Here is a 60,948-nt window from a genome sequence, read left to right as displayed (position 1 = left end):
TCTACCTGGAAGTACAGGACATGCAGCGTTAAAGAAAGGAAATACCGCAGTTTCGTCCGAAAGGCGAAGCATTGATTGATAGCGATCGATAGCAAAGTAGTAGAGTTACGTACACAAAGCAAGGTTCTTGGTTTTATCGGCTGTAGAAATTGCAGTAACGTTCACCGACTGATTAAGTTAACAAGCATGTGGTGTCCCGTACGTATACATACGTGCAAGCGTATGAACAGACCTCGCTTGATGACCGCGAACACTCGCCGTCAAAACGTTGACGTGATGAAGAGCGGCCAAGGAGTTCCCCTTCGTGTTGCATCTCGCTTCAATGCCAAATAAGCCCGCATGAAAATGAGTGTGTGTTGGCGCGAGCACGAGTACGGGCGTGAGTGCCAACGAAATGAGTTTCACGAAATTTTTAAATATCGCCGATGGCAAATAAGTAAGTCTTGTCGTCGAGCTGGATTATTCGAAGAGGCGGACATCATTGGCATGAGAAATAAAAACACATATGTAACTAATTAACAGAAATTCAATAATTAAACTCTTCGATCATTACATTACGGCCATATTGCAGTTTACGAATTGTAGCCAGTGAGTTTGCAAGACGCTTGAAATTAATTTCCAGGAAGATACTGGTTTTGAGGTATTTCCCAAGTGTGGAACGAAATACATGGGTGTTCCAGTTACTATTGCGCTTCAATGCATAAAAGAATGTGTTGTTAAAACCGTAGGTGGAAAAGCAGTGCATTTTTACGGAGTTTGATTAGTCACATGGCCAGTTTTGATTCTTGCTGAAGTCGATCTGTGTTGAACTTTTCAAGCGCGATCAAAGCCCGAAGTGTATGCAAGCATATCAGCGTCGTGCAAAATGTGCTTGAAAGTGGCATGTTGCAGCAGCCTTTATCTCCAAACTCACCAGCTACAATTCATAAATTGCAATATGTGCCGTAAGGTGCTAATTAGGATGTTATTTATTGAATGTTTGTTAATTAGTTGAAAATGTTTAAATTTCTCTTGCAAGTAATGTCTGCCTCTTTGAATAGTCCAGCTCAAATACTAGAATTATGTTATCTGCAATAGGCAAATTTTAAAGATTCTGCAAAAGTTAATTATGATGTCTCCGTATATACCCTGCAAAAATATTGGCGAGTACGAATGAGTATCCGCTTATTCTGCGAAACTATGCAATAGAAGCTCTACACGTGCACTCTTCATACCACAACTTAGATAAGATTGTCGCGCACAGTGAGGTTCTGCATCGAACCTAAGCCAACAATAAATAGAAGTCAGGACAATGTAAACTTTATTCCCAACATGCAAAGAGCAACATCTTGCTACAACAAAACATTCCTGTACACACTCACTGGCAGCCACACGCAACCTCGCAAGCGTGCCTGTCCGTGGCAGTAATTTGAGGTTGCTCCCATCTTTGGAGCACCGATGGACAGCATTCCAGCAGCAGTCTTGTGTTCAGGCAAAAACACTTGCAAGGTTGCGCTCTCGATCCACAGGGTACTAGGCATTCGTACTTGTGTGGAATGCCAAAGCATGAGTATCGCATCAAGGCACCTCAGACATTCTATGCCGTGATTACGGATGGGAAATCTGGTGTTGTAGTTACTCCAGGTTCGTAGCAGCATATTGTGCGAAAAATTCAGGAATTCGCAAGGACTTCATAGGACCTGGCACAGCATTTTGGAGGACTTAAGCAACATCATGCTTGAAGGGTTGAACACAAAACACCATTATAAACAATGTGCAAACCTTTCCTCATTGCGTGCAAAGCAGGTTCGTCAAAAAGGCTTAGCAACTGAACCACCTCTTCGACCGAACAAAGCTGCTAAGTGGATTGCAGATGACACCAGTCGTGTGGCCAGATGCTGAAACAAAATTTACTTAGCATAAAGCTCTAGCCTGTATCATGAAATTTATTAAGTGTACAAAAAGGCTACTATCTCTATCTGCCTCGAACAGTGACCTCTTCTGAGCTCATCCGGCAGCAGTAACGGTGTGCGACTGATCAGAAACCTACTACATTTTCAGGAACGCACGACTTTCATGTTTCTGACACACACACCGAAAAATAGGGCACTGTTCTGCGCTACTGCATTTTCCACGCAGTTCTAAGTTTTTCTTACTTAATCATTCCCTGCACACCTTCATTTCATTTCTAATTGCTTTCACAAATTACTTTCGAATATGCATTCATTCTAAGAGTGAGACAAATGTGCCAGCCCACTGGAAGACTGAATAGCCACATGCGCCCACAAGCTTTTCGGCTTCATTGTCTTTGGTTTAGATATAAACATTCCCAACAGGGGTGTCATTTAGGAAAAAGAAAAGTTGTAACATGCACATAGAAGCCTTGAAGCATGGACGTTGCAGACACGGCAACACACAAAGGTCTCTGAAAGTACAGGCACACTATTCTTCACATCTTGCCACCGAGAACGACGTGCCTGTCACATGGCCAGTTTTGATTCTTGCTGAAGTCGATCTGAACTTTTCAAGCGCGATCAAAGCCCGAAGTGTGTGCGAGCATATCAGCGTCGAGCAAAATGTGCTTGAAAGTGGCATGTTGCAGCAATCGGTCAGCATTGTGTTTTGATTTGCAAGGACTTGGGTATGCTTGAGTGTTTCCATGCAAGAAGAGTACAGTCCAACCTGAATATAATTAGGTAAATTTAAACTGTTTCTTGCTAATATCCACCTGTGATTATTACATCTTTATAACAAATATTGGATATAACAAAGGTGTTTTTGTGTCAGATGTAGTCTTGTTGTAACAAGGGCTTGACTACAATCATGCCCTGCTCTTTGTTTTGGTTTTTGGACAACCCCGCCCTGCTGCTAGCCTATCTTCTAGATCCAGGAATACCAAGGCAAAACACTAGATTAGTTTAGACTGCTAAAACACTCAGAAAATTGTACATTTAAACTTTAGTGTAACAGAATCCTCAACATAATGTATCATTTTGTGCATAGAAGGCCATGTATTTTTAGCTCAAACGACAAAGTGTATTTATACCTGGAATTTAAATGTAACAAATTTTCAACTATGTTGCAGAGGAAGACAGGCATTTAAATCGCCAATGGTCATATGGTTGAATTATGGAAATTTCCTTCTGCAGGATGCACCACACTCGTTGCTCCTACACAAGGATCTATGGCACTTCATTATATCAAGGTGTAACTTTTGTTCGACTGTAAGGGGTTCATTATTAGTGGAAGTAAGGACACTTCTGTTCTTGAACTGTGCCCCAAAATCAAGTCCCATGGCCTCGCTATGACACGACAAATTTCACAGTATGTATTTTCGCCTTCTCAGGTTGCTTTTATGCAATAAATGTTCCCTCAAACTAGGAGGTCGAGTCTGCCCTATTTCCAAACACAATGCTACCTTCATTGTTCAGTAAAGTTCAGTACGCCCAAGCAAATGCTATCGAAAGCTGCAATGTGATGAAGGGGGCGGTGGCTGGTGTAAGAATTAGCAGATGGCGTCTTCACATGTTTTCTACTTCATGTCGTTTCTGGCTTACCAAGCTTCAGCTCAAGATATGGCCGATCTATTTGATATTCCAGAAGCAACCTACCGATAATCTAGCTTCACATTTGTCTACTGAGACAGCCCCTGTAACTTTTCTCTCTCAGAACACTTCCGCTCAGGACGAATAATTTGCAGCTGACAACGCGAATCAACATGACGTGATCAAGATAAGATCACGCAGAGCTCTAGTCAACTGAGGGTCAACTCAAACCTTTAGGGACCACATATTTTCATTTCATTTATGGGAACATTGAATCGCCTCAAGCTGAGTGAGATATGGCTCAGAAGAGAATTATTACTCCCTTCAGGAACAGATATACTCACAAGCACACACACAATATAAAGATAGAAACAATTTTATGCAAAAGTAAAGGAGTTGAGTGACTGGCGTCTGCTGTGTTCCATGACAGAATTTATGCAAAGCATCAAGGCATACCATTCCCCGTGTTTCAGCACTGAAATCAAGCAGCAGAGCTTGGCTAGATGGCTGACTTGGATTCACATGATGAACAGACTTGTTTATTCAGTTCGCACAAGAGTTGCTAGCAGTGCAACTTGTTGCAGTTCAGCCACTTCACACTCGTCTGCGATCTGAATCAACAGTTTCATCTGCCATGTGAATCCACACTTTAGAGGCATTGCAACTCACGATTTAATGGTGGCAGAAACAGACGAGACGCAGCAGAAGATGCACACGGGATGGGCGTTTGCTCCGTCTGCAACTTCTCTGCATTACGTCTGCTTTTAGCACCGCTAAACAATGAATTGCGATGAACAACTGGAACTACACTCTTCTTCTCCCACAGCTATCTCTTTGCCTTCTGAACAAATTCTCTCGTCTTCCATCTTCACACTCTGAAACAACGGCACACTCCCGTCCCGCCGCCACGGCAACCAACCTAAAGTCGACAGTCACACAACGTGAAAAGTTCTCTACACAAGGGGCCTGTTTCAGTGCTGACAGGCAACGACTCCGAATGGCTCTTCTTGGCTACGAGACAGCAACCTGGAGCAGGGGCCCTTCGAGGTACTCGACGAGGGCGCGCGCCTTGGCCCTGAGCAGCCCTTGTCCCACGCTGGTCTTGGCATGTAGGCACAGAAGCAGGTTGGCAACCTGGGTGATGGCCACCTGGCCGTCCTGCTTAGAGTGGATTAAAAAAAAAAAGGCTTCCGGTTACTTTTTGATCTCCGATTACTCTGAACAGTGGTTTTGAAAGTTGTGATATGTATGCAGACTATACGAGCACAGTCACCTGGCCGCCTGTACATAGGACTAGGAAGCTAGCCAAGTTTTTTAAGGCATAGGGATGAAACCACACATTATTTAATAACAAGAGCATTTTACATCCACGAGCTAGGGCCAATGCGCATAATAAGTAAGCCTTACAGAGTGCTTCATGAAGATGACATACAGGCATTGTGGCCGCTCCTATAACCACCTTGTTTTCACATGTCATGGTAACTCGAGGTTATCTAGGCATGTGTACAGTTCTGTTTTTATATATTACTGCGTTCTGTCTGTTATTTGCCTTGCCCTGTTTGTGTAGCACTGTCTTCCACAACTGAAGTTAGAACATGGCCTTTAGTGTTCACAATGAATGCAATGCTGCAAGTGACGTGCTCTTGATGCGAAAGCGTCAAATAGCCCATTGAGCGAATAAGCCAGCGGCGTCTGTAGCAGGGAAATGGCACCTAATTTCCCATTGGCTGCGATGCCACGTCACGAGCGTGCCTTGTGCACTCGTGACACTGGCTCGTGCTTGCTGGCTCAGGCAGCAGGTACCGCTAAGACGTCTGAAGCATCTACATCATCGGTGGCTGCAACCTCGGCACTAGCGAAATGTCAGTGGCATGCGGCATTGGCACCGCAGGCTGCTGCTGCTTGCTGGCTCAGGCAGCACATATGGAGTCTGAAGCATCTGCATCGTCGGTGGCTGCAACCTTGGCAGTAGCAAAACGTGACCGTCCATGCCAGTACACCGCGGACGAAGTAAGGGTGCGGAAGAATGCAGAAAAACGAGCGCAGCAGCAGGCAGCGAAAATCCTCGTCAACTCTTGCAATACATGGCGGGCGGAACGAGCGTTAACGCAAGCACTACTCGCAGTACGAAACTCGAAGGACCGCTCACCGGCGTTCAATTGGGCATTAATGCTTTCGAATTTACAACTCGTAAGAAGTGCTTAGGTGTCCTCGGATTTTTCTGGGTTACGAGAGGAGGGAAAATCATTACCTCGCACTCGACGATGACGAGCCGGAGCTGCCCCTCACTGATGGCAGCATGTGCATTCTTTTCGTTGGCGAGCCAAATACTGCTGGCGATGGCTGCCGTCATCTTGGCATCCTTGTCTGCATAACCTGAGTAGGCCAGGAGGGTGCCCTCGCGGTTCAGCAGCCTGCAGAGAAGACGTATTCAATTAAATTTGAAATCAAATGTTGAACGCTTTGAGGGCTCAAGAAAACAAGTCTTTCCAGGATGCCAGTGTGGATTATTTGCAATCATTACGCGACATGAATTTCACAGCGGCCAACAAAATGCGTCCTCCAAGCTAAGATAAGAAATGTTAGTATTTCTTTCATGGTGTTTGATATGCCAAAGCAACATTGGGTATATGAAGGTCACCGCTGTGGAGGATGGATCTGGATTATTTCCGACAACTATATGTCGTTTATTTACACCCAAAGATAGGGAAACAAGTGTATTTTGCATTCCCCCTAATCAGAATGTATCCGTGGCAGTAAGGAATCGAATATACGACCTCCTGCCTAACGGCAGAAAGCCATAACCACTGAGGTTCCGTGACGGGCTATGCAAATTCAGGTACAGCAAATGCCCGAGACTTCTAGAGTGTGAAGCCTGCTCTCCCTCTAAAGGAGTGGCATGTACTACTACTACCTCGTAGCACTCCACGGTGCAAACGCTCTACATTTGTCAGCGACTCTTGCTTGCATGTTTTCCTACGTTCTCAATAATAGGTAAATTTCAGACTTTACGCCCCAAGGCCTCTTATAATTTCCCCTAAATCAACTAACCTGAAACAGTCTGTATGGCTTTGACACAGAACCTCGTGGGGGCAGACAATGTAGTCTGTATAGAAAGTTTTGCAAGGATTGTGTTTGAGGTCCCTGCTACACAACGTCTTTAGAAAGTTGCAAAACGTAGTTTATATTTACAAGTGACTGTTCTTCAAATGCAATATGTATTAGCTCCGGCAAAACTACTAGGGTCCCTTTTTTTCCCTTAAAAAATGAATTAGGCAGGCTAAGCTCTCACCATCAGTGCAGCAATCATAAACTTCACAATGTCCCTATCAACGACTGCGAATGCGTATCAAGTGAACAGTCAAGACTGCGCCAACCCATTGCTTCAGTTGTCGCCAAGTGGCAAGCGTATCATCGAGCACCAGACTAGTTGATGGTTGTGCGCGACAATACCTATTATTAGCGACCGGTAGCTAAACACAGCTGGACGTTCACACGCTACGTGTTCAAAAATACTACATCTGCGTATCCGGTTGAACAAAATGACATGAGCTTACTTCGGGGCAGCGAAAACGGGTACGGTGACCAAGTCACCTCGCGCGCGCCCCAAAAGTTACATTTGAACTAGGCCGAAGACACGATGTGCTGTCAAGAGAGCCGCATCAGAAGATTTCGGCGCATCTATTACAACAGACGCCCGTAAGAACTTAAGTACACCACTGGAAAGGCAAGTCACAACACAACCACCCACAAACTCACAAGGTGCACAGCACGCCGTTTGTGTTGGCCTGCGACAAGACTTGAGTGAGCGCCCGTGGCTTGAGCATTTTTCTTCGCACTGCTTCACGACACTTCGAACGTCGCTGATGCTACGAACCGCCGAGAGCCGTAAAAATGTCAAAGGCCGTCAGAGCAAGGAGGCAACGGCGTCAACACAAAATCATATGACGAGAAGCGAACTACGAATAGCGACTGATTCAGCCTCTTATCATTCGCAACTATCAATGGCAGTTGCAAGAAAAGATAACAAACAGGGTTGGTAAAATTGTTTGGTGACAGAAAAAAAAACTTTGCTTCTACATATAACGCACAGAAAGTGTATAGAAAGGGACAATTATTTTATTTTTTGTTCTTTAACAAACGGTTTTGCATTAGTAACGGTTTCGCATTCAAACATGGCGGCGGCCAGGCGAGTTGTGGATGACACGGTCCGCTATTATTTGTTTCCGAAGCTCGAAAACCCCGCAAAGGCGAGACTTGAGCTCGAAAAGAGGGCCGAGCTGTACACAGCCAAGCTCCTTCCGCTCATAACCAGCTACATTTGGCAGGACGAGCAGTTCAACTTGTGCGTAGTTGACGCACAAAGAGGTGAGGAGAGCGTTCGCGCGGGGTGCGTCAAGTTTCGATCGAAGGTATCGAAGGGGCGTTTCTCTGTTTTCTTTTCTTGCCATGCTTGTGCAGACGGTGTTCCACCCCATTTGGAAGGCAGCACGTACTTCGGAGACAACGTCGAGGACGAGTGGTTTATCGTGTATCTGCTCTACGAGCTCACCAAGGATGACAAGGACTTGGTCGTCAAGTAAGCCCGAGGACCCCATTTAACGCGCAGTCGAGAGCTTCTTTGATGTCGCGTCGCCAAACTGTGCACCAGCACGAATGTGGTCATTTGTAGTCTACGTAGCGACCCGACATTTTGTGATGCACTTGTCATCGATTAGGCGTGGCTTGACTCACCTGGCAGAATGACGTCGTTGCCATAGCAACAGATGAGGAGCAACCGAACAAACGCGTTTTCCGGCGCAGCTCTTCGTCATCTGACTAGACGAGAGCTGACGGCAACTCTAATGTAAATAATCTCGGAGTAAATAACGTTGCCGCCCGTTGATGTTATTTGATAGCAAATATGTAATCGATCCAGTGCTTGCTTCAGTACGTTTAATTGATCCCGCGCCGTTCCGCTCCCGCGAGTCTGCGCATGCGCTTTTGCCACCTAGAGGGAGCGGATTGTGAAACGTGCAATGCTAAAATTGGTGCAATGCTAAAATTATTGGGTTCAGGAATTCAACTTTTTTGAAAGTTGCTCACTAATAGATCTAGACTGACATTCTTGGCATCGATGCTGCAAGTCGTTATATGATCGGATTTGCACTTCAGCGTTCGAACTCCGGCACTATTTTACTATATTTAAGTGAACTCAGGTTGCACTTTTGTTAGTCTCAAGAACACAATGTTTGAAAAGTAATGGGGAATGATGATGCCACTTGCACCTACTTGCAAACACAGACCATTTTGAACAATGAACACGTTTCAAGTGCAGTTTTCAACAGAAATTTACTAGGCACTCAACGCACAACTTAATGGTAAAAATTCGAACTGGGCCAATAGTTTGTGAAAAGGAACAAGAAAGTTGCACCAGTTCGCACGGACAAGAGACGCCCACCAAGGCGGGAGGTAAACAAGGGTGAAGTTGCATGTGGCAACACTTTAGATTAATGCAGTGTCATTGTTGTTGAAGTAGTGGTGATAAGCAGCATATGGTGATCTAGGAGTGGGAGGAGTGGCCAGTTGACCTCTGGGCCGAGATGTTACAGCAGGCTTGCATCTGACATAGCCACCTTCCCTAGTTCGTTACTGCATCCAGAAGCTGACGTGCATTGCTGTATCATTCAGCCAAAATGGGACGGCACTTAAAGCTCCTTGTGTGAGGTTTTGGTCAGTGTCTGCGCTGCCGATACAAGCTCTTCAGGAGTAGCATGAAGACAGGCATAGTTTTTCTTCCCGAACTTTTCTAACAATGGCTGCTGCTGCTGTCTTGCTGAATAGCTCATGCACAGGACAGCACTCGTATAACGATTCAGCTTATATGTAGCTCCATCTGTACTACCCCTACACATGTGCTAGTGGCCGGCTTTATTCTCTACAGAATTACGCAATGAAACAACAAACAGCGCTTAAATGTCTCCTGTACTACAAATATACACCTTAATGTGAGTAATTCGTTTATTAAGGCAGAGCTTTTCATGCCCTTTTTGTTAGGTATCGATGTGTCTGCTCGGTCAACTTTTTGCTATGTGGGACCCTAAAGAGGGGGCAATAGTAAACTGGGCCGATTCCAGAGGTAGTGTAATCCAGGCTTACGTGGGTTGTGTGGTTGGGGTTTTCGTGTCTTGCAAATTTGCCGGTAAGGCGCATAACCGCTGTGCTGCGAAATGCATTGCAGGAGTTGAGCAATTTTGTAGCATTTAATTAACTGCCTCACAAAAGCTTTGCATTACAGTGATTCCAAAATGTGCGTTGGATCTGTGTAATTTTAATACATAATTGTAAACTGTGTGGACATATCTCACATTTGTTCTTTGTATGAGGGAAATCATTTCTAGATGCGGTCACTTTGGTCCGGTACAAGCTTGAGGCGACAGTAGATAACCACATGTACACTCGGAAACTATTTATTATGATTGCAACTAACGCTTCGAGTAGGCCAGCTAGCTATAGTTTACATCACTGAGGGCTCCCTTCGGCAGACAATACGCTAGGTATAAGAGGGGCTTACGACTTACCGGCTGGGAATACGGGCAGCCGAGGCGATTGCGACGGCAAAAACGTGGTTGACTAACTACCTGCAGGAAAAAGGGAGCGGCGGCTGAAACTTCTGCACTCGCTGCTTGCCGGTGACCAAAGAGACTTGGGCAATGTCGGAGGGATCTCGCTTGACACGCCCGGGGGCGCTCATGACGCTTGCAAATCCCATGCGCAACCTGTGTGAAGAAGGTTTTCTTTTCTCCCCAAACCTGCTTGGCGTGCCTGCCCGACGTTTGCTGCGTGGTAGACCATCTTGGGACCGGGATTCCCACAGGGTTCACATTACTAGGGATGATAACAAGAAACACTCGCACAGTTCTTGAGTCTAGGATATTCTTCAGAAACTTTTGCTTGCACCTCTTTGGCAGAGAAAGGTGTATTATCATAGTGGGAAAAATGAAAGCCATGCTTCCCCTCTTTTGAACTTCATGCTGAAGCAACGGGTGCCATTTGGGACAAGTTTCGCAATATTTTAGTGTCTTTGAAACTCTTTTCATTGTTAGTTTTTCGGGTTAGTTTTTTGGTGTTCATCTGAAATGCAACATAATGCATATAAGAACAAAAGCTAACATAAAAGAAATGTAGTTTATCTAACTTCTGAGTAGATGGCACAACCACTCTATGGATATTTCCCATTCATGAATTATCGTGGGTACGGCTAGAGGGGTACGCGACATTGGCCGACGTGTCATGCCGTCGTTCTTACATTTATTTCGGAAGTCAAAGTGGAGTGGCGGTTGCGGCAGCCAGCTTGGTCGAGAGCAACAGTAGATTCCTCTAGCTCATTCGCGACAGGAGCCACAAGCAGACTTGTGGCACTGATGATGATGCCGCACGATGAAGACGCGTGGTGGTGAAGGTGACGTTACAGGTATGCTTGGGCACGGCGCTTAAAGGGCTAAGGAACATCGCAGTGAAGATGCATTGAGTGTAAGCCTTGCCTTTTTCACTGTCTGCCCAGGGTCGAGGACACGGACGGAGAGTTCCTGCTCATAGAGGCTGCCGAGCACCTTCCCAAGTGGTTGAATCCGGAGACTAGTGAAAATCGAGTGAGTGCGCGGAGTTTGCGGCCCGTGCCTGTTGGTTAGCACACCTTAAGATATAGGGAACACATTGTGAAACGAACATGAGCAGCTGGTGTTGAGTCATGATCAAATCGAATGATTATGTGTAGTGGACAGCTGTTGATGCAGCATTGCAGTGTTCATTTGTCCCTTTGTGTACTCAGCGCAGATTTTAAGTAGTGGTTGAGCTTGAATGCTCTTTAAACTGCTTCTTAAAAGGGTTATGTTGTGTTGCTCTCCTTGATAGTGTTATCATGTTGCTGTCGTAGTCGCCAGTCACACCGGTCTTATTTACCTGTAGAGGGTCGGTTTCCCATCCCATATTCACATGGGGAACAAGGGTGGATAGGGGCTCAAGTTGGAACCGCATCCACATGATGCAGTATGATTCAGTTAAAGGGGGCATGCGAGAAATTGAGCCACACCGAAAGGAAAGGACGCCCCGTGACTTTGATGCAATGTGTTTAGCAAGGAGACACTTATCTGTCGGTGGCATAGCAGTGTTGTACAAGTGATTGGGGCATGCCTGTGTGGCTCAGGCATCCAGTGGGGAGGAAAGCAACTGGTGTATGAAAAGACGCGATGTCACAATATTCAGCTCCCGTGCTGGCCGATGACCAGGTACAATCTTCTGTGTTGCATACCCAACAGAAGACTGGCTGCTTTTGCCACCGAAACGTGGAACACGGGCTTACAGTTGCACTGCTCGCTAGCCAGCTCGTGCTCTTCTTTACTGCAAATGAGATATCTGCATCATAACAGAAAGTACCAGAATATTCACACTAGTGGCGTCAGACCGTAAACAAGTACAAAGCAAACTGAAGCAGTGCTGTATTACTGTTACAGCTGTTAAACGCTAGGAACTGGGTATTGCTGTGTTATTTTATATGCTGTTTCTTTAAAGCGAAACTCTCATTGCCTACCTCGCTGTAATTTGGTGTGTCATTGCCAACTGCCACGCTGAGTAGAAGCTGTCACTGCTGGCGATACAAACACTTTTGCGACGTTTAGTGCGGCTTGGCACTGGACGTGTTGATATATATGGCTGGCAACAATTCTGGCGACTGTGCAAAGCTCTCTATCTTTGTACAGTGCCAGGAATGCTTTCAGCCGTGTGCTTCATTGCATCCGGTGCGGAGTCACACGAAATGTTACGAAGGTGATAGTATCACCGAAAAGTATTGCTCGTTACTATCACCCCCTAGTTCGCATTTGGCTTTGCTCTGCAAGGTGCGTGAGTGTGGCTGATGACCATTATGGGATGTATTTGTTGGCAAGATTCGTTGCACATTTTTATCGTGATGCATCGTGTCGTCTTGCTGGCTTACAATTGCTTTGTTTGCTTACAGTTTTGCTTACAATTCCTACAGTGCGCGATGTCTGCACAATCTTATAAATGTTTTCTGTTAGCGTGCTCACGTTACATTATCCCCCCCCCCTTTTTTTTTTGCAGGTGTATATTTATCGTAATAGCCTGCACGTGGTCCCCCTGGAGAATGGCAAGGCCTCAGAAAGTGCCCCGGCACCTAGAATTGACGATGCCATCACACATATCAGGTCTTCAATCACAAAGACAAAGTTAGTGTGCTATTTTCTTTTAGTATACAGTTAAACCTGTTTATAACGAACCTCCATGTGACGAATTCCTGGATATAACAAAGTTTTTCTATTCCCCGCCGTTACTCCATAGAAACACATGTATTTGAGACCTCTACGCAATGAAGTGGCAGCGGGAGACCCCCTCGAAATAACGAATTTTCCCCACCGACAACCTAGAGGTTCCGCCCCAAATTTTGTCATTTTTGCGCGAGCAGCAACCGGAAGCACCTTCTCCGCCGCAATGGAATGCGAAGCGGCGGTGGCGTGCTTGGCGCGCTCGAATTCACGGCGACTGCGAGGCGAGAGCGTGCGCGAGGCAGGCCTGCATCCTTCGACTCAGCGATCTTGCCGCTGTGGGCGTGACCTTTCCCCCTCCCTTCAAACCTGATCCTGCTGCTTGCTGCAGCTGGCCTAGCCCGCCAAGCCGGCACTCTCCTTTTCCAGTTGATATTGCCGAAAGAAAAAAAAAAAAGTTTTTTTTTTCAACGCGCTGGCAGCACCACTCTTTGGTTACTGCACAAGTTTCTGCGCTTCACTTCACTAACCTGACACTAGGTGACACTATACGACACCACGACGCCATCGTGTCGCTCGCTCTTTGTTTCCGACACCTCGCGCTTGTGCGAAATGACACGCGTCCACGAGACTTCTTTGTTCATCACATTAGTGTATTGGGAGTAAATCTTGAGCGATAGTTGTATTTCTGTATGAAAGCATGAGGTGCGTGGTACTGCAAAGGATTTTTTCCCCTCTCTTTTGGTCACGGAAAACAGGTGCGCGTTAGAATCAAGTAAATACGGTAAGCATTTGTTTTTCGAATTTTCGTGCCGAATCTGCTATAATGAAATCCTCTTTATAACGAAGTTTTTCTGGAATTTGGCAATTTCGTTATATCCAGGTTTAACTGTATATTGGGGGGTCTGAAACATGTTCTTAGGACAAAGGAACGACAACACAGTAGTGCAAACAGTCAAAAAGGCATTTGTTGCACTTTTCATACACCAGTGCCAACTAGCCCAATCATTACCAATAGAACATGCTGATGGGCGCTCACGAACTGAGAAAGTCATAGACCGAATATGTTCACCCCCATGCTGGACACAAACGCCTAATAGTTTGCGTGTACAGTTATGTGGACAGTAGTGCGTTCGAACGATCGTGTTCGTCCATCCCAGTGCCCCGCTCCAAAGCCTCTTGCAAAACGGTCCCGCAGAGCGTGCCAGCAGGTGCGCGACAAGTTCGCGTGCTCCACCGACCCCAAGCCAAAGAGGAAGCGGCTACTCCCTTTCGTGCCAAGTAACCCTGCCGATAGGTGGCATTAGCAGCGCAACACTTGCGCATCTCTCGTACTCTTCTGCAACTACACCGACGGCTGGTAGCGCTTGGCTACGTGGCGAAGCCAGATTTCAGTATATGCGAGAGCTATGCGGGGAAAACAACAGCAGGGGACGCGTGAGAGTCGAGTGTCCCGAAAATATATGGTGGCTTCGTGAAGACTGCCTAAAATTTCTGATAAGCAAAAAATCCATTCCAGAAGCCATGAAATACTTTCCTTCTGTCGATTGCCCTTGCTTCTTGTTTGCTAAACTATACAGTCTGACCTTGATTGTGGACGAACACGGATATAACAATTTATCTAATGCAACAAGGTAAGTCAGAAATGTTTATTCTGTTTCCCTGCTTAAACAAACATTCATTCATAAGACTGTTGGGCTATTATCAGGAGCACTGTCACACATGTTCTTTGCCTCATAGCTATCCCTTCACTTCATCACCTGTAAAAGATGAGCCATGACATTCTGCAAAAAGATCTGATTTCGCTTGTCTTCACAGATTTAGTATTTGAACGACGTGGGCTCTTTTTGTTGCTTTCGCTTGCAGGGCCGCACCGGGAGTGCAGAAGTCGCTGGCGGCCCGCTTCCACGATGCACCAGCCCGGCACCGCACGAGCCATCACCGGGCGCACTGCTACCTCCCGGCGGCAGCCGTGACCTTGCTCCAGCGGGACCCCGCCCTGCTGGGACCTGCGGTGGGGGCGTTTGTGTCACGTGACCCCCTCGACCTGAGGGCACTCAGGGCCATGAGGTGCGTGGCAATGCTCCCTTCTTGGAAAGTGCTTGCTTGGGATGAAAGAGTAAATGCTCCCCTTGCATACAAACGGTGCACTTACTTACAAGGGGTGCAAAGCAACACCAATTGCTCGCAAAGGGTGTAATTGAAGGGGTGTAAACCAAAATACATTGCACTTAAAGAATGTATACTTAAGGGAGGCAAAAAAACAGCCTTTTGCTTTTTAAAACTAGGTTACGCCCCTCGGGGCATATAACCTTGTCTCACAACAATAATCGTGATGTTTAGTACTTGCGTTTCCTTTCTTGAAAACTTTGTGCTCGTTACTTTCCTGTCAAGAATGTTATGTCATGCTGATAACACGCATGCCATTTGTGATCTGTAAGGAGTGGACGCGTGGTGTTACACATTGACTTACTATACTGACTCAAAAGGGAAAGCTGGGTGAAAAAAGTGGCAAGCGCACTGAGGGTGACCACCGCCTTACGAAAAATGATCCTGGCCTGCCCTGCAACACTTGCTCTAGTGGAGATTTGCGCCTTCGTTTTGCTGTGTTTTCCCACGTGTTGCCTTTGTTTTTTTTGTGTGGTGGCTAGTGCGAAGCGGCAGAAGCTGCTGTTCGCCGTGAAGTGGGAAATTATCAAGTCGAGCATGGAGAAACTAAATCTAATGTGACCGTTAAGACATTAAGAAGGAAACGATTCAAAAGGGATTCTGTCGTGCCGGTTTCCACAAAGATTTGGAGCAAGTTGTCTCCATTTCAAAAGCCGTTGACAGGTTCACGGTCATCAAGCTTGTATCTGTGGACGAAGGGGCAGAACAAGCACTTCATCGCAGATGCCGTGAGTCGGGGCACGAACGATGAGAACAGTGGGTACAAATTGGATCCTGTGCCCACCTGGTCCATCGTGATGTGTGCTTATCCTGTACCGGCGCTTCTGCGCGAATGTGGAAGGATGCAGCCTAGCTGCTCCGAGTCCTTGGATTACTTGGAAAAATCAGTGTTCTTCCCAGCAATTAAGATATTTAAGGCTTCAAGGGTTTTTTACGTTACATGTACACCGACGATCTTATGTTTGATGTTTCATGCACATTCGGCACTGCTGATTGTTGAGAGGTGCTGCCCTCTCTATGGAGTCACTTAAGATCATTTGAAAGTGTGTTTCCGCTCACTGGTGTGCACGACTCGGTTTGTTTATCACCGAGCAGTTTGATATAGCGTGAGGTGGGGGGTGTAATCTCGCTGATAGTGCGTGTGTGCCAGTAGAAGGCATGGATGGTAGCTCCAGCCACACACTCGCAGGTTGTTAACAGATCTGACGTCTGTACTGAACAGAAACGCAAACCGTTTTCCTCAAGTCCCCTAGCCTCTGGCATTCACCAAGCGATGAAAACACGGTGGCAGGCGCACAGTATATGTCTGGTCGTCATGACAGAAACGTCCCACAACACACACAACGGTGCACTGACACAACAAAATAAGAAACAATGGCACGGCTTATCTCGTTTGCTGAACCTTTGCGGCTGAACATGGCTGCCATGATGTCATTGCAGCTCCTCTTCTGGTGCATGTAGTCCCTAAAAGCATAGCCTTTGAGATCCGGGGGTACTGTTGCTGGGGTGTAGATCAATGATGATGGTGTTAAGCATGTCTCACCACCTATTGCTTAGCTCTGAAAGGGACCACCAGCGCGAGCCAGGAGCCAGCCACGGTGGCTCGCAGTTTGAATTATTTCTGGCGGACCTGATTTGCATGTGAATGAAGAAGATTTCTAATAGTACAAGTGAGCTTATAGAGCTCGGCCAGGCTGCCCCGGTTAGATTGAATTATCGAAATTTTTGAATTAATGAGGTGTGAATTAACGAGCTTTAACTGTATTTGCAACGCCAATTGCATGCAAGATTTGCATTCTTATTGTGTTGTTTTGTTGATGTGGAAAAAAAAGTACCTGTAACATGACCATGCCTCGTTAGGCATTCCCACCTCTCGCCCTCCCTTCCTAAGTGTGTCCATGCACATTTGAATAAACTATTCAGCAACCTGTGCAGTGGCTCCGTGGCCATGGCATTCCGCTCGGCGTGAAGCTGTGGGCTTGATTGCAGTGGTTGTATAACAGTTGTACTGGAATTAAAAAATGCTGGTCTACTCGCACGCTTGAAATTATTCCGAAGCCCCCTGGGGGCTACAACTTCCATCATAGTGAGTGTGTCTTCGGATGTCACATCCCAGTTTGATTTGATCTGACAGCACTGTGGAGGTGTGCAACATCTCTCGCCGCCCACCAGATTGTAGGCCGTGACAGCGCATTGCTCTCAAAATGGCAGTGTCCATTGACTGACACCGCAATTGCTTGTGTGGAGCAGAAGCTTCATCTTCCGTTTTTCTCATCCGCAATGCAGGCACTTCCCGCCCGAGACGCGTGTCATGGCGGAGGTGCGCTTCACCCGCTGCCTCTACGCGCAGCTGAGGCAGCAGCGCTTCATGCCCGATCGCCGCGTTGGCTGGAACATGCCGCCCCCTCACGCTCCCGAGTTCGTCGCCCACGACCTTGGCCTGAAACTGGTGAGTGGCTGCTGCGATTGGCAACTATTCTCGTCTGAGTGTTTACCTGTAGACCAGTTGCAGAGCAAGATGTTGCAAAGGCACAGTGGTGCTGCTGTTGCATTCCGTGTGAGGAAAAAAAAATATTTGCCAGCCTCTACTAGAGTGGATTTTCTCGGAAGGGAAGATTAGTAAATGGTGGCCAGGCTTTAAAATATTAATTGATATGAATTGTTTTTAGAAGCGACTTCATAGTCTTTGCAAGATTTATTTATTTATTTACTTACTTACTTACTTTCTTCCGGTGACCACTTTTCTCCAGCTAACAAATGTTATTGCTATAGCTTTCTGTATGGTAACTTTCTCAAATTCTGTCATTGGTTTCATTTGTTGTCTATGTTGTCGCCGAACCTTGTGTATTCAGAGTGCATGCGCTGCGGGTGTGTCGGGTGTACATTAGATTTCTACTTTGTTTAGGACCTTTAATGTAATTTCTATATTAGTTTTCTACTTCGACTACATAGAAAGTGGGCGTGCGTTTCACTCGGGGGTGTCTTAGAATCGAAAAAACACTGCCAAATAAATCAGCGGTGTGCTTGAAGATTTTTTTCTGCATCTTGTTTAATTTGACCTGCTGGATAATTCAAATCTATTTTGTCTGTCCCGTCAGGGTTGAACTAACAGAAGTCGACAGTTGTTTTTCTGGGCACAAGTTTGCCCGATAATGAATTAGATTATGTCACTCGCAGTTTTGCCACTGTGATTCTTCCCCATCACTACAAGGTGACAATATCTACGTGGCAGTGGCAGGCAAGACTTGTCAGTGTGCCCACGTTGTCCGCGCTTTGTCATCATCACCATCATCGTTATTGTGATATTGCTTCATGCCGGTGTTGTCATGCCACCACTGCTGTCATAGTTGTGTCATTGTTGCGTAAGTTGGAGGAGTTGACGCAGAACTGCAGGAGTTTTGCACAAAGTTGGGTGCACATGCCTTTTCATTCGCATTGTGTTGAGTAAAAACAAATTTTTTGCTTGCTAATGAAGGCAGTGTCTTATTCTCAAGCTGTCAAACATGATGTTACTAATGCCCTTCAAAGTGCTTTGTCATGTCCTTGCAAATACTTGAAAAACCCTTGCATTTTTTTGTAAGATAACTGCTACGAACCCTGCTATCTGTTCATTACATCGTAAATCTGCCATGTGACCAACGGTTTCGTGACTTGATAAGTTTCTATCTCAGTGGGGAGGATTTACAGGTGTCTGTGGTGGATGCTTGCCTTTGCCTTGTTAGGCTTGTGGCCTGGAGATTCTTGCTGCTGGGTCGGACAAGGTGGCCTCCAATGGGGAACCTGACCTTGCTGAGCTTGGCGATGATGTTCGGTGGAAGCGCTTCCTCAAGAGTCTCACCACCAAGGGCTACTTTCAGGTAATTCATTGTTATCATTGTCATTATCATTGCTATAATCGTGATCATCGTCATAATCGGCATTGTTGCCACCATTATTATCACCATCTTCATTGCCCCCTTAGCAAGAGATACAGTGGCCGATTGAAAATTCGGACACCAACAATGTTGCTGAAGGGCTGGGCCTAACGGTGCCATCATGGGTGTGGCCCGCCTCGGCTTGAAATAGTCGAGCCTCAGGACTTTTGTAAATAAAAAGTTTCCACACACCAATAATGTGGACATGATTATTTGAACTGCTTCATTGCACTGCCACTGGACCTATAGACTTAATGTATAAGGATGACCACAATTTCAGATGCCTTACAGCGTCTTATTTGATCATTTGGGCTCCACCTGTATGACTATATTCTAATTCCACCACCAATAATTTCTCCACCGAGTCGAGCAGAAATAGCGATATTCAGGCTTTCATGGTTTCCGGGCATTGCCGGCACGGTCATCAGCTGTGTTGCTGGGGCCTCCTCAAAACCAAAACTAGCGAAGCCTAGCTGATTTAGCCTATCCAGCACTAACTGCGCCCAAGCCGCAGGACACGCCAAGCCGAGCCCGCCGAGCCGTTGTAAAGGCTACTTTGTCGTGTGAGTTCCTCCAGTGTTGGTTCTGTGCACCCAGCATTTGTTCATTGACGTGTTAAATTGCGACACAGTCTGATCGTCTCCTTCAAGCTGTGTCATTTGGTGCCAACTCCATCTTCTATGCCTCCGCCAACGAGTGTGGCGATGAAGTGATGGGACTTTTAGGCGGTCCCCGTCGTGTCCGAATTATAGATCGGCGACTGAATCTCCACTGGCAGCTTGTTTGGGTAGCAAAATCAATTGCACCTGTCTCTCTGAGCTGTTACACTTGCTGTCAATGTAGCTAGCCTCGTGCTCAAGAAGTCTGAACTGTTACCGAACAACTTTGACAGGATCGCTCCCCTTCCTGCTGCATCTCTTTCCTTTGCAGGGTGAACTGGAAGGGTCCAAGTTGTACCACATCCTGCTTCAGCGCGCCCGCGAGTACTTTGCGCAGACAGTCTTTGCGGTGGCCGACAGTGAGAGCGAGCGCCGCGGAAGGTGCTCGGCCCGCGCGCGGGTGTCACGGCTTCTGCGGCAGCTCGATGTCAACGTTGAGAAACTCCGGGAAGAGAGCGAGAAGCTGGGAGAGCCAGACGGTGAGTGTTTGCACCTGGCATGGCCGCGAGCGTGTTTGAATGTGTGACCCCGAACTACTACGAACACCAACCCACTGCAGTGGCACAGTAGGGTACTACTGTGGCGTTCTTCCAGGGGGCATGAGGTCACATGTTCATTTGCGAGTCAAGGTGGCCCATACAGGCTTATGTAGCAAGCTGAGAGTGCATGGTAAAGATTACCAGGGAGTGAACATTAATCCATCCTAACCCCCCCCCTTCCTGCGCTATGGTGTCTTTCACACTGTGGTGTCTTTTACAAAATCTCACCATTGTATTGACGTACATCTAAGGGGAGCATCGGCTGTCACCAAAATCAACTGGCCCGTTGCACCTGGCAACCCTTTGCAGAAGCTGTGGCTGCTATCCCGTTTTCAGTGCAACAGGGATGGTTTTTGGAAGTATTAGCCACGCACTTTAATAAATTTTTGCCCTTTGGGGCTTATCTTGTCCCACGACAATAATCATCTGCCTTACTTGCGTTTTCGTTCTTTAAAACTCTGCAATCGCTACTTTCCAGTCGAGAATGCTATGTCACTCTGATGGCATGTCGTTCATGGCGTGGAAGTACTGGGTGCACAGCGTTAAATGAAAGAAAGGCGCGCAAGACAGGGATGACGATTATTGTTGTGGGACAAGATAAGCTCCAAAGGGTGCAAACTTTTTAAAGAGTGCAGCTTGCACAAGAATTAGCAGAGACCTTGCATATTGGGAAAAAAGGGTATGCTTGCATCAGGCCATCCTTCTATCATGTTGCATGATAAGCAATTTGCATTTCTCAATTGTTAGCACGTGTGTGTGTTTCATTTTTTGAGTTATTGGGTTTCTTCATGAATAAGTACCAATATACTGTTCTGACATACTGTTCTGACTTTTATCCCTTTGCTTTGCTCAGCATGTGCAGCTCTACGGGGTGGTCATTTTTATGTTTTATGGAATTTTTAAAAATCGCCTTTTGCAGATAGCATCATTCTATTCCTTAAGCGGGACTATCCAAAGAGGCGGACGTTACCTGCATGAGAAATCAAAACACATATTCAACTAATTAACAGAAAATTACTAATTCTATTCTTATTTAATTACTTTGCGGCACACATTGCAGTTTACGAATTGTCGCCAGTGAGCTTGTATGGCATATTCACTTGGAATGAATTTCCAGGCTGACACCACTTTCGAGAAATGTGCCATCAGGCACGGCGTAAAAATGCACTGTTCAACTTACTTTTTTAACAAAATGCTCTTTTACACATTGAAGTGCAAAGGTAACTGGAATGTCCATGCTTTTCGTCCCATACTGTGGGAATTACTATCTTGAAACTGGTGTCCTACTGGAAGTTAATTCCAAGTGTATCACCTTCATCCGTTAGCCTCGCTCGTCCCTATCAATATTGTGTTTGTTCCCACAGTCTAAGTATGTACAGACTCGCCCAACAACGTACGTTGCCGAGATACGTTTCCCGTACAGTGGGGCCCTGTTATGTCATAACATGTCAATGCCCCAGCCTTCACTTCTTGTCTGTCTTATCGGCATCATTTCCCGTCTTGCATGATTCCTTGGACTGTGTCTGAGAAAGTGAGCGCCTGTTCGGTGTAACTTTCTCATCCCTGTTCTTTTTGTGCTCCTTTCCGCCGCCCACAGATGTGACTTCGTTGTGATTGAGGTTGAAACGCCAAGCGTGGAGCAAAAAAAGATTTGGGAGTGGAAATCCTGCGTTCCAGTGGCAGTCACGTAACATAGTGAAATGCCCCTGGTGGGATGCAAGAACATAACACGCTACTGTCGCTTGGGAAGATGTGTATCTTGTGTACGTCAGCTTGGCTGTTTTAGAGCACCTCTGATGAAGGCCCGCCCGATTCAGTACTTGTCATGCCATTTGTGGTGTGTATAGGATCGAGTGGAGATTCCTTAAATGCCTTGTTTCTCGGGGGCAGATGAAAAGTGGATGGAGGTCACGCCGCAGGATTTGGACCGCCTGCTCGAGGACTACTCGTCACGGGGTCCTGGCGAACAGAAACACAAGGACACTGCGTGAGTCCTCATTTTATGAACGTTCGGTCTTAGGGTGTCGGTGCCAAGAACAAAGCGTCACACAAAAATTGTACGAATTGCTAATACAAATCGAATAGTCTTTGCCATACGATTTGTATTCGGCTCAAAAGTTTCACTAGTTTGAATTGTTGAGTACTCGTTTCTGTTTGCTTGGTATGGTCACACAGGTAATGTGGTATCATACAAGTAATGTAAAGCAAATCCAGTTTACTCCTATGGTTCACATATGACAAGGGCTGTCTGTAGAAGTTGCAAACGAAGCCATAGGAGGGTTGCAGTGAAACTTAGTTCTAGTGTTCTGCCTTGTGTTCCGCCTATCGCTGACAAATTTTCGGCAAAATATTTCTTCTAATTGAATATGCTTATTCTCTGTGTATTTTGCACGTTTGGATGGAAAATAAACTTTTTCTTTTGGGGTACTTACAGTAGAACCTCCTTGATATGATCCCGTTACATAAAATTTCCCAGCATCAAAGTTCATGAGTGAGAACACAAAAAATGCCCCAATACAGTTATGCTTCTTTTTTACCAGTTCATGTGCTACCGGAAAACATCATCTTTTGGCACCAATGTTCAGTACATCGCCAAACTGCAATTGTATGATACATTTTCCGGCTGCTAGAATCCATGCAAACTTGAAAAGGCGCAAGGCGTGCACAATCGAGAACAGTAGCCACCTGCTGCCGCAGCTTCCCAGCAATACTCGCCCATCTGTGTCTCACGTGAAAGCTGCGGTGCGCACTCAGTTTCCCATTTCGGTGCCAGCAAATCTCCTCCTGTGTTGTTGCACGCCACATTCACAGCTTTTGTCGCCAACCCTATTGCGATAAGCATCTTCATCTATCTGTTTCACAGTGCGTGGGGCATAGTGCTGTTAGAAGCGTACTCCACGCTGTTGGCAGGCGATAACCCAAATGCGCCGCCGTTCCCTGCTGCAAGCTGTGCGAAGTGAGCAGCATGTCTTGCTCTGGTGGCATTGTAGGCATTGTAGTCTGGCGTCACCCACTAACTCGATTTCGTTTCAGTTTCCCATGGCTGAAAGGTCAACTTTTGAACTGACATGCCAATTTTAGCAAAATTCAGCGTGATGCTTTGCCTTCTTGTCATTAGAACATCTGGTAAATTTGATTACCTTAGCACAAATATGTATAAAAAAAAGTTATGCATGTCCCATTTAAGTGTCATCTTAGGAAAAACATAATATTAAAAATGATTAAGTTAATAACATTTTTTCTGAATAAATATCTTCCGGATGCTGGATATGGCAGAATAGGGGCGGCTCCTTGCAATTTTATGCCCTCTGTTGAAACCGCACCAATTGAAAACTATGTTTTTTTTTTGTTACTGTGACGTTGTTACTGCTACTGTGTTGTTACTGTGAAGAAAATGAGCTTCTTTACCCAGCAGTTGCAAGTGAAAGCTTCCGGGTAAAAAAGCTCATTTTCGTCTCTTCTATCGTGCAGATAATATCCAAATTTGGCAAGGAGCTTCTTTATATGCTTAAGAATGCAAAACAAACAAAGTTGGCCCTTTTAATGTCATTCTTTATGTTGACATTTTAACACTTTTCACACCAGATCCACGCACAAGGATGAAGAAACCCTTGGCAAGACCATTGCCGAGAGCCTGGACCGGTTTGTGCGTCACGTCTCGGACTATGAAGGAGCAGAAGTGCCATCAAATGCAGTGGCCAAGGATAAGTCACAGCCGAGTGAAGCCAATAGTCAAGCCAAAGGCGATGGAATTGACTTTGATCCTGACCGTTTCGTCGAGGCACTTGGGGCAATTCTCGGTGAGTATGGTTGCCCGCCATTCAATGCCCGGCTAGAGTGGCCCACATTCCAGAGGGGGCCACAATGCAATGACGTTTGTGTGCTGTGCTTTCGGTGCATGTTAAAGTTCAGGCGCTCAAAATTAATTCGGAGGCCCTCCAACTAAGGCATTTGTTGTAGCCTGTGGCTTGCATTCTGATGTTAACCCCATAATTTTTAATACATGTCCTAAGCATGTCCTAGTCCTAAGACATGTCCTAAGACATGTCTTAGGACTAGACATGTCCTAAGTCCTAAGCAGTGCAGAAGTATTAAACAGTACAGTTGAGCCTCATTATCACTGAAGTTACATCCAATGTTATTGTGATAGTAATTACATGGAAGCTCTAGGCAAATTTTCGCAGTCAGCGTTGGCGTTGCCGCTAGTTTCCATATAAAGTCCAGGTGCGTTAAGATCCTGTCGTGCTCCGTACAGCGTATGCTGTTAGTGCGAGGGGAAAGATGTGAGGGTAAGTTGAGAAGGATGGTAGCTTGATGTGCACCTTATGTTAGAGGTCAAGTGATAATTGTGGCTAATTCACTTGCTTCTTTTCTTTTTTCTTAGATTTCAAGCTGCCGACATCAGATGACGAGTCTAGCTCGTCCATGAGCAGCTACGGGGATGAAGTTGACTCTCACGGTAAGTTGAATCCAGAGAAAGCAGAAATGATAGATGAAATGATAGAGGAAAATTTTTGCCAGAATTGGAGGCATGGCACGTGTTTCATGCTCGGCCAATTTTATTGGTCCCAACGGGATTTTTATTAATGGAAGTCAGACTGCATATGGCAACAGAGAAATCGTTTTTCTCGGCAACCACTGCACCAATTTTGATGTGGTTTGTTGCCTTTAAAAGGGAAGGTTAAAATAATTTAGCATTGGTTGGAGGTCGATTTTCAATTTATTGAATCATTTTTTAATAGAAGGATTCTTGAAAATTGTAAAATTTAAACTCAGCTCAGCAATTTACAACTCGGCAATAAAAAACGAAATCACAGTTCTGTAAACTGCACCTAATAATGCATCTAAAACTGACAAAGTTGATGAATCTTACACAACTCTGAAATACAGTCAGTGTCCGATTTTTCGGACTCTGTAGGGACCGTGTAAACGAAATCGGGTAGTCCGAAAAAACAAATGCTTGCCTTTTGCTGCCCTCAAGGGCTCAAATCGCCACAGCCATGTCTGAAATAGCTCTGAAGGTCGGCCAGTGCGCTTAATTATTAGGCGCCTCGGTGCTCGTGCTATGACAGGAGATCGCAGATGCGCGCATGTCTAATTGAGGAACACATACCATGTCCCGTGACAGTGCTCCCTTTCCGCTCTTGGTATTCTTGACCGTGTAATGCCGCTGTATTGCCGCGAAGCTGACTTTTGGGGACAGGCACTATGCAGCAGTTTTTAGACCCTTGACATGCTTTCTGCACTTTGGAGCCATTGGCGAGGATGACGAAGGCGAAGTTGGCACCATTGCTGAAAGAGGTGAATCCTTTCACTGAAATACACGGCACTGAACAGCAGGAAGCATGTTAGTGACTGACGTCAAAGCAGCTAGGCCTAGGGCTGCAGGGCGCACGATGGCACAAAATGACCACACAAAAGACACCATGGGGCCCAACACAAATGGCTACGGTGACCTACTGTTACCTGCGGTGGCTACGGCTGGCTATGGCTGCCAGTGGATTGGCTTACGAGGGTGCTGGTTCGATGGTGTGAGATAATCAAAGTGGTGATGATGGTGGCTTTGATTAATGCTGTTTCAGACCTGAGGTCACGAAAAAAAGTCGGGTATCGGACGGCAAAAGGTTTCAGCATCCGAAATTTCAGACGTCCTTGTACATTGGCACTATAAGGTGTGTGGTGGTGCCGCGAAGGTGTCCAAATTATCAGCTCTGTCTGAGAAATCAGTTGTTCACTGTATATTGCTAATTTGTGACACCTCTGCAATACTCTTGTAAACACTGTGACGAATTCATGTAAACTGTAAATCCATTCTCCCACATTTGTCCATTTGAGATGATCTACTAGATGCAACTTACAGAACTGTGATACTGGTATCTCGTTTTGGTGCAGAGTTACGAAGTTGCACAGTTTATGCTTCTAAATTTTTTAAGTCTTCAAGTTTATGGGAGCACTTTGTAAAAAGAAATTCGAGGTCTTAAATCAAGATTCTGCTTTTTAGAGTTGCTAGAATTTGACTTTCCCCTCTCAAATGCTACAAATTTAATTGAAATCGGTCTAGCGTTTGTCTCAGAAAGGCATTTCTACATTTTACATGTGTTTGAATAAGGAAATCAGAGTTGGTCCGGAGCTGATGTTTCCTAAAGAAATGGAGCTGGGCAAGCCATTTAATATGCTCTGTAGATAGGTGTTGGTCTACTAAGAGTTGTAGAATGGGTGCCAAGACAAGGGAATTGTAGTTAGGGATGGTAGCAGACTAGGTGGTGGGGTGAAATGAGGAAATTTGCTGGCGTCAGCTGGTGTCAGTTGGTGCAAGACAGAGGTAATTGGAGGTCAATGGGAGAGTCCTTTGTCGTGCAGTGGCGATAAATAGGATGGTGATGATGATGATGACCGAGTTTACGAGCCAGCATAGGCTCACATTCCTTTTCTGCTCGACACTTTCGAGCCTCTGTCCTCTCTGTGCTCAGTCCTTGTCAGCATGGAATTGTACATAAGTTGTCGCACATGTGCAAATGTTTGATTTACAGTGTGTCATCACATCAGCTGCAGTGGAACATTTGTTTACTGTCTACGATGTGTAGCTGCTGAAAATTGTGCAGGGGCTGTATTCTAGTAAGGATTATTCTTGCGGGATTCTATTCATTTCTTATCAGCTGTCCTGCCAAGTGGCCGACCCCAGCGATAGCGGAGGTGCAGCTTTATGCAAACCAGTGACAAGGGGCAAAAAGAATGGTTACAGAATGTGTAACCTCAGATTGCCCAGCATTCCCTTTTTTAAAGCGAAGCTTTGTTTGCCTACTTGTGGTTTGGCATGGGTCGGTCGATAAGTTGGGTTCCTGTCAATGAGGGTCAGCGGGGTAAGCTGTCACGCAATAAAAGCATTGCATGCCTGATGTTACAGTCAAACCTCGATATAACGAACCTCGATTTAACGAAATTCAGCGATGTAACGAACTATTTTTATTTCCCCATCTGAGTTTTATTGAATTAATGAAACCTCGATTTAACGAAATTCTCGATATAACGAAGTTTTTCGCTGAAAGTACAACTTTGTTATATCGAGGTTTGACTGTATTTGAACCAGGGTCTCCAGGCACAATATAGCATGCCAATGCTCTAACCATTAGGCCACAGGTGCAGGCTCCTAATGCCACACTTAGTTCTCAACTTTACCACTCTTCACTTGTAGCAGCTAACACTGGGACGACTGAAACACTCATTAGCACTAGTAATGCAATAAATAGCAACAACTTTAGTGGTGGCGTGGGACCAAACAATGCTTCAATTACATCGATTCGCGCAGTGCGTAGGATCTGCGCAATTATTTACTTTTTTAAACGCGTCTCTGCCAGATCGCCTGGCTGATGTCATCAATGGTGGCAGTGACAGCTATGGCAGTGATGATGACGATTTGAACGGACCCGGGGTGGACCTGTCGCGCCTGGCCTTGGACATGAAGAGCTACATGGAGCTGATGGACCAGGAGTTGGCAGGGACCAATGTCGGACTGAGCTTCGAACGGCAGCCAGCAGCCAAGTCGACGGCGGCCAAGAAGGAAGCCAATCCAGATGCCGCATCGTCACCATCCAAGGTGAGGGGACTAGTGCTCATTGCTGTTGTACAAAATGATTTCTAAGAGTGTAGACTACCTAATCACATTGGTATAGCCTCTGATCATGCGTACGTTCGTGTCGTGGCTTATTGGAGGCATTTCAGTGGTAGCCTTTTGTTGTTCTTATTGCTGTGCCCAGTAGTCAGTTTTTAATGACCAACCGGAGCGAAATGTTGCCCTGCGTAATAAGTAGTTTCAGATAGCGCAGATAGAGCAGCTTCTATGCAGAGTTTTACGTTTTAACTACAAGCGGATGCATTGCAAAAAGTTAGCACAAGTAGACGTTATTGATATCGAAACTGAAAGAAATGCGACCATCGCCACTTGCCAGAAATGACACAGGATCTAAAACGTGAAAAGTCAGTGCAATGGTGCTTAGGCATGACCACCGAGATTGGGTGGCGGCACCCGTGGTACAACGAAAATCACAGACACCATGTTGTGGGGATCTGCTTCGTATCTCCTAACTACCAGGTGCCTGTGTCGTCTGCTAAATTGCTATTTAAAGGCAGTCTAGAAGAAAAAAAAGTTTCAGTGACGTTTCCCTTCGTGAGCACGGGTTACGCACAAGCATATGGACGCCGCGAACATGCACAGCGAGCACCACGGCATCGAAGCACAAACGGAAAGGGTACGAACGCGGCGATTCTCTTCTCCACCTCCAGCCGCCTTCCTCCTGCGGCGCTCACTTCCCTCGCGGCGACAAACATAATCTTGCCGATTTGACAGACGGGGCATCTACGCTTGTGCGTAATAAATTGACAGTTACCAGCCCTGCAACTTTGCCACGATCGCTTCAATAGTGCATGCTTACTCAAAACCAACTTAACTCATGTGAAACTGCATTACGGTGGATCGCTTTAACCTTTTAAAGTCGCGCGCATTTAACCAATTAGTCGATCGTTCCAGTCCAGAGCCATTTTGTGCATTTAGTAGCCGTGCAGAAAAAGCACTCGGGTGAACAATAGCGTATTAAGGGATTTATTTCAGAAAACTTTGTTTATTTCTGAGCCTCTCAACGGTACTTGCGCACTGCGTGGTAGCGCTCAAAGCACTCTCTTCGGTGGAGGCCAGGATTTGCACTGCAAATCTCTAGGGTCATTATTGTCGCTTTCTTCTAGAGTGCTCTCGTTCGAAGACATGTACTGACCACCTGAAGGCGAGATGTATTCATAAAGGACACTAAAATCATCTCGTAGTTCGATGAACTCGCATGGATTTTGTCCATAAAATGCTCACCCGGCAAATGTCGCCATCCTGTCAGCGCTTCATGCCGCAAATTGCATGCAAATATCTTCAAGCATGGAGGAAGGAAGAAAAAGAAGTGCTGCCCCACCGTGGAGACATTGCGAAGTGCACTTATGGAGATGAAAAAGTTTCCAAAATTGGCACTACCAACTCAAATAATCGGCGAATATGAGCTTGTACGTGTGTGAGGTGCCTCCCGATGTCTGACTGGAACGGATGCTTTCATGTGTCTAGAAGGGACCTGACCACAAAGGAGGCGTGTGCAACATTTTTTTTTCAACGTCTTACTTCACTTAGCTACAAAGAGATGTTGGTAAGACTTGCAACTTGTGATGAATTCTCACAAGTTATGTTGTTTTTGTGCCCAACATAGTTCTTCACCTTTGTCACTAAATGTCTCGACTTTTCAATTCTGACTAGAGGTGTATGTTAGAGCATTACTACTACTTATATACTGCTGTAACCTTTTTCTCACAGGCTGTCTTTAGGATGTAATATGCTAGACATTTTTATAGCAGTTAAACCTCGATATAATGAACATTGATTTAATGAAATTCGCGATGTAACAAACTATATTTATTTCCCCATCTTATACCCCTGTCAAGCGGGAAAGTTAAGTGCACTTACGGAGAGTGTCACTCGGTTTAAGTGCACTTTGCCAAATCTAAACGGCGCAAGCGGAGTGTCACTCGCAGAAGAGTGCACTCCGGTCGGAGTGCGTTCACGAAACGCACTTTGCTGGTCGAGTGCGTAGCCTCGCCGCCAGCGGTTTGAATAGTACAGAATGCAATGCATAAAAAAAGGACACAGAAGTTCGTTTTAGTTGTTGAACAGCTAAACACAAAATAATTTGTGTTTAGCGAGAAGCGAAACAGCACAGTAATGAACAAAATTATCGTATACGCAGCTTCGTCGCACGCCGCCATGTTGTTCTGGATTGGCTAGGTATTCGTCTTGGCCGGCATTGACCTTGCAACACCTCATAGTAAAATAAATGACGTTTTTGTTCAGAAAAAATAGATTAAGTTTGTTTTTATTTATAATACCACGTAAAACAATCACTTTTTAGAAGTTTTTTTTTTTTTCTTTTTTATCTACATATTCAAAAAACGCGCTCGTGTCTGTCGCCATGTTTCTTTACGGCGAGTGCACTCCGTTTTCCCGTTTAGCACCGCGTAGCCTAAAGTGTCACTCAAGGTCCCGAAGTGCACTCCCCGTAAGTGCACTTAACTTGCCCGCTTGACAGGGGTATTAGTTCTATTGAATTAATGAAACCTCGATATAACGAAGTTTTTTGATGCAAGTACAACTTCGTTATATCGAGGTTTGACTGTATTAATGTGATTAACTTTCTTAAGATACTTCATACACGTCCTAGTATCCGTGCCGGTATCTACCTTTTTTTTTCTTTTTAGCCAACTTTCGTCACATGGTATGTGCTAGTGGGTATGTGCTTGTTGGGTTGGGTCTCTTCAACCAAAAAAAAAAAAATTCTAACGGGTATGGGTACAAGTGAACAATTTGACGATACGGTGTGTCTTTACATTGCTTCAATGCTAATCGCATTAATGTAACATGGGGTCATTGTGAGATGGGTTCTGCCCGAATTTTTATTAGGACAAGATTCAAATAGATTTTCCTAAGGAGCGAAAAAGTTTTTCCCTTCAAGAGCTTTCTGTTCTCTGATGTTAGTCCAAAAGTGGTCTGAAACTTCAATTTTTGCCCCAGCGCATCCTCTGTAAATTCCAGGTCACTCGCACATCCCGTTTCTTTTTTTGTTTTATAGCACTTACAACTCGGTAACTAAGTCAACTCCAAGCTAAGGATATAAAAGTCGTTATTCCTAATTCTCAAGTTTCTGCGCCAGCTCCTCGTGATGTCATGAGATTTTGACAGCATCTGTTCGGGGCTAGATTATGGAATAGTTTATCAATAAACAAAGATTGCATTGCATTATGAAGGAACCAATGGCTTAATCTAGTGAGCTTTGAAAAACCTTTGAAAAAAGTCTTTAAATGTGCGAAAATACTATAAATCATGATGTCATAGTAACATACTAGAGCTGTAGTTCAGGCGGGAAATTCAAAATGGGGAAATTTAACCCTGCAAATGCCCAACATATCATATATGCTACACTGAGTTCGATGCCTCAAAATGTTGATTTATGCTTAGTAAACCTAATGCAAAACTCGTAGTTGCGTTTTTGGTATGCTGTAGTGAAGTTCCAGTTGTGGATACGTCAACAAACTACTTAATAATAATTGTAATTGATATGCTAATGAAGTTTTAACTGAAACGACATCTAAGTGTTTTTATTTTGTACAAATGCACTCTCCACGGCCAGAAGTAAAGGTGCACAATTTGTTGCAGTTTTTCTTGATCGTTGTTACAGGGTTAAGTGTGGTCACTCATAAGTAGCCCGCAGAAATAGCAACGTGTTCACTTTTTTCCGGAACAGGCAAAGGAAGCACCACGAGCCACAGCTGAGAGCCTCGATGAACTCGACTCCGACGACGATGATGAGGTGGCGGGCGGCGTTGGGTACCGGCCAGTCGACGTCAACTTGACGGCACTCAAGAACATTCTCGAGTCATACAGCTCCCAGGAAGGGCTGCCAGGTCCTGCTGGGAACCTGCTATCAGCCATGGGGATCAGTGTTCCACGCAACGAAGATGATCAGTGATCATTGCATCGTTGTGACTTATGAGTGACGATTTGTGCTACGTGTGGCATGCTACAAGTGGTCCAGCTTTATCAGTTGCTTCCAGTCCAGCTGCTACGACCTACGCAAGATGTACAGGGTGTTTCAGATGGGAAGAGCCGAAGTTTTTTTTTTTTTGGAAGATGTTGAAGGGGCATATTAAACAGAGTTTTTTTCCTTGTCTATATATGCATTACTGTTAACAGAACACCTAGTTCCTTGAGACATAGATGACAGCAGCTGCGTTGGTGGTGCCATCTTGTGGTTAAGAGCTTAACCGGAGTGGACGTGTAGCTATTATTGTACTGACCAGACGCATTCTACTTAGTGGCTGGTGTGACGTGTTTGCAGCGACGCAACCAATTAACATTCAGTTCTTTCATTTTTTAAAAACGTTCTTTCGATGAGAACACTTACGTAACACAAAACATGTGTAATGCATTGTGGTTGGACAAAAATTCACAAGATGTTACTGTTAGTGTTGTTACTGCTGTCCGCTTACCTGGTAACGTGGTACTCCATCAACGGTAATACAGTGGAACCTCGTTTATATGATCCTGCATAATACATTTTTGGGGATAATACCTTTCTTTTTCTTTTCCCGATAAAATGATTTGGCTGGATAATACGTTGGGTGATACGATTTTTGGATGATACGCCTTATTTTTCGGTTCCCGTGAAGATCGTATCAACGAGATTCCACATGTACATCATTAAATGTGACAGAGTCACAAGTTGTCTTATCAGTTTTAAGAAAATATTTTATTTTAGTCATGTTTTTGTTTAATTATTTTTGTTAGGGCACAAGGCATGTCCACTTATTGGATCTCTAAGTCAAACCTGGCAATGATTCTCAGATAAGCATTCTCAAACTCTGTCACAAAATATGTTGCCATCCCACTTAGCTTTGTGCTGCCTTGCAGGCAGGACGCTTTAGAAAATATGTTAACTGGAATGCGAATGTTTTTCTCCACAAGTTTGGGAGGGACATTTTGAAATGTTAGTCTTGGGGCATTCTTACTAACTTTACACTTTGCTCACTGATTGGATTCAATTCTGCAAATACAACATGTGCTCTAATGCAGTGGTTTAAAATGTTGCTTGGCATCTATTGTTGAAGTAATTAGATAATCGGGGATTGTCACATGTTTACTAACATTCGCTCCCGGTAGTGAATTCATTGGTGGAAGAAAGACATCATTATGTCTATTGCGCAGTCTTAAAAATTTTGGCTCTTCCCATTCAGAACGTTCTGTACAAAGTTATGCAAGTCCGAAGAGAGCAGGAGGAACTGTCAGTATTTGTTTTACAAGCATGCAGCTGCGTTATTATGTGCAGTGTCCATCGCACCTGTCCCAACCCAAGCGTGTGTTGGGGCACGGGGATAACAGGGCTTATTCCCGTCTGAATAAAAACATGACATAGTATGTGCACGTGAGTTCTCTCTTGGGCAACTGGTTCATCCACACAAAAAGAGTGTAATTCGTGGATTTAGCCGATTGCAGTGTCTAAAGGGGGCCGCAGCTACCGATAACTGTCCGAGAGGCCGGCGACAGGTAAGAGTTAAACCTCGATATACCAAAGTTGGTAAGCCTGGCAATTTGCTTCGTTACATCGAAATTTTGTTATATTGAAATTCCATCCTTTATGCAAATAAGTACAGTTGCCGATGAATTTTTGTTACGTGGATGGGGTCACAAAATATTACAAATTATTGGGAAATCGGAAAAAATAAATTTTATTGAGGAAAAAAAAAGAATTTTGTTGAATTTGAGAGTTGGCGAGGCAAGATACGGTTTCACGCCATGTCGCCGATACCTTCACGTTGGTGGTACAAAGTGAAACCAGCCATGCTTTCACTTCCGCTCAGCCCACGCAGCTGATAGTGTGGGCCGCAGTGGGAGAACGCTATCATGAAAATCGGTGGCAGTGGGGAGCAAATGCTTTGTCTTCCTCTCGCTTCAACGTGCCTCCAAAGCTCCCGATCACGCAACATCCAGTACTAAAATGCACGGGAAGACAGTGTACGCAGTAGATTAGCTCTAAAACATGGCGCATGGGCTGCGCATGGCTGAACACATGCACAGCTTGCGTGCGCGCCATGTTTTAAATGTAATCTGCCCCACTCCCCTCACTTCGTGCGTGGTTGATCGCCGTTACCATGAGCACACTCCCCTCCTCTCCTTGCTCGTGCGGGAAGACTGCACTCATCAAGCCATCATCCTTAGCTCACCCTCGCACGTTTTCACTCGCACATAAAGCATACAGCCCGCGTAGTGTGATAGGATCTTATCGCACTTGGACTTTATGTGGAACATGACGCTGCTCCGTTCTGGCAATTGCTCTCGGTCGTGCGGCACACCATTTGAGAGGTGCGTTCGCAAACAGCCGCACGTAATTCAACCATATGACCAGCTGTGTCCGAGGAAGTTTCCGTCTACTGTCTTGGTATTCCTTCACGGCAGCAGTGAAATTTCTTTACTATATTGAAATCGTGTGTAAACACAGTTCATTATATTGAGATTAAAAATACAAGGTGTTCTATGGACAAAAAGTTATTAAAAGTTAAATACTTCGTTATATTGAGAATTGTGTTATATTGAAGTTTGTTATATCGAGCTTAACTGTATAATCTTTGTAATGTTCAGTCTGTGCATTATACTGATTGCTCGTTCAACAAACTGCGCTAGAGCCCTATAAGCTTCTTCGAGGGCACTATCATTGCTGTGCACATGCGACTTATTCCATGGTATTTTTTCCGATTTCGCACACTTTCTTTGGTGCCCCAAACAAACCCACAATAGATATTGTCATAGAAAGGAATGCAGTGAACCCCCGTTAACTCGAATTTGATAAGTCGAATTTTTTCCCTGGCACGGTGTCAATTCCATGTGTTTTTCGCCCCGTATCTCGAAATGCCACTGTGCCGAACTTCGGATATCTCGAAACCTAGACTACGAAAATGCTGAAAAAAAAGACAGTATCGAAACGTTTTTTTTGTAGTTTTTTGCGCAGCTGTGGTATCACCAAAAAGTGAAACCAGGGCCAGTATTTTGTAGCGACGCCTTTTCAGATGCTAAGGCCTTTTCGTGCTTTTCGCGCTTCACAGGACGACGCTCTATACAGGTTATCCTTGGTCGAAAACTGCAGGAAACCGAGCACATTAGTGAGATTTTTAGCGTGACTCGGTTTCGAACACTGTGTCAACATGCATCTGCGTTTGCGCTTATATGTGCGAGGTTTGCCGTTGCCTATATACAGTATAGACTACTTATAACATAGCCGCTTATAGTGCAGGACCGGCTATAGTACGGTCTTTTCAGACTCCCGTTAATTTTCCCATAGCACTCCATGTATACATGTATCGCTTATAGTGCAATTGCGGGAGACGAAATACCGGTTGCAGTGTGGCTGCCGGGAAGTTTGGCAGTCAACTGAGACAGCAAACGCCCCCCTTAAGCCGCAGATATACTCAAACGTAATGCTGAGTGCGCACGTCGAGCTCCGCGACGTCACGGTGGCGAACAACCGGCACGTCTCGCGCCGTCAGGGCGTGTTCCAACGTTGCTGGCGCGTGAATAGCTCAGTTCATATTTTTTTCGCCCAGCGCACCAAGCCACGTACGGCGGCCATGCATCCCAGCATTCCTCACGAGGTGCGGGTAGAATGACGTAATGGCGGGAGTGCTCGAAAGCACGTCCGTCGCCGCACCTCTCTGCGCATTAACAAGCATGGTGTCACACACCAACAAGCGAACATGAACACATCTCACTCGAGGACCGCGGAAACTTGCTGTCAGAACCCTATAGTGAGGAAGCGTGGCAGCAGCAGCGAGCGAATTGACCTTCATGCTGCCGCTCGCATCAATGCGAACTAAGCCACGAAAACACAGTGCATGGGGCACTGGGCCCCCGTCGCAGATAGCTTTCACGATACAGCGGCCCCTGCGGGCGGGCGTGGGCGCTCAGAGTAAACGCACTCCCCTCCCCCTCCAAGCCTTGCGCGCGACGGAAGACAGCGCGCTTCCTTCGCGCTTTCCTCCCATGCGTGTGCGAGATTGAGACGCGATCACCGGCTCACCCTCGCACGCTTTCAGTCACACATACAGCATACGGCGACGATTTTATTGCCCTTGGACTATACGGAACCTCGCGGCGACAGCTACGGCAGCTAGAAACGCGCCTGGAGTGTCCATAAATTGCTATCGCAATAAAATCGTTGTTTTGGTTAGAGTGTGGTACCGCTTATAATGCAGATATTCGCGACTCCGCTGACTTACGTTATAAGCGGTGTACACTGTACGACCGACGTGTCGTTTGCTGGGTCGCACATAATATTGCAAAAATGATCTACTAAAAGTACCACTCCTGGTATATTGAGCTTTTGGGAGGAAGTCGGCGGTTACTGGCACCATATTGGAAAGGCGTCGTGTTGACTTTACGCGTGGTTATGCTTATATTTTCGTGAATTCGGCTATCTCGAAACTCCGCTTATCTCAAAATTGTTTACAGTTTTTACTACTTTGATTTAACGGGGTATTACTGTGAGTTGGAACTTTTCTCAATAAGCCTTATAACATCTGCACTGAAAGTGTTGTGTTTAAGTTGGAACCTAAATAAAGTTGGTTAAATAATCTGTTACTTGGTCCACTTGCAGAAATGGACTGAATTGCTCAAGAGGGCTATGTCAATAATGAGTTGGTCGTACTTTCATACCGTGCATGGGATTTTTTTACAATACTTGGCACACGTTAGCCGAAACACTGTAATAACTACTGCATTTTGAAGCTAACCTAGTTTTCTCCACCTCAGCAGCGCTGATCCGGTGGGAACCAGGTTTGTGCTTAATAATGTGGCACTTTCTGAGGCTCTTTGCCCACTTTGCGTGAATGGCTGTCTGGCTGATTAAACTGGGCCGATCTTGTAGGGGGACAGTGTAATCGAAGCTGGGCTGACCCTGGAAACACCGTAATCAAATGTGACGACTTGGTGGGTTGATCCTTGTACCAGTGCGCAATATCTGTTCTTGCGAGGCTCTTAATGTGGTTTGTAGTGCGGACCAATCTCGTAGGCGTAGTGCAACGTCGCTGCATCTGCATGCCTCGTAGCGTTAACCGATGGAGCGAATAAATAAGCGTCTACAGCTGCGTATCTCAACAGATCTACCGGGAAGCTGTCACGACTTTGACAATCTATTTCCGATGGTTCCTGCGCAACATTTGGACGTGGTGACTGCCTTTGACTGCGTAAGAGAATCTCCCTTTGAGTGTGTGGACATTCTCATGTTGGGGCATTGTGTCAAATGGGTGAGCAGGCTGATGTGGTATTGCGAATCGGCTGGCTCGCAAGCTGCCTGTTTGCATCCTGATCTGCCCTAGTGGTGCGCATCTTGTTCACCTCTCTCACGCAGTGCTTCTGAATGATGCTCCACTGAACTAAGTACCTCTAGATTTTACTAGGGGGTGTTGCGAATATTCAAAACATTTACACTAGTTTTTCTCTTCAGTGCCCCTTTAAATTTTAGACGAGACCAGGACGCAAAAACATGCAACAGGACTTGTGCTGACTGCCAACTAAACTTTATTTGAAGAAAACGCCAGCCAATTATAGTCTGATGAAAAAACCCCAACAATCAACAATTCGAACTAATGGCCATGCTCACACTACAAGTTTGGGTATCTGTCCAGAAAAAAGCATTTCTTGCTTTGATAGGCTAAGTGATACCGTGCCGACACACATCTTTTGCTTTTGCTATGCAGTACGCCTCTACAATTTCTTTTATTGCGATAGCAATTATATGGACACTTCAACCGGATTTCTGCCGTCGCCGTCTTTATATTTTATCTATAGGTTCCCTATAGATAAAATCTTCGCCGCGCGCCGTATGCCCGAGCGGAAGCGTGCGGGGACGCGCGCTATCATGGAGAGCGATCGCACTCAATCTCCCACGCGCAAGCAAGGAAGCCGGAAGCCAGCGCCGGAGGGAGCGGGGGGGGGCGCACTTCTACTCTGCCAACAACCGCGCTCGTCGCTCGCCCGCACCGTCGCTTATCTCCACACGGCTCTGACCTTTATGCGCCGTGCATTCGCCGCTCAGTTTCCGTTGAAGCGATAGACCGCACGTACCTTCGCCTGCTGCTGCGGCGTATGCGCTTGCTGCCAGCGTTTTGACAGTCGTTGTCTGCAGTCATTCAGTGTGATCTATTCATGTTTGTTTGTGCGTGCTCACACCACGCTTGTTGAATCAGTTAGTAATAGTCGGGCCACATTTTCCAACGCACGCTACACATGCAATGCTGCCCGGGTCGGCAGTGCAGCGCTACAGGTGTGTCTCTTCGCACGCGCTGCCCACAGGAAGCGCTTCTCATCAACACCACCGTTTTACACGCGCCTTCTCGTGGTCATCGAGTCTCTCTTCATGTCGGTCTACTTACGCCGCAGCACACATGCTTACTTAATCAGCTCATGTTTACTACAATTCATATTGCTACCAAAGCCGCTCACCTTACTTCGTATGACATTGCCGTGTTGCTATCGCATTCATTGCTTCGCCCTTAGGGCGAAACTGTGACATTTTTTGGTTTTTGCATGTTTCAGGAACCTAGCATCGCTAAACATAGTGCTGCGTGCGCATTTCTTGCAATGAGTGGCTAAGTGGCTATTCTGCTGATGGAACTCGGCTCAAAGGCGTCACTTGGGAGATGCAATTTGCGGCAAGTCTTGCGAGGACTGAAGCCAATGATGTTTTCCTCCTTGTGTGCTTACCATCTTTTAATGTGTAAGCATTCTTTGGCAAGTACCACAGCAAAATCTGTCTGTCACGCAAAACGTGTAATGCCTTGTATCTGCAGAAAAATGCGCAATTGGCTAAGTTAAAATATTTAATCATTATATTAGTGTAAATGTAGATGATTAGTAGCTTTATAAGCAATAAGGAACAATTGAAACCAAAACAAAAATGATCAGTGATAATACCCATAGGGATACATTGGGCTCCATAGAAAATGCATGGGGAAGCCTCTAGTAGGGATGGGTGAACTGAAATTTGGGGGTTGGCCAAGTTCAAATTTGGGGATATGCTTACTCATACTTAGACAACTCCAGTAGAGTTTCTGCATACTTTCTTCTCTATGCCTTGCTCTTCCTCCTTCTCCATTACAGGGTAGCAAACTAGGTATCATTCTGGTTTACCTAAGCTTTGCCTCGGGAGCCCCTGTATAATAATGCACGGGAACGGAAAAAAAATCGTATTGCTCGGTGTCGAAAAGTATCCATCTTGATGAGGTCAGTTGCATTTAGTTACGATCTACGTGCTATAGGGAATACTTGCTTTATTTAGGCAGTCAATTTCTTTACTAAAGTGACTGGAAATTGCAAAGTTAAAAAAGAAAAAAGAGCTGTCCCGAGTCAGACTGCACTAATCAGCTCCACTGCAATGTATGTTTCATGACATTGCAACGATTTCTTTTTTTTTTACGGGCAATGAAATGCAGAGGTGGTTACATGAGTTTTTATTCACCTGGGTTGCCTCAGCAGTGCACATATTGGTTGGAACGCAACTAATGTGAAGGGAGAAGCGAAGAACAATCTTGAGCATTGCTTAGGTAGATTGGATGTATAAAATGATCCACCTTACTGAAATGGCAGTCACGTAATCTTGAGGTAGGGGTGATGGGATGGAAGAATTTGAAGAGGCCCGTGCTCTTCATTGTTTATTTCGTCCTTGTGTATGGAAAGGTATAACGTAATTAAATGAAAAGACAATTCGATTATTTTATGCTACATTTAATGCGACCAGTTAAAGCATTATGTGGAACAGAGCACAATTATGAAGCATTTTTTTTCTTTCTGAGGTGGCAGATGATGAGCATTGCTTGGTCGCTTAGCCCTTGGATACTAGTAAAATTTAATTTCAACCCTGACGGAAGAAATTTGATGCTTTCAGATGCTATCTCTAATGTGACCCATTAAAACTGTTTTGTGAACTTGGAGAGTAATCCTATAATGCAACTTTTCATCACCACTTGTATGAAGATCACACACTTCAGAGCTGCAAGATTCTTGGTCTGAAGCCATGTAAGGTTCAAGTGCTTTTTCTTATTTCACTTTCCTTCCTTCTTAGAGTGTGATGTTACTGGAAACACTGATGTTACTGGGATGCCTGGATGCCAATGTCTGAACTGCTTAGTGCAGTAATAAACTGAACCATCCTGCTTAAAGATATGCAACTTAAGCAATATAAATAACGATATTGCGGTTTTGTAAACTGAAACTTTTGGAGCACTTACAACAGACAAATGTATATTTTACACCGCTGTGAATTAGACCACTAATTTGTGGGCAGCAGTTCTGCAAAGCCCTTAAACATTGTAACCACTTCACAAAAGCTGTGAGCAAATTTATCAAATTTTGTGCAAAGTTCATGCTTCAATTTTTCTTACCGATTTTTGGTAGTTCTTGCAGATACTATGAAGCCTCATACCAAATTCTTGCTTCCCACACTCAGTAAAATTAAGCTTTCTTTCTTAATGAAAGCGTTTCAGCATTTAACATGTATTTGAATAGGAAAATCGAAGTTGTGCTCGAGGTAAAGCTTTCTTCTAATTGCAGAGACAGGGCCTTTATGTCACTGTGCCAAAAACAAAAAGGAATGCCAATGCAAACGCGCATGGCAACATGGCACAACATGGTGTTGGTTTTGTGATTTTGTGGAATGCAACGTTGTACTCTTTTCTTTCACAGCGACAGCAGCCATGAGTTCGGGAATGGGTTTGAACCATTCTGTCCATACGTTTGTACGAGTTGTGCGGTGTGCACCAACTACACGAGGAGGTTCACCCAACTTTTCAGTTGTCTAAAAATGCAACTAGTGTTGTTTAACCCTTCAACGAGCACAAGAGATCAGAATGGTTTGTGTCTGAAGTGTTAACGAGAGCGTTCCTGATCCGGTATTGGTCCACAAAAAGATCAATTTTAGCGCTGACAGGCATTTTGTATGGGAGAAATACAGCGGTACGAACTATATGTCCCACCGTCCACATAGGCAATTTTCATCAAGGAGAGCACTGCATGACCTCATTGCCTGCTTTTACTTCTTCATATAGCTGCCTCTAAAATGATCAGAAGCAGCCTGTATACACTAGCGCACTATACAAGCTGTTTTACATGTTTTACGTGTTTCCGTTGTGTTTACTGAACGTGGACAGCCTTTACACCAGCATAATCTGTCGGGGCTTCCCGTTATCACAACAGTTCTCAGAAAACAGATGGTCCATAGGAAGCATCAAAGGCTATGGATTTCTCATAAACAGTGCTATGATGTGTCTGTGAGGCTGATAAATGGACAATCTGTTATTGGTAAGTGTGGGCCTCGCAAATGCAGATGCATAACGTCACCAAAAAATCGCAAAAGCAGACTGTTGTGGAACTATGTCTTCCAAGTATTTTCAGTGAACAATGACAGGGAAGGGGGTGGGGAAATGGGCTTGGGCTTTTTTTTTTCCTTTTTTGCTCTAGTGCAAGAGAGAAATGTTGCTCCAGAGTCTCATTTATCATGGTGGTGGCTTAAAGGAAATTCAAGGAGATAAGGAAACATAGGGGAAAAGGAAGTAAACAATTGTAGCGACCCTTTCACCTAGTTGATAAATATGAAATTAAGCGAAAAAAGACCAACATTTTCTTTCTAACAAAGTCTAGAAACACAGATGCAGAGAAAAGGTAAATCGTAGTCGTTATATTTTTACCGTTACCGCACAGCGAAGATGCCATGAAAAGTGGGTCTGATATGCCCTGCTGAAAGTCTAAGGGTTGAAAGGCATTGAGGGGAAGCGACTTATTGTTTGCGAACAAATGTAAGGCTTTAGAACAGGGAGATGGCGATCACATGTAGATAACAAATTAGTCTTAGATGAAAACAATCTTGGAAGGCTCCATGGTAATCAGAAGTATAGCATTACATAAGTGCAATTTACTAATACAGTCTAAGTTATTATTCCTCATTAATGTCCCAGTAAGCATAGAGTCCTGCAGTGGACATAAATATAGGCTGATGATGATGATAATGAAGCATAGAGTTACGTCCTACAAAAGTTTCTAGACGCAACTCTGGTGGTAGTTGTGATTCAGCTACCGTGGGAACGGTGGCTAGCATGGATTCGCCGAATATGCACACTTGCAGCTTCCGACATTCTCGAGTTCTTTATTACGTTTCATCTTTCTAAACTTCCAAGAAACCATAGTTTTCTTAACACAGCAAGGCAATAACTCTCTCTGCTCATGCATGTTCATTGTAAATTGTTTGTTGAATATTTCGTTGAAAATTGTCGATTCGTAAAGCCATACAAGTCGCTTGAAGCCACAAGGATAAAGTTTAGGCCAATCCATCTACTACTACCCGTTATACCCATAGACACCAATGCCAACTGCCTTTAGAGTCTCATGCTTGCACCTCATTCATTCAGGACTATGCATTCGCAGGTATTAAAACATTCAGAGTAGTTGTGCAAACGTTCAAGGATTTCAAATGATGAATCAAGTATTGTGCTATTCTGTTAAGTCCTCTAACTGGATAGCCGCTATTTGAGTGTCCCAAATACTTCTGAACATCCTGCGCAGACCTCCAGTAGGTCTGAAACAAATGGGGAGTTTTCTTCATGCCAAACCAGAGATTGCTTGATGTAAACTAATTGCTGTAATATCTCAGATTTCCATTATGAAATCATTTGAAAGCAGACGCAGTGCCACCACTATTTGATACGCATTTGACTTGAACAGGGTTTGGAAGATTGCCAAGTGCACATTAAGGTTAGTGTTGCAACTCCTATTTAGCAATACACTGAGCCCGTAGCACATCAAATGGAATGACTCTTTAATAATACAATCACCGTACAAAGCACAAACTTCGTGTCTTGGTCATTAAATAAAAGCAAAACAATGCAAATACGCATAACACTCACAGCAGCTCCTGGAAGACACTACATACGACTAGCAACTAATTTGATCAGTACTTTTATGTGCCAAGTTTTAGGCTAAAAGAATCTATAAATTGTGCTGTTGTGTGTGTTGTCCACAGTAAAAAACTTCATGGCAACTGACTCGCAGAAACAGCTATGAAAGGTTCATGGTAGGATGATCACATTACAGTGCATCTATGGGTTTCAAAAATCCCACAGTAGCAATAAAATAACTGCACAATGGACGGCATGATGAAGCTATTTTGCACTGATGTGACTACAGCAGCCAGAATTTGCACATTCTAGTAGCAAACCAGGTTAAAATCAGCATAAAAATCTAAAAGAATTGTAAAGATGAAAGATTTTTCTTCACAGCTATGCCAGGGTGAAATCGAAAAGCGACAAGGAAAAAAGAAAAAAAGAACTATGCCAGGACAACAGCTTGCTTCATGCTGTTGCACACAGTCAAGTTCAACACAAAGTTGCAACAAACCCCGGTCATTACGTCACGTTGTTTTCAACAGTCACATGAGCATTTAAAAGACACTGGTGTTCTCAGCTTGGTACTGGAGTCTGCACCTGAACCCCCAGCTGACTGCCAGAAAGTACGTATCACAGGTCCAGCGGTCCCAGATGCCGTTCACCTTCGCTGAGGAATATGTTCAGGGCCTTGTACACAAGGTACGCTCCCAGCTTTCGCCGCTTCTTCTCGTTCCACGACTGAACGACGCCATACACGTCTCCTTTCTTTTGATTCGTCAGCCGGCGTAGGCCAATTGCGTCGATCATGCAAGCCTCCCTTGTGTACGCCTCGACGGCCAGCGTGTTCTGGAACACGTGCAACGAGACCACGCCGTGCCTGGAGTCCCAGATCTGCAGGATCTTGCGGGTCTTCTCGGCCTCCTTCTTCCGCAATGACTTGTCCAGACCCTTACGGACGAGCAATGCCTCGCAGAGGTGACTGAACGGCCTAGACCTTTTGCCTTTACCAACGTAGAAGACTGCTTTCAGGAAGTCAGACATGCGCTCCGCCAGTGTCAAGCCGGGGGCCCTGAGAGGCAGGTTTCGAGTTACTCTGGTGTCCAAGAGGAGATACGTGAAGGAACCCTTCGTGTTGCCCTCCCTCCAGTAGCTGTTGGGACGGGGAGTGTCGAAGTCGCTCATCATGGCGACCTCCAAGTCCCTGTAGGCATCCAAGTTGCCCGCGTTGAGCACCAGGGTGTGAACGTCTGGCGACAGGATGTCGCGGGACTTGTGAAGGGTCACCAGGCCCAAGTGCAGTCGGGCGAGCCGGTTCAAGTACACCAATCGCGTACCGTCGGTCACCGGTCCAGGCGTGTCGCCCAGGCTCCTCAGCTTCGCGAGTATCTGTTCGTTGGTTAGGCACTGGAGTTCCGGAGGCACGTCAACGGTCTCGTTCTCGGGACCGCTGCTGCTCACTCCCGTGGTGGCGCTCGAGTCAGCCTCCGAGGATGAGTGGTAGTGCTCTTCCTTGAGCACGAAGCCGGTCTCGGGGTCCTTGTGGACCACCTCGCAGAAGTCGCACGTTTGCAATAAGGCGGCGGCCTTGTTTCCGTTGGTCGCGGAGCCGTACGACGAGTCGGTCGACGCGAGCTTGACGCGCGCGCGGGCTCCCAGACGGTAGTGGGCCAGCGCGTGCCGGTGGACGTTGCGGTTCGAGTCGAGCACCGGCCCGACGTCGTAACCGCAGCAGGCGGCTAGCTGCTCTCGCAGTTCCTCGTCGCTGAGTCGCAACAGCTCCTGTGACAAGTTCGAAGACGCCCACGAGGAATCGGTGGGGGCGGCGTCGTCGTAGCTCCTGCTAGCGCCATCGAAGGAAGACTCGGACGTGGACGGCCACGCAGACTCGTCCGTATGGGAGTGCTCGCAACCGTCTGCCGCACTACCGGCGACGTCGGTGCCTCGCTGACGTCTTCTGGGCCGGGCCCGCTTGTCGTCGACGTACACGGGGGACAGGTAAGGGTGCGGGAACACGTAGGCTGTGTTCAGAAGGGACTCAGTCTCGCTGCTTACGTCGGATGGGGTTGAGAGACGCGGCGAAACGTCCGCGTCATCGTCGGCGCCCGCTACCTCGGAAATAATGGAAGTGTTTGAGTCTTGCGTTGGATGCCGTGACCCGTTCACCGGGGTGGCCGTCTCTGGATCCTCGCGATCTTCGACGGTGAGGCCGAGCAGCTGCCTCACTCTCCCGAGGCAGTCCCAATGCTCGCTTTCGACGAGGACTTCGAGCACGTCCTTACCGGTGGGGTCGCGACGCGAAGGATCGCCGCCTCGCTCGACGAGCCGTTCCAGAGCATCCGCGTTGCCCGACGCAGCGGCGATGTGCAGGGCGGTTACACCGTCCGCATTCGCCGCGTTCGGGTCGGCCCCGCTGTCCAGCAGCTTGTCGAGAAACTCCACCGAGAACTCGTCCACGCTGACGACGAGGTGCAGCAGAGTCATGCCGTCGTCGGAGTCGGGCAGGACGAAGCCGGAAAGCGAGCCATGTCGCACCAGCTTGTCGAACAGCACCGAATCTTTCCGTTGCAGGGCTTTGAAGACGATGTCGCTCCGCAGCAGGATGCAACCATCGCCGGCGCCTGGCCTCGGCGGGCTCATGGCAAGGAAGCTAATCCACACACGGAATGTAGACGGCAGGCACTGTGAAACCTGCAAGCATTGCGTACGGTTGTCACTTGTTTACGAGTCAACACGCGGCAAGTTTTCGTAAACGGCGGCTTCTTCCACGGGCGTTGCAATTCAGTCACGTGACTGGTTTTTCTACTCGAAATTGACCGCAGGGCGTCGCATCAGTCGGCGCTAAAAATGATTTGCTTTCGGTTTCGTTTCTTTTTGAAGCGTGAACCTTGCTGCGTACGCTGCAAGAACACAGTGTGCGATAATGCACAGCCTCACTCAAACAAACCTCCCACCTAGCTAATATGGAAGGAATACCAAAATAACATGCCAGAGGCCATGTAATCAGCTGAGACTGAAATGCGGCTTTTGCGAAGGTTGCAGGAAAGTACGGAGCCGGCTGACAATTTGGTTGGCAATTTGACCAGGAGCGGGTGGTGCATGATTTCTAAACGTATGAATTTGCCAAAAATTATTTGCTGAAGTTAGCGCATTGTGGTGTCTACTTGCTCATTTTGCCATTGTCTACTCGTGTTAACATGTTATCCAAGTTTGCATACCAACAGCATTGCTATACCGGTTTTTACCCGTGATACACTGTACCCGTGAGAAATTTGCACGCACATTTGATCTAATTATCTTATTGCAAGCGCTACTTCGAAACGCTCGGTGGCAGCACGGGCGCAGGCGTGCACTATTGAGAGCTCACCTACGCTCAAGTGATGATATGATGATAGGAAAAAGAATTTCAAGCGGTATGTACTCTTTCGATCACTAACAGGAAAAAAAAAAAAAAGCTTGTTCTACAGAAGTCATTAATATTTTTTAAGTGTAAATGAAGTCAGTGGCGTACCAACTGTTTCTCGAGTGGGGGCAAACCACAAACTATTCAACCTTCTCTTTATATATATAACTTTTTTTTTTCAAAATACCTTACAGGCTCCATGAGGAGCATTGGGTAAGGGGGGCATCACTGCAAGACAGTTTTACACATGAATTCCGAAACTCGAGGACCACAAAAATGAGCAGAAATCATCGTCGCAAAACAGGGTTACAAATGAAAAAGACGTGTTAGCGTACAAAACATCAGCCAAATGTTATCACGCATATTGCTCGCGCACATATCGAACATCATGTAAAAATGTGTATTTCAAAGTATGAAAGGAAAAAAAAATACAAACAATACTTAGATAAACCGAAATAACAGTACAAGTAGTGTACAAAATACCAGATGAATTTTACCAAGCACATTGTTCACGCATATAATGAAACATTGCGTAAGAAAAGTTTACTTTAAAGGATGAATAGGAAACAATAGTCAGCGTGACGTTACATACAAATAGAGAGCATGGCATACAGAATGACACATTTTTAGGACATAAACTGCAAGTTCAGGAGTTTCCTAAATTTATCTCTGTCCGTTTGCATCACAGCGCTGTCAGGGAGGGAATTCCACAAGCGGATGGCTCGTGGCAATTAAAGCCGACATATTAAATGCATCAGTGTTTCCGTAGATGCGAGTGAAACTTAAATCATTATTCAGTCGTCGTGATACGCAACTTGCACGTTCCAGCAGCAAAGACGATGACTTCGATTGATGAACGTATTTATGGAACAAGGACAGCAATGCCACGTCATGACGACTACTTAGTGCAGGAAGCGAAAGGTCAAGTTTGATTCGAGTTATGCTTGACTGCCTATTGTAATTGCGGGAAATGAAACGACTAGCTCGGTTTTGGATGGCTTCTAACATGCAGATTAGGTACTCGTGATGAGGAGACCAAATCGGGGACCCGAACTCGAGCTGTGGACGGACGAACGTCAGGAAGGCTAATTTGCGGATGTCAGATAGAGAAATTCGTAGGTTGCGACGAATGTACCCTAGTGTTTTTGAACCATTAGCGCATATGTTTGTTATATGAGAGGCCCAGGAAAGATTTGGTGCGAGATGAACGCCTAGATATTTGTACAGTGAAGCTTCGGACACTAGATCCGCGTTTATATAATAAGAAAAGCTTGAGTTAAAGTGTTTGCGTGTGAAAGTCATTACCTTGCATTTAGATGAGTTAAGTGTCATTTGCCAGGCGTTGCACCAGTCGCTAATGTGTTGAAGGTCGCCTTGAAGCATAAGGTGGTCCCCAAAGCTGGTAATTGGTCGGTATATTATAGTCATCGGCGAAAATGCGCGTGCAGGAGCAGATTTTATTAGGCAGGTCGTTTATGTAAATTAGAAAAAGCAATGGTCCTAATACACTGCCCTGTGGTACACCGGAATTCACATAGGTGAGGGGTGACGCAAAATTGTGCACAACTGTAAATTGCTGAGGATTAGTTAAGAAGTTACGGATCCAAGATAGCGTTAAAGAGTCTAATTTGAGAGCAGATAATTTGGAAATTATCTGAAAATTGAAATTGAAATTAATTATATATATATATATATATATATATATATATAATATATATATATATATATATACAATCCTAGTTCATGAGCTGGTCTACTCGAAGAGGTGGACATTACTTGTACAAGAAATTGAAATGCACAATCTAATAATTAAAAAAAATTTACTAAAGTTCTTACCTAATTATCTGATGGCATATATTGTAATTTACAAATTGTATCCGTGGAGTTCTCAAGGCGATCGGATCCACTTGGAACAAATTCTCGGGATGACACCAGTTTCGAGATATTAATTCCCAAACTTTGCGGAGAAATGCATGGGCGTTCCAGTTAGTTTCTTAGCAAAACGTCGCTTTACGCATTGACGCACAACATTAACTGGAACGCCAATGCATTTCTCCGCAAAGTTCGGGAATTAATATCTCGAAACTGGTGTCATACCGAGAATTCGTTCCAAGTGGATCCGCCTTGTGAACTCCACGGCTACAATTTCTAAAATGCAATATGGGCCATCAGGTAATTAGTTAAAACTTAATCAGTGAATTTTTTTGTTGATTTTCGATTATGCATTTTAATTTTTTGTGCAAGTAATGACCGCCTCTTCGAGTAGACCAGCTCATGAACTAGAATTGTGCTATCTGCCACAGGCAACCTTTAAGAATTTTTGAAAATGTTCGCTGAAACACCCTGTATACATGTATATATACTATATACGAAACATGTACACGCTAGCGAAGGCGTGCCTGGATGCGTCGCAATGATGAGAACGCAACCACAAGGCTTGAGCAGTCCTTTAAACCTTCCAGCCCGATTAGACCAACAAACAAAGCACTGCACAACACTGAAACAAAGAGATGGAAGAGTCACTTTTTCTTCACCAGTTTTCTTCGGTTCTACCACTACAACTTTCACTCAGTTACAAACATGTGCGTCGCTGGTAGTGGTAGAGGTTCCATCGGATATTAATCGTAAAGAAGACATTTCTCAAAGATCCTGCGTGATAATGTCTTGTGATAAACTTGCTTGACACTTCTGGCTCCGTGCCCATGCTTCGGTAGTCGTGGATCAGCAGGAGACCCGCGAGCCGTTCATCTGTCATCGTCGATCGTGTGAAAGTTGTAGTGCGGCGCAAGGACAGGGAAGCTTCTCTCCGCCTCGACGCTTGTACACGGTAGCGGTCCTGCCAATTCGCAAGAGGGTCTCAATGTTCTGAAACACATATTCATCAGTGGACTTGATCAAACTGCCAATATTGTGCTGTCTGTCAGTGCATTCATCTCGCGTCCAAAAGTGTTACCACCCTTTCAGCTCCATCTTGAGTGACGACGGTGACCGCAGATATATTTCTCAAAAGAGCAAGTCCTGGTCGCATGAATTAGCTGAGCCAATAGTAGCCGGCAAGAGCCGGAGCAGCGCAAACCCCCCTCGGTACAGCGTCTAGTTCACTGTACCGTCGGTCGCTTTTGGGGAAGCGAGTGTCCATCTCTTGGATCACATATGATCGAGAAAGGGAATAGCAACGTTACGGTGGTAGTATCGCTCACATCCAACGATTTCCCGTTCGGGTGGTTACGCTGAAAGCCCGCAATTCGTGGCTTCGTGAGCTTTGTGTCGACCCAGTTAGCAAGCTCTTCAGCCATCTGAAACCAGCTGCAGAACTTGGTGTCGATTTGTTGGCGCACAGACTTGAGATGAGCCAAAGTTGCGTCGATCATATTGTAGGCATCAACAATGTCTCCTTCTCGTTTTTGAAGTTTTGTTGCAATTGGTCCAATAAAGTCCAATACATTCCCGATGATTATGAACGTCACGATCATGTCGGACGTTCGCAACCTGCAAGATAAGCACGATCGAAACTTTAGACGCTGAGCTCGAGTCGAATTGCCAGAGGTCCCTGTCAAAGCCTTGAGCCTGTGGTGTTGCCATCGCGTCAAGGCAGTCCACAAGGGGTACGAAAACCGAATTGGTGGTTTCGAGAGTAGTATGCCATTCCACCCATCTGGTTTTGCAGAGCCCCTTAACCCTCCTGTTTTTTACTTCGTTGCCCGACTCAGATAACGGTTGTGACTGGTGGTGCCTTGATGAGCACTGTTGAGAGGGTAAATAAATGGGGCGGCTCAGCGAGCTTGCTCCAAGTTTTGCCTGGACCGTCACCTTAATTTCTATTATTCGCCAGAACTTCTATCTGACTATGTCCAGTCAGTAGCGCACCCAGGATCTCTGCCAGGGGGGGGGGGGGCAGGACATCTGGATCCCCCCTTCTGGATTAATTCGCCCTTGAATTTTGTGTATGTATGTGCGTTCGTATTTGTGTGTGTGTTCATGATTGTGTTGCGCGGCAGTGGAAGAATGAAAGACCACGGATGATAGCATGGAGTGTATATATCCTGCGTGTTAAGCGCATGTATATATATGTGCGTGTTTGTGGTGTGTTACATGAGTTGGTGCGTACGTGTGCGTCCGCGTACGTGCTTGCGTGTTGTATGTGCGTGCGTGTATGTGTTGTGTCTTGTGTGCCGCTCCAAGCAAGCACTGACGGGGTGCTCCGTGCCGCTGTGCAGCTGCTGCCAGAGTGTCGCCATAACAGCAGTGAAATTATGAGCATTAATTCTCGTCAACTTCAGTGTTTTCTCTGGTGCACTTTCGTAACCCTCTTGCGCATTTATTACGAAACCGAACACTTCCTTTTACCAAATGCTGGCTTTTAACTCACGCTTTTCGCGGGCAAATCACAATAACTTTTGTACATGCTTCAGAGCGGCGCGTTGTAGATGTGAAACAATATGGCGCCGGCGGAGACGGTGTCCCCATCGTGAAAGCCAGGCTTGGTATGGAGGTGCCCTAACTAGGCGGAAGGAATAGTGCCCTGGCAGCTTCAAGGCGTCTCAGAACGCTGGTGCGCAGACTGCCGCCAGTGGTGTTGTTGCCGTCGCACATCGGCGCTGCACTGAACAAGAGCGACGAGAAACTGCCAGTGTTAAGCCTGCTTCAACTGATGCGATTTCCATGACACGGGAAATTGGAGGAGATTCTGAAAATACAGTATAGATCGACTACATTATTAGAGAGTTTTAGAATAGGGGCCCCAAAGAGCTTTGCGGGTGTTAGTGTTGGGGCACGCAAAAGCGATGAGTTTTAGAATAGGGCTTTGCGTTTGCGAATACCGTCTTGCGCTTGCAGCGCCACTACGGTGTCAAAGAAAAGCTATTATAAATATTAAAATAAACTATACCATTTTATGATAGGAAGAGTAATTTTGACTTTCGTGGTTTTACGTTTAATTGCGATTAAGGTGCTATTCTATTAGCAGCAAGCGATTTATTGCGCCTAATTTTGAGTAACCAACTTGACGTGCCTTCACCAGCCAAGCTAATCCACGTTAGGCCTACGAGCCATGAAATCGACAATCGAATTCAGAATCAGCGGCGTCTAATGAATCAATCTTCATTACACACGTTTGTTGAGAGAAAGCGATAACCGCAGTCACTTCTCCTAGCTTACTAACTTCACGCATTACCACGAATCAAGCCGAGTTTGGTACTCGGAGAGCCGCCGCTTCGATGGGTGCCGCCATGTTTGTTGACGCAAAACTTTTGGGGCTGCTTTTGGGGCTCCCGCTAAATCGGCGAAATAGCGTGCCCAATGCAAAACCCAAACGCAGTTAGCGTCTCGCGCATGCGCAGTGGTGTCGACTCTATTTCTTTGGGGCCCCAAAACGTTTGGGGCCCCTATTCTAAAACTCTCTATTACCATAGGTTCAGGAATGCTCAGATCAACCATCAATAAATATGGAAAACTTTATACTCTACACCTTCTTATGCTAACATAACCTCAGCATACCACTAAATATACTCAAGTGCTGGCCAAAATGCCATAAATGACTAAATATACAATGTGGGCTGTTAAAAAAGTGTCCGTGTCTCAACAATAGCCCATAATGTGCAATTGATGACCTTGCACATCATAGCCATGGCTATGCTTTGCTAAACAAGAAGGTAAAATGAATGTGTAGATCTCAAATATAAATATTTCTCATATTTGAGAAGTGTGTCATGTTTGAGATTCCAAATAACACGATCTCCATTTCACCGTTTTCTAAGTGTGGTAAGACGTAACAGCAATATTATTAATCAGTTTATGAAAATAAGCGCAGGCTAATCAACCAAGTAGATTAGTCAAATACTAAGCTAGGTTTTTTAGGGGAATTGAGACAGTGCTGTTCAAACACGCAGGTATACAATGTTCTATTCTTTCTAGTGTGCCACAAGCCTCACCACACCACAAACGTTTGATTTTCTGATCAGCTAATATCATGCCTTGAAAAAGATACACTACGGAAGGAACCCGGCAACGACGCTTGACGCCATGCTACCAGACGTCGCTGACGAAGAAAATCTCGACGTTGCCACTTATTTGCAGCGTGCCGAAGAAGGTCGACAGCTCGCCCGCCTGCGCATCAAGAACCAGCAGAGGACCGACAGCCGACACTACAATCTACGACGACGCAACGTCGAGTACCAGCCCGGCGACCGTGTTTGGGTCTGGACTCCGATACGCCGACGAGGACTTAGCGAGAAACTGTTGCGTCGCTATTTCGGACCATATAAGATAATCCGACGTATTGGCGCACTGGACTATGAGGTCGTGCCAGACGGCATTTCGCAATCACAGCGGCGCCGGGCACGACCTGAAGTCATCCATGTGGTGCGTCTTAAACCTTTCTACGCCCGCTGACGACGTTAGGTACTTTGTTGCTTTGTTATTTTTTTACGCATGGTTTTGTTTTCGCTTTCGTGTTTGTAGCATCGGGACGATGCTTTTTAAGGGGAGGGTATTGACACGTATACATGTTTATCTTTCACCGGTGGCCGCTTTCCACCGGCTAACAAATGTTAAACGTTATCGCTCGGCGCAGGACGCGCCTGTATCGGAAGTTTCTAGAACGTTATCGATGCTTCTTTCCATTGCCTGTTTTCACCGACGCTTATGTTATCTGATTGTATGACCGACGCGAATCGTCGGTCATACAATCAGATAACATAAGCGTCGAAGATAACACAATCTTTCTGGAAGACACGCGCGCGCATCAGGGATTAATCTGGAACCTTCGATGACTCAGGTATAAAAGCCGACGCGCTGCTTCGCCGCTGATCAGATTTTCGACGACCGCCGACTGTGTTCGCCGCTTTCGTTGTGCTTTGAGTGTAGCTTGCTTTTGTGGGCACAGGTTCGCCCAATAATGAATCAGTTTCGTCATACACAGTTTTACGACTGTTTCCTTCAGCGTCACTACTACGTGACAATATCATCAGCATACATAAATGTACACGGGGCACTCACGTATAGTTCACAGTACCTAAGCAAACAAAACTAACAGCCATTGCCCAACTACAAAAATGTGGTCTTTGCGTGAATTTCAAGGCACAGTTTACGAAAATTGCATCGGAAGCTGCCCCAATGCGCACATTGAAAAATGTAAGGCGACATTAACGTTTTGTTTTGCTTCTCCGTTATGTGCTGGGACGTGAAGTCTCTCGTGTGATGATCGGCCGCCATGACCAAACGCAGGCCAGATGGACTTCTTTCTTCGCTCTGTCTCGTGTCTCCTAGCGGCAATATACTCCCATCAAAAGAAACGCATCGTCTCGATGCTTACTAAGACTAGGAAGCACAAAAGAAAACAGCACTGTGCGCACAGGGAGCGCCGAACAATATTGAGCGTCCTGCGAAGTGAAACTCGAGAACTCACGTGAGGGCGGCATTAGGCCGCGCGAAGGCGCGCGAAATACGGTTTGAGGCGAAAAACGTGGACTATCCCTTATTGGTGCTGTCGACGCGGAACCGTCCGCCGGAATAACCTCGGATTTCACTAACGTGGAGTAGCACTTCGTAAGGTCCAAAGTAGCCACTACGCAGGTTCTGAGACAATCTTTGGCGTCGGACCGGAGTCCACACCCAGACTCGGTCACTTGGCTGGTATTCGACTTGCCGATGCTGAAAGCTTTAGCGCCGCCTTGCTGTCCCCTGCTGCTACATGACGCGTATGTGCATGAGTTGGAGAGCTGCCTCTACGTATTACGTGAGTTGTTCGGCGTCCGAAGCAAATGAAGCGTCGATGTTGTGCGGAAGCATGGCGTCGTGTAAGGTTTGCACCTCACACCCGTGGACAAGACGGAACAGCATGAATCGCGTGGTTTTCTGAATGGCGGTGTTGTACGCGAATGTAACGCATGGCAGGATCAGATCGAATGTTTTAAGCTGAATGTCTACGTACATCGACAGCATGTCAGCGACTGTTTCGTTTAACCGTTCCGTCAGTCTGTTAGTCTGCGGATGGTAGTCGGTCGCCTTGCGATGCTGCGTGCAGATCAACTTGAGGATGTCCTCCATCAGTTGGACTGCAAAGGCAGTTCCTCTGTCGTTTTCTTTTCTTCTGCCTACCTTCTTCTAGGGCCTTTCTTCTCCTTCATCTCATTCCCTGCAGAGTAGCATGTAAGTGAAAGTACGCTGGATAAACACTCTGCTTTTTCATTAAAGAGTTTTCTCCCTCTCTCTCCTCTGTGGGTGATGACTTATGATGGCGCACCATGCCTGAGGATAATGTGATCTTTTTTTAAAAAATGACAGCAGATCCACGAGGTGAATGATGATGAGTGGGCGAAGCTCCGGAGGGAATCATCGGATCTCCCGCTTAAGGGGACGCTAGCACAAACGCGTTAGAAACGTGCAGTACTCTCTAGTAAGGGGGAGCGGCCACAGCGTCTTACGCAGCCATTTACACATGCCGGAACGTGCACCGCGTTTGCCGACGCCATCACATGACTGCTGAGAGAGTATACCCCCCGTATTCATAAACGCTCCTCGACTTGAACTTGACTTGCCACCGCTTTGGGCAGCGCGTTCGAAACGCGTTGAAGGTAAGGTGGAGAAGCCACAGCGTCTTACACCAGCTTCTTACACGGGCCGTAACGCGCTAGCACAAACGCGTTAGAAACGCGCTAGAAACGCGGCCTTTCGTTAATGTTGGGTATTTATAGCCATCGTGGTGCGTTTGTCCATGTCCGCTTCGTGGCGTAGTGGGCTAACGCCGCGCGCTCGGAAGCGAGGGGTCCCTGGTTCGATTCCGCGCTACGGACACAACTTCGGAATTTTTTTCTCATTTTTCTCAGACTGGTTACACACTACTACTACTACTACGACGGGGACGGAACGGGTGCCGCCATAAGGAGCTTCGCCCCTAAAATGAGCAACTTCGTAGGCCGTGACATGTTGTAGAGCCTTCATATCGGCGTAGCGTGTCAGGTAGTGTGTGGCTACTCTAATCCACTCACAATGGAACGGGTTCCAGCAGATCCATGCCGATTTGAGCAAACGGCGCGCTAGGTGGTACGATGGGTTCGAGTAACCCTCCGGACCTTACAGACGGTTACTTTCTGCATTGACACTCACGTCCGCTTTTCACGTAACGCTTGACAGTGCTATAAATTCTTCGCGAGTAGTACGTTTGGCTTACTCTGGGAACAGTATGGGCAAAACGCGAGCGTCCGGATGTAGGCTCATCATTTCAAGTAAAGGAAATGTCACGGAGCTCGGCAGGTATACAAAGTGCAGGTAGAATTTGTCATTGGCACTTAAGTATTTCTTGTACAGGACACCATTTGGAAGGCAGGAGGTCGAGAGGCTGCGAGAAAGGTGTCGAGGTATCGTAACATTCTTGACCTCTACGTGATCGATGAGAGGGCGTATTTCGAAGTCCTCGCTCTGCCGTAAGATCAGGCCAGATGCGCTGAGGGCCCAAAGGCCGTCGTAGCCCATGTCATTATTGCAAGGTTTGACGGGAGCGCGTGACGTGCTGGCATCTTCGTGCTTGCGGCCCAATTTGAAGAGGACGTAAAGCCATCGAACTCCTGCAGGCGGAGTCGCCAGCGTGCCAGTCGCGCGGACGGGTCTCGTAAACTGGGAAACCAACACTAGGATTGGTGGTCTGTCACCACGTTGAAAGGGCGACCGTAGAGAGAAGGCTGAATTTTTATTGCGATAGCAATTATATGGACACTCAAAAGCAGATTTCTGCCGTCGGCGTCGCCGTCGCCGTCGCCGTGAGGTTCCGTATGACGTCAATGGAGATGAAATCGTGGCCGCGGTCGGTAAGTGGTTCTTGAGGGAAAGGGAAAGGTTGGCGCTATCTTCTGCAGCCTGGCCGCGCGCCGCCGAACGCTGTATGTGCGAGTGAAAGGGCGCGAGGGACGCGCTCTTTCACGGGGAGTGAACGCACGGCGGAGAACAAACGCGCGTTCTGCGCCGTGCTTCCTTAAGGGCTGCAGAAGTAGGCGTCTCTTTCTTCCTTTACAATCACCATATATGTAGAGCAAACGCGTCTTCTTCCGATGCGCGAGAGGCCGTGGGGGAGGGGGGGAAGGGGGAGGGAAGGGAGGCGACGTTTAGCTGCGGCACCAAGTGCCTATTTATATCAGAGGCTCCGGCAACAGTCACCAACGCCGCACGCATTTTGAGCGAACGCGGGCAAAATGCCGACGGCGTCGACAACAGTTCGGCGCGTTGCCGGTGCTGCTGCATGTCCAAGTTTATACAGCTGATAAAGCTAATATCATTACTCCGTATATCTCTCTACAAATTTGCTATCGCAATTGATGCTTCACCTTTCAGGTGAAACTGCGACAACTTTTTTTATGAAGACCCACACACTGCTACAATATTATTACCGATTCTATCTACTAATCTATTTCTTACGCGATACTGCAATTACTATTCGAAACAGACGACTCTCAGTAATGGAATGGTGGGGAGACGGTGCGCGTAAGAAAACGGAAGTTAGTGCGGGCACTGAGGCCTAATTGGAGAAGAAAAGCGCAGGGACAGTCACTGCCAGTGGAGCCGCATTTTATAGGCGTTGCATACATTAGATACTTTGAAAGCCTCCTCACTTGCTCTGGAAATTACGTAATTTTTTGGTCAATATATATGAAATGTTATTTGCACTGACAACGTAAAGAAGTAAGCTTAAGGTAATTCTGAAATTAAAATAGTCTTTTAATCTAACATAACGAAATGGAACGTATAGCTATATTCCTGACGCTATACGGTTGAAATGTTTGCTCTTGATTGGTACTGAAAGAAGGCGGTGCATCATTGCGAATGGACTATAGAAATTGACAGTCACTTTAGCACACGTCAAAGAGGGTGAAGACGAACGAACGCCTGGGCGGTCAAGAGACATTCATTAAATTACTTGACATTCTCATTCGAATGCGTTGTGGCTTCTTATTACTTGTTTTTTCCCACCGAAGGTTGCGGATTCGAGTGCAATAATTGACGCTACCTTAATTAACTGTGCCTAATAACTTCGCCCTAATTAAAACCAAAGGTATTGGGTTCGACTTCCACCAACGTTCGTCGGTTCCAGTCCTTTAATTAACTATATATTAACTGAGCCTCAATTAACTTCGTCTTAACACCAAAGGTCATGAGTTCGGCTCCCACCGAAGGTCGCGGCTTCGAGTGCCTGAATTAACTCTATCTTAATTAACACGATGACGAAGGTGACCCGCGCACAGTCAGAATTGTTGGGCGAGCGTTGCTTGCTTACTCACAGAAGACGATGACGACGGTGACCCGTACAATACCAAAATTTGTTGCGTGATCATTCGCATATAGGTAAGACACGATGCCGGGCTGGTGTAGCAACTTAGTACAACAATTCGGCATCGTGTACGATTTCGTGTCGACGACACGGTTTTCGCTCAAGGACGTTGAAGGTCGACTGAACGATGAGACGTATAAGGGTTTTGCCTTAATATCCTATATTCAAAAGTTAGTAAGTGTTACACGTTTGTAAAACGCAAAGGCGAAAGCCGGATTGCACACTTGACGCATTATTTGTCACGATTAAGATACGTTTATGAAGAATTGTGGCAACTGTCCATCGGAGCGCACGACAGAACTCGCTGAAATCGCCGCACCTACTGGTACCGGGACAATGCCGCCAGCGCCTTCGCAGAGGGAGGTGCAGTATGGGAACGCTGGCATGATAAGCGGAATCGGAGCCAGCGGTGGAAGAAGACGAAGAATGCGCGGGCGCGTCTATGTATAACCACGTGACGTGTGCAACCAGGCACTCACTAGGCACACCCTTAGTTAGCCAGACCCGTGAAGCAGCCGTGGCTTCAGGGAAGCGTGCACTTCTCGCACGCCTAAGGCCTTGGTTCGATTCCCACTCAGACCGAAATGTACCGAGCTTTCTTAACAAAGCCACTAATTTGCTTCGTTTACAGGAACCTCTCTGAGAAATGTAACGTGAATCCGAGCATCTGTTCACGTGATTTTGCGCAGTTTCGTCAAGTTCACCCCCAACATAGGCACCTAAGGCTTTCTCGCCTTAATATGCAATGGCTCACACCCCCGTAAGGCAGAGGTTACAAGCACTAAGCAAAGTGAAGCGAACAATGCATACATATTTTGGAATCACGGATACAACATACTGAACAGCATCATATCAGCCTATATTTATGCCCACTGCAGGACGACGTCCCTGCGATCTGCAATTACCCCCTGTCTTGCGCTAGCTGATCTACCCACCTAGTTTTCTGCCGTCCTCGACTGCGCTTTCCTTCTTTTGGTATCCATTCTGTAACTCTAATGGTCGACCGGTTATCCATCCTACGCATTATTACACGGCCTGCCAAACTCTATTCTTTTCTCTTTATGCCGATTAGAATACCGGCTATCCCCGTTTTCTCTCTGATCCACATAGCTCTCTTCCTGTCTCGTAACGTTAGGCCTAACATTTTTCGTTCCATCGCTCTTTGTGTAGTCCTTAACTTGTTCTCAAGCTTCTTCGTTAACCTCCAAGTTTCTGCTCCATATGTTAGCACCGGTAGAATGCAGTGATTGTACACTTTTCTTTTTCACGACAATGGTAGGCTCGCAGTCAGGATTTGGCAATGCCGGCCGTATGCACTCCAACCTAATTTTATTCTTCTGTAAATTTCCTTCTGATGATCAGGATCCCCTGTGAATAATTGACCTAGATAAACGTAATCATTTACAGACTCTAGTGGCGGACTGGCAATCCTGAATTCTTGTTCCTTTGTCAGGCTATTGAACATTATGTTTGTCTTTTGCATATTAATCTTCAACCCCACTCTTACACTTTCTCGGATAAGGTACACAATCATTTGTTGTAATTCGTCCCCGTTGTTGCTGAATTGGACAATGTCACCTGCAAACCGAATGTGGCTGAGGTATTCGCCGTCGATCCTCACTCCTCAGCCTTCCCAGTCTGTAGAGCTTGAATACTTCTCTAAGCAGGGGCGGATCCAGGTTTATTCTGAAAGGGGGGGGGGGGGGGTAAGCTTCTGTCAATGATGATGATCATGATAGTAGTCTTTCTTATTTACCAAAATTCGCCGTTTCTGTTAACGATAAAGCCGCCTCTTATACGGCTAGTGCAACACCTGTAGCGAAGCCAGGTATTGGTTTCCCGGAACTTGTAGGAAAAGGACATTGCCCAACACAGCCATGTGCGTGGCGGCTGTGCCTGATAGTATACCTAAGTCTGTATTGCTTCTGATAATAAAATTTTGGCTGATCTGTTGCAGGTTCGTTATAGGTGCGTAAGCACGGGTCCGTCTTTGGAATTCTGTTGGGACACCTTGATTTCCATAAGAAGCTTCTTTGTGTTAGGCTGAGACACCTTCTTTTGCTATGGAGGACTAACGCTGCCGCTCCAACGCGCCAAACACTACGCTGGTTGTTTATGATATGCGAATCAGCGCGTATGAAGACTCATGACACCACCTACCAGAAGAAAGATGTGGCGTAGTAGCCGAGAGTGCGAGCTAATGTATTTTGCTTCATGTTTTGTTTGCCAGGCGACGCCATCCTAGGCCCGAACGCTGGCGCAATTGGCCGCTGACATCACGTACGCTGACCCACTGCACACCTGCGAATCGAGGTTTCGCCCGCTCCGCGAGAACGCCCACTCAGACAAACAGATCGGGTGGGTTTGAGCCTCCTATGCTTACTGTACGACAATAAAACAGTGCGAACTTATAATGCAAAGCTTGTAGCGTACGAGTGGTACTGTGCTTGTACTGGATGTTGTCAACGCGTAACTGTGATCACAATAAGCGCTGCAGTTACAAAAGTTGCCATTGGTAGTTCTTAGTTTAGTTGTTTTTATTTATATATGAACACTTCAGCGAGAGATCTTTTTCATTAGGGAGGTTGGTCGCGGAACCACCTTATTAACTGTGAAACGGAAAGCTGCATACTCCTCCCGAAGAACAGATGAGTTGTAAGAAGAGTGCGAGGAGAGTTACTTTTACTGGGGAGCGGTTGTTGTGTGCTCCCCTAGATTGACAATGACTGGTTGTTGGTTGTCGCCAATGTCATCAATGATGTGGTCCATTTCTGCCATCTTCTCTTCTTCCTCAATCATATGTTTAACATAGTTACACTTCTGTGGACTTACTTCGGGTATGGCATCTGCAACATGTTCCTTCAGCTCTTCGATTTTGAATCTGCAGTTCGCAGAAGCCACAAACCGCATCACGTCTATCCCGACCAGCTCTATGTGGTTGTGCTGGCAGTGATACGGTGGTAGCCTTAAAACGAGGTGTCCAGCACCAGCAGCAGCAATACAGTCTAAACGGTATGTGTTGCCATCAACTTTCACAGTCTCAATAAGTTTCATCAACTCTGCCTTTAACATATCGTCACTCCAGGGAACCCCCTTTTGTGAAAGTTACGCCTGCATTTTCTTTTTAAGGCTACTTATGCGGGGAACTTGCCTCACCGAGTGGTACGGCGCGTTGTCCAGGACTATCACACTATGCGGGGAAAGGCGTGGTAGTAGCGTTTCTTGGAAACACTTTTTGTAGTGGAGCCCATCCATCTCTTTCTGGTAGTCACCTGTGCCCTTTTTCGCTTCAAATATTGCTTAGACACCTTTCACAAAGCCATTCTCGTTTCCGCAGTACGTCGCAATCAATCGGGCCCCCTTACCATTTGGGTTCTGCAGGCCAACTGAGAGCTTGACCCTATTTGCTTGTTCAGCAGTTTTAACACTCTCGTCGACCCATACCTTATCTGTCGCGTGCCCTGCTTCAACCCATGTTGCGTCAGTGTAGAAAATTTGCCTACCTTGCCGCTGCAATTATGTAATTTGCCGCAAGTACTTTCGGCGGCACTGAACTATATGTGAGTAGCCTCAATAAGGAGGGCGTTACAGGACCGTTTCTTAAAGCGAAAACCTATCTTCGTTAGCATGCGATGCATTGTTGCGGGTGAAAGTGAAGGCAGCGTTTCA

General features: G+C 46.0%; 3 protein-coding genes across 4 annotated transcripts; 1 reads left to right on the top strand and 2 right to left on the bottom strand.

Moving 5' to 3' along the window:
• Nucleotides 1–1,283: 1,283 nt before the first annotated feature.
• LOC119453454 (ragulator complex protein LAMTOR2) lies at nucleotides 1,284–7,496 on the bottom strand. Of its 2 annotated transcripts, none has more exons than XM_037715487.2 (3): nucleotides 7,284–7,496; nucleotides 5,776–5,938; nucleotides 1,284–4,685 (listed from the first exon to the last, which is right to left on the bottom strand). In XM_037715487.2, exons 1-3 carry the CDS (start codon nucleotides 7,349–7,351, stop codon nucleotides 4,536–4,538), a joined length of 381 nt encoding a protein of 126 aa, XP_037571415.1. In that variant the 5' UTR covers nucleotides 7,352–7,496; the 3' UTR covers nucleotides 1,284–4,535. The 2 variants fall into 2 exon arrangements, with proteins under 2 accessions (XP_037571415.1, XP_037571416.1); XM_037715488.2 differs by having other exon boundaries at nucleotides 1,284–4,682; nucleotides 7,284–7,492.
• Nucleotides 7,497–7,673: 177 nt separating this feature from the next.
• LOC119453452 (protein ecdysoneless homolog) lies at nucleotides 7,674–33,056 on the top strand. The gene is made up of 13 exons (XM_037715486.2): nucleotides 7,674–7,892; nucleotides 7,986–8,103; nucleotides 11,068–11,155; nucleotides 12,624–12,748; nucleotides 14,651–14,854; nucleotides 17,240–17,402; nucleotides 18,676–18,810; nucleotides 19,798–20,005; nucleotides 21,956–22,052; nucleotides 23,651–23,865; nucleotides 24,450–24,524; nucleotides 27,421–27,659; nucleotides 31,387–33,056. Exons 1-13 carry the CDS (start codon nucleotides 7,700–7,702, stop codon nucleotides 31,609–31,611), a joined length of 2,085 nt encoding a protein of 694 aa, XP_037571414.1. The 5' UTR covers nucleotides 7,674–7,699; the 3' UTR covers nucleotides 31,612–33,056.
• Nucleotides 33,057–42,478: 9,422 nt separating this feature from the next.
• On the bottom strand, nucleotides 42,479–45,316 carry LOC119453451 (ankyrin repeat and LEM domain-containing protein 1). The gene has a single exon (XM_049668160.1). It carries the CDS (start codon nucleotides 45,197–45,199, stop codon nucleotides 43,193–43,195), a length of 2,007 nt encoding a protein of 668 aa, XP_049524117.1. The 5' UTR covers nucleotides 45,200–45,316; the 3' UTR covers nucleotides 42,479–43,192.
• Between the last annotated feature and the right edge of the window lie 15,632 nt (nucleotides 45,317–60,948).

The sequence above is a fragment of the Dermacentor silvarum genome, chromosome 5 (genome assembly GCF_013339745.2).
Source record: "Dermacentor silvarum isolate Dsil-2018 chromosome 5, BIME_Dsil_1.4, whole genome shotgun sequence".
NCBI classification, from domain to species: domain Eukaryota; kingdom Metazoa; phylum Arthropoda; class Arachnida; order Ixodida; family Ixodidae; genus Dermacentor; species Dermacentor silvarum.
The sequence above is the reverse complement of the archived record's forward strand: the minus strand, read 5'-3'. Positions and strand labels throughout refer to the sequence as shown.

Coding starts and splice junctions, on each gene's coding strand:
- LOC119453454 (XM_037715487.2), bottom strand. CDS start 7,351: ATGCTCAAGCCACGGGCGCTCACTCAAGTCTTGTCGCAGGCCAACACA. Junction 5,939..7,283: donor AACGGCGTGCTGTGCACCTT/GTGAGTTTGTGG, acceptor TCTTCTCTGCAG/GCTGCTGAACCGCGAGGGCA. Junction 4,686..5,775: donor TCGTCATCGTCGAGTGCGAG/GTAATGATTTTC, acceptor ATCCACTCTAAG/CAGGACGGCCAGGTGGCCAT.
- LOC119453452 (XM_037715486.2), top strand. CDS start 7,700: ATGGCGGCGGCCAGGCGAGTTGTGGATGACACGGTCCGCTATTATTTG. Junction 12,749..14,650: donor TCTTCAATCACAAAGACAAA/GTTAGTGTGCTA, acceptor TTTCGCTTGCAG/GGCCGCACCGGGAGTGCAGA. Junction 18,811..19,797: donor CCACCAAGGGCTACTTTCAG/GTAATTCATTGT, acceptor TTTCCTTTGCAG/GGTGAACTGGAAGGGTCCAA.
- LOC119453451 (XM_049668160.1), bottom strand. CDS start 45,199: ATGAGCCCGCCGAGGCCAGGCGCCGGCGATGGTTGCATCCTGCTGCGG.